The sequence below is a fragment of the Palaemon carinicauda genome, chromosome 16 (genome assembly GCF_036898095.1).
Source record: "Palaemon carinicauda isolate YSFRI2023 chromosome 16, ASM3689809v2, whole genome shotgun sequence".
Classification (NCBI taxonomy): domain Eukaryota; kingdom Metazoa; phylum Arthropoda; class Malacostraca; order Decapoda; family Palaemonidae; genus Palaemon; species Palaemon carinicauda.
Window position 1 is genome coordinate 126328418 of NC_090740.1, and position 61947 is coordinate 126390364.

Genomic DNA, 61947 nt, shown 5'->3' on the forward strand with positions numbered 1-61947 from the left:
CTAATTGGACAGAACTAGAGTTAATTTATTGCTCCATTGATTACCAAATTAAGAAAATCTTGGTTATATTGGCCATTAAACAGTCTTCTTACTCACTACTGAATAAATGGAAATTTCTCTAGTTTCATATTTTAGATAGAACTAAAATATAGATCATTCTTATAAGCTAGACTCTCTAGTACCAGGAACTTAGTAACCGTTATCTTTATTTTAAGTTTGATTGGGTTACTAATTAACCGTTATCTGTCCTTTCACGTTAGATTGGATTATTAATTAACCATTATCTATATCTTTACAAGATGAATTGGGTTACTAAACCCTTATCTATATCATTGAGTTGGACTGGGTTACTAATTAACATTTATCTAATGACTGGGTTACTAATTAACATTTATCTATATCCTTTTAATTTGGATTGGGTTACTAATTAACCGTTATCTACATCCTTCCATCAAAAACGTTGCCAGCTTGCCTTTAATGGATGTCTTGGCACTAAATTTATGGCAAGTTATTATAACAAGAGAATAATTTAAATAAGACAATGAAAAGGAAAATCAACATAGGAAGCACTTTCAATGAATCATTCCACTGACACACTAAATGACATGAAAAGGGATAATTCTAGATGAGAGAGAGAGAGAGAGAGAGAGAGAGAGAGAGAGAGAAATTCATTTTAATGATACACTAAATAATATAAGGGGCTAATTTTACGGATTAATCCGATGCCACAGAGAGAGAGAATTTTAGATAGCCTACATTAAATGAGATAATTTTAAATAAATGAGAGAGAGAGAGAGAGAGAGAGAGAGAGAGAGAGAAATTTTAATGATACACTAAATGAAACGAGATAATTTTAATGATGAGAGAATTTTAATGATACACTAAATGAAATGAGATAATTTTAGATAAATCAATGGGGGGGAGAGAGAGAGAGAGAGAGAGAGAGAGAGAGAATTAATTTCAATGATACACTAAATAAAATGAGGGAACAATTTTACAGATAAATCAGATGAGAGAGAGAGAGAGAGAGAGAGAGAGAGAGAGAGAGAAATTCATTTTAATGATACACTAAATAAAATGAGGGGATAATTTTACGGATTAATCCGATGCCAGAGAGAGAGAGAGAGAGAGAGAGAGAGAGAGAGAGAGAATTTTGGATACATTAAATCAAATGAGATAAGTTTAGATAAATAAAAGAGAGAGAGAGAATTTTGGATACATTAAATCAAATGAGATAATTTTAGATAAATAAGAGAGAGAGAGAGAGAGAGAGAGAGAGAGAATTTTCCTGAAACAATAAATGAAATGGGAGATAATTTTTGATAAATCGATGACAGAGAGAGAGAGAGAGAGAGAGAGAGAGAGAGAATTTTAATGATACACTAAATGAAATGAGATAATTTTGGATAAATCAATGAGAGAGAGAGAGAGAGAGAGAGAGAGAGAGAGAGAATTTTACTGATACACTAAATGAAATGAGATGATTTTAGATAAATCAATGAGAGAGAGAGAGAGAGAGAGAGAGAGAGAGAATTTTACTGATACACTAAACGAAATGAAGAGATAATTTTAGATAAATCAATGAGAGAGAGAGAGAGAGAAAATTAATGATACACTAAATGAAATGAGATAATTTTAGAGAGAGAGAGAGAGAGAGAGAGAGAGAGAGAATTAATTATACACTAAATGAAATGAGATAATTTTAGAGAGAGAGAGTGAGAGAGAGAATTTTAGTGATACACTAAACAAAATGAAGAGATAATTTTAGATAAACCAATGAGAGAGAGAGAGAGAGAGAGAGAGAGAGAGAATTTTACTGATACACTAAACGAAATGAAGAGATAATTTTAGATAAATCAATGAGAGAGAGAGAGAATTCGACTGATACACTAAATGAAATGGAGATAATTTTAGATAAAGGAGAGAGAGAGAGAGAGAGAGAGAGAGAGAGAATTAATGATACACTAAATGAAATGAGATAATTTTAGAGAGAGAGAGAGAGAGAGAGAGAGAGAGAATTTTAGTGATACACTAAACAAAATGAAGAGATAATTTTAGATAAATCAATGAGAGAGAGAGAGAGAGAGAGAGAGAGAGAGAGAGAATTTTACTGATACACTAAACGAAATGAAGAGAGAATTTTAGATAAATCAATGAGAGAGAGAGAGAGAGAGAGAGAGAGAGAGAGAGAATTCTACTGATACACTAAATAAAATGGAGATAATTTTAGATAAAGGAGAGAGAGAGAGAGAGAGAGAGAGAGAGAGAGATTATACTGATACACTAAATTAAATGGAGATAATTTTGGATAAATCAATGAGAGAGAGAGAGAGAGAGAGAGAAAGAGAGAGAGAATTTTAATGATACACTAAATGAAATGGAGATATTAGATAAATCAATGAGAGAGAGAGAGAGAGAGAGAGAGAGAGAGAGAATTCTGATACACTAAACAAAATGAAGAGATAATTTTAGATAAATCAAAGAGAGAGAGAGAGAGAGAGAGAGAGAGAGAGAGAGAATTTCAGCTACACTAAACAAAATGAAGAGATAATTTTAGATAAATCAATGACAGAGAGAGAGAGAGAGAGAGAGAGAGAGAGAATTTTACTGATACACCAAATGAAATGAAGAGATAATTTTATATCAATCAATGAGAGAGAGAGAATTTTACTGATACACTAAATAAAATGAGGAGATAATTTTAGATAAATGAGAGAGAGAGAGAGAGAGAGAGAGAGAGAGAGACTTGGAAAAGATCAGTTTGTGAGGTATTCAAATTTCTCCATACATAACATACCTGTTATTTCAAACACCTTTTTTGTTCATTCTGAAAAAAAAAACCAAGTTCTGAATCTCAACATGGCAGCTAGAAAGTAATCCAATCCTCCCAAATTTTTATTTGAGAGGATTTATCCAATCAGAGGCTTGAATGTCCACTCAGTGTAAAAACCAAAAATGGCCCCTTTATTTACCCAATTTAGATGTTTTGAAATAAACTGCCACTGATTAATGGGTGAAATATCTCCTGGGAAAAAAAAAGGAACTTATTACACTAATATGTAAATTCATGTAAAATAAAAAGTTATCTATGAAAAGTTAATAAAGGTTATGTGATTTAGTGGCCAATACAATAAGGTGAGCAAATAAAAAAATTATGGAACGAGAACATCCTAACAAACTTGGTGACAAACATCTATGTCTTCAACACAGGGAAAGTATAAATACATGTTAAAATTTTTCTTACGAGTTGAATGAAAACCATCATTCAATATGAAAAGTTAAAATTACAGATTACTAGCATGAATAATGATTAACACTACAGATAGTTTTAACACGGATACAGAAAAAAAATCCATTTTGCAAAAAAGAGGAATAGATAGCTAAGAAAAACCATAACTGATAACTAGTGCCGACATCTAAAGATGGGTAGGAAAATACCCAAAAGTGGGAGGAAAAGGTGACCAAATGTAGAGGTAAGTGATTTGGGAAGAATGGGGAATCAAAGTTGAAAAATTGGGCATGGTGTCACCAGGCTATCTTACGAAGAGAAAAAAAAAAACATGGGCATGAAAGATATACTAATGGGTTTACAAGAATTAAGTTACAGTATAAGATGAAGCAACAACAAACAAACCTTAATACAAGTGGATGAATAAGGATGATGAACAGAACAAAAAGAGGACATATAACATGGCAAGTAGTGATGGTAGACGGGAGATGACAAGGGGATGAGAAACTTGTTAAAATATAAGATATAATGAAGCAAGAGACCACGGTAAACATTAAATTCAGAAGCAAAACATCATAAGAAATGAGACTGCACGTTTGGATAAGAAATGTGGTAGTTAAAATGTGATAAACTTTACCAAAGATTGTAAATAGCATGCATTTTTAAGGGTTTAGTGGAATATTACACTAGGGAAAGAACGAGTAACAAACTTAAGAAAATAGGGCTCCTCTAAGATAACAGTACAAAACTGATAAAGTTTCCCCAAAAAATGGCAAATTTTTACATAGGCAAATGTGTGAAGAATTTTGGGGTAGATAAAAAAAAAACTTAGGCAAATGTGTGAAGAATTTTATGGTAGATAAAAAAACGAAAAAAAAAACAGTTAATGCGCAATAACAGATGTTAAAACTATGTCTGGGAAGTAAGGGAAGGGTGATAACGCTGACTGGAAGAAATATTAGTATCTGTCATCCCTAAAAGATCAAGTTTTATAAATGACCTGTGCAAAGTTCAGCAGCACTAACAGAGAAAGGGAAAGCCAGATGGAACAGCAATGAGAATATGTAAAATAGCAATAGATATATCAATTAAAGGTGAAATGGTTGACAATTTGAAAGATCAGGACAAATACTTTAATTATAAAAATTAAGGCTACCGGATGCAGTGGCACAATTGCCTTAGCCAGAATGAATACTAAGAGGAGACGTAAATGAACTTAGGCAATGGAAAGTTCTGTTGCTTGTGATGCAATTGTAAGAGACAGCATACCAACAGAAATCTATGAGAAAGGGCCCAGATGGGCTCTTGTGGTAAACCCACAGCCTCCAAACATCAAGATTGAAGTGTCTTAAAATTCTGTCAAAGCAAAGAATTAAGTTACTAAATACAATCTTCAAGGGGCAAAGATACACACTGATAATAGATTGACATCATTATGTCAAAAAGTACAGACTGCAGCAGAGAAAGAGGCTGTGCTGTCAAGTCAGGAGATACATACAAAGATTTCTGTAAGCTGATTTAGTAGACAGAGAAAAATATGAATGAAAAAGGAAAAAAATTTTAGTTTGGAAAAAATAAAAAACATGGAAACCAATTAAGTAAAAAAAAAAAAAAAGTGTGCTAAGTGTGTCACAAAATATTGCACAGCAGCAAAAAACTTGTCTGTAATCACTGAAAGGCAGCAGTCAAAAAGTTAGCAGTAGTGTGTGATGCGACATCAGGGTATGACGGGCTGCCAACGCAAGAGCCCGTGTCCAGCAAGAAGGGCTGGGCACTCTAACAAAGAAGCAAGCAAAGACATCAGGGTACAGTCACAAATAGGAAAATCTGGATTGGATATCAAAATATAAATAAAGGACAATTAAAGAGAAAGGAAGAGAGATCAGGCAGAAAGAACACAATGCTAAAGGCAGTTGGAAAGGACAGAGAATAGCATTTGTGATGTATTAAACCAGAATCTAAATAAAGCAGAGGGAAAAGGGAAGACATTCAGGATTGGAAATAATAACAATAAAAGTATGGATAAAGTAAATTCAACAATTTTCTAAATGGAAGGGAAGTGAACAGAAGGATGTTATCATAATAAATGGGTTAAAAAAAAAGTAAAAGTATAACAGCTGTAGAGAGTAGGAGGGATATAAAAAAAACAAGAGATGACCAGCAAATAAAAAAGCATGCAACAAATACACACTAGACTAAAATGAGGTGGAAAAAGTGTTATACATTAATAGCATACAGATGAAATGATGATATAACTGCTTGAACATGCTTTGCAGTTAAGAAAAGATTTTACGACAATGGCTGAGAAAGCATTGGTTTGGTTTCATGCTACTATGTAGTCACTATAACGAGACCACTTAAAAATATCACAAAAGGAGGCTGAGAGTAATTAAAATACTCATCAAGTTGGTGATCCTACTTTAATACTAAATCTAGAGTAAAGACAGGGGTAGGTGTATCAGAAGTGCAAATAACTGTTGATGTTCATCAAGGATTAGCAACAATGAGAAAAACTAAAAAAGGAATGCTGAAAGGGTCCTGCAAGCTCTATAAAAAGATGGGAATGACAACAGAATATTGGGAAAGGGAAAAGAATATTATGGATGACTGAAACAACGAACAAGAATTTGGATTACTGGGTGAGAAAAGGATGGATCCCCTTCAGATGATTCACCAAAGAATCTGACACACTCACCAACAAGGGGAGATATAACAGGAGCCAAATAGCTGTTTAAATTGTCATATGACTTTTTATGTCCCACAGAAATAAGTTGAAGGAAATAACAGATTTGGCTTTTGAAGGAAAAAGATGCTGGAAAAAATTCATATAAACCCTTTAGAGAAAATAGAAAATATGAGAAAGTTCATCAGCATAAAAGACATCACTAAATGTGCTGTAATTATGGATTGCAGTGGATGAAAAGGGCCGGAAGCATAATTTCCTAACAGGGAAGTGGACGTACATTCTGTGGAAGAGAAAACGTTATGACAAGGTGAAAAGCAAGCGTTCACAAAAAAAAATGTACAAGTAAACTCCTAACTTGCGAGAAACCATAAAAATAAACCTCAGTATTTGAGAGTAATAAACCAAACAGAGAAGTGGAAACAGATGAGAGTACAAGGAAAAGTCAAGATATTAGTAGTACACTCACATGAAAAATAGGTTAACACACTATCAACAAGAATTAGCAAGGAAGGTGAGGGGCACAAGACATTTCTGAATAGTAGTTGAGCAGGAAAGGGCTAGAAAAATAATTATTTGGTAGTTTAACCACATCCCTAACAAAATGCTTAAAGAGTAACAGAGGGCAGCCAATTCAACATGCATGGAATAGGAGCAAAAGTTGCTGTGAAACCATGGTCTCAGAAATAAGAAAATTAATACTTTAAAAATTTCAAGAAGATGCAGATCTTTATTGAGGAAGCAATTCTATAAAAAGGAAGCAAACCTTCAAGAAACGGGATAAAGATTTTCAGAGGAAATAAAACAGAATGCCACCTGACTGTGCAGATGATTAAAGCCTAGCAAGGTCAGAACAGGAATATATTGTACTAAAAAGGCTTTCCTTGTTGGCAATTAGGAACAAATAGTTATTAATATACGAAGAGAATGATGGCAGTGATTAAATTTACGATACAGAATACATTTCAACATAAATATCAACACAAGTGATAACAGAACAGTGGACCATTTTGACATTGAGGGACACCTCACACTCTTGGAAGACACTTCATTACATGATAATACCCTTTCAGTTTGAATAAGAAAAAAAAAAAAAAGAAAGAAAGAAAGCAACATGAAAACATAGCAAGTGATAATTCCAAGTTTAAAATGTAAATTGATCATAATGAGATTCAGAACCTCTCTCTCCTGACAATACACTATTAACAAAAAAAGAGATGATACAACTAACAGGTTTGCTTGGCATGGGAAAGAGAATCAAACACAACAAATTATTTATTGACCTTAAAATCTAGTCAAATACAAAATTCTTTAACAGTATTTTCTGATCACAAAGGAAGGCTCTTTATTGTCCATTCATTTTACCTTTGGAAAATAAGTGACAAATTTTAAAAGCTTTACATCAGATTTTTTCTCACCGTTTTGTGAATCAAAAACAATAATTGCTTTAGATGTGAAACTCTCAGTGCTTATATATACAACATTAGATTTTTCAACCCCATGATCAAGATAGAAAACAACCACAGCTAATCTGTTGCATTCACTACAATACTAAATCTCCATAGAACGAAGGACATAAGCTGCCCACACGAATGCCAAGTTATTCTACTACAAACACCAAAGTCTTTGAGTCAAAACATTTAATACCCAGCGAGAAAAATTGTGTTAGTCACAAGTATTGAAATAATTCATTTAGTATTAAAATGTTATATTATGTCAATGAACCTTACCCGGGTCTAGCATTACTGACTACTACATAACCTTGGACGGAACGATAATAGTACAGCACTAAGTAAGTGAAAATAAACTTAAAAAAAACTTTACATAGCAAATTATTTTCCCCCTGTAACTTTCTTTTGAAAAGCCTACATCTGCAAGTCCATGATACAATATGGAAAGAGAAAACCTTAGTCTTCTCTGTTTACTGAACAGAAAAAGCCATTCACAGCTAAGTCAACATATAGAATTTAAATGTTATACTGTAATCTGTATTCACAAGCTATATGTTGATAAAAACCTTATTAATGATCAAATACAAGTAAAGAATGCAGCCTGTGAATGTACTTTACATTATCAAAACTTTCAAAACAACAGCAAATTCAAGATAAAAAAGAATAATGGAACCCAAAGTTGAGCAATCAAAACACTTGTAAAATAACAAAGACTGAATTATAAAGCTAGCTTTGCTAAGAAAACTCTCTCCTTAGATGAATTCTTTGTAAAATTAAGTTAGGTGGTCGACCCTCTTAATATTAGGTGTACTTAATTCACCCTTATTTCTTTGACTGTACAAGACAAGCATGAAAAAAATTTTTTGACATAAGTTTTATAGAACATCTAAGTCCCCAAAACATATTCAACTTTTGTCACCAAAGGAGCTGCTTTTCTTCAAATACATTTCCAGTGCACTGTGAAGCACAAGATCTAGCTACTGAATTCTCAGCTACTAAATTTTGTAAAGAAAGTATCACAACATACTTAAAAGTTTCTCAACCTTACAATAATTATTACCTTTAAACGCTGGTAACAATGAAAACTCTGCACCATCGAATGAAAACATAATGCGATTTGGCAAAAGCTTGCAACTCGCACATTATCTTAGTCAGATCAATAAGTAAACAAAAGAGATTACTACTAGGTTCATATTTTTGACCTTTCAGGAACTTTAATTTCACATCCAGGTTTCCACAGACAGGTTGTACCGAGATGTCTCGATAACTAAATATCTAATACCCATAAGCCCTCTGATCTTAAAACAGGAAGACAGTTTCAAACCATTATGTTTAGTAACAGGCCTGAGTACACCTCCAAAACCCTTAATTGTATCAATTGAAAGCCCACTTATTATGTTTCATAATAAAAAAAAATTTAATAATTTTAACCAAATATGTGCTTGTGGCTAATATTTTCCTAGACTTGCACCAATGTAAAGAAGTACCTCATTGGTAATTGTACAAAGCATCTTATAGATTATCTTCTAGTTCCAATGACTGACAATTTAGAGCGCCTAGAAAATCCTTTTGCTCTGAGATGATCTCGCCAGGATTTAGTCAAGGAATGAAAATGTGACTAAGAAAATTGATCCTGCATAGCAATAAGACTGTAACGTCCAATGGAAGTGATCAAAGAACTGTGAATAATTCCCTATGAAACCAATACAGAGCTATCAAAATAATTCCTGCATTGGTAGACGACCTAAATTTACTTATTGCTTCTGTATATTAGCAAAAGGAGGAAAGGCACAGAATTGTCGTATTACCCCTAAACTATGGTGTCTAAAGTCCATGACATAGGATCTTGAACCAAAGAACAAAAACTCTCTACATAGTTTTAAAATTTAACATCAGAGGTGACAAACTTGACTATGTTTGGTTTCCCCCAACTTTCCGTAAATGTTGACACATACAACTTAGCAGATATACCCTAACATTTCTCTTTCCTGGAACAAACTGGGGTAATAAAGTGATATTCCTGACTTTTGACAAATAAAAACAAATTTTGAATATTGTCCGTCTTTGCTTCTCAATATAAACTAGGGCTGTCATGCTGTCCACCCTAAAGCAAAAGATTAGTTGAAAGAGTCATTGGGGTTGAAACCTGCTAAAGAATAGAGACCTCTTCATAATGAGGACTTTCCTGCAGGAAGAACAAAAAAAAAAAAAAACAAGAAAACTTGGAATGTGAAAATTCCCTAAAAGAAATTTGAGGATCAGCAGAAGTAGAAATGTCACAATTTTGACATTTTGTATTTTTCCTAGCTATACAAACCTGAGCCTTTTAAGAAGGGTACAGTATATGTTTTTAGTGCAAGTTGGAATGATTGTTGAAATAGATTATGAGGAAGTTTTAATGATAGGTCATGAGCAAGGGCAAGGAGCCCTGACACCCACCTGTTAAAAGCTCTTCACTTTCGGCTCAAGACTGAGGCAGTTGAGGTGGAAAGTTTAATTAGAAAAAGAAAAAGTCTTAAACTCGAGTTTGCACAGCTAAAAAAATCTTCAAAAATCTGTTATTTGTACAAAAACAAATACAGTACAAATTTTTCATCCTTTTAGTAAGGAGACTAACAGATTGGTGGGTAACATCCCCCTAGAACCAATCTGGATGGTTCTTTTTCCTCCCCGGAAATGTGTATTAACCTGGTCCTGTATGGAAGAGGAAATGACTCCAGCAACTTCCAATCTGTCTACCATAAGGATGAATAGGGTGATAGGGCCCGGCTTGTTTTAAGAAGATTGGTATGTGGTCAAAGGAGGGATCCCTTCCACTGAAAGGGATAGCAATCCGGAATAATAAACCAGACACATGATGATCAGCGGGTTGGTATATATTCCCCCACTCTTCCTCTCATCTAAGTGAGGAGGGGAGAGAACTTCTCCTAAGAATGGAGCTCAGAAGTGTAGTTTACCAGTATCGTCAGATCTAACGGGAAACATTTTGACGGCTTCATCCTTAAGAGAGGGCCAGAAGGAATGGCGAAGAAGAGCCAGTAATTCTGCTTTTAATCCAGATAAGGTTACCATAAACAAGAAACTTACTGTCCCACATGAGCTGGGCCTGCTACACATCCATTTGAGCAGCAACCACAGGACCGAGTGCTAAGGCATCAAGGAACTTGTGGGAACTTGCGTAGACTAATGGCTATGAAATTGATTTAGTGTATACATATCCAAACCTTCAATACCTAGGCAACTGCAAGATTCCTCTTGAAGGAAAGGGTGGAGACTAACCTCTGATTCTACACAAAAATCTATGTGATCCCATGTAGTTGCCAAGTGACTTTGAACACAATCCAGGGGTCTGGACAAAGGGAAAAAACACAGGAAGTTTCCTCTTTAGCCATGTGGGAAACAAGTCAATCCCCAGAGAACCCCATGAACCAGAAGCCTTTCTATTATGCAGGGATGTATGGAGCAATCTGACCTTGCAACCTTCCTTGTCAACAAAGTGTGTCAGCTAGTTCATTCCTCTTGCCCGGAATGAATTTAGCTGACAACTCTACAGCGTGGAATGCCATTGCAATGTGCATCTACTACTTCTGCTCGCAGAGTTTGAGTGGAAACGTGTTCCTTTCTAGGTGTAAGTCCTCAGATGCATTGAAAATGGGGTGGGGTGTACACCTGAATGACCTGGTTTTTTTCGGGGGTGTGGTCAAAAGAAAAAAGGCATCTACTTATCGATCACAATGAGGCGATGCTGCTTCTTGTGACTAGATCCCCTGAGATGACCAGGTCATATAGTGTGTACCCTCTCCCTCTTTCAATGTATCTGAGCACAGTTGCAGGTCTGGAGACGGAGAGTGTGAGGATATATTAGTTCAGCCAACAGGTAAGATTGTTCCAAGCATCCTGTACCACTGGCATAGGAAGGGATAGGATATCCCTTGAGGCCGACCAATGATTCTTCAAAGACCTTTGAAGATATTTCTGACGGAGGCACCCGCTTGAGGAACAACCTTCTCCAATGTGTAAAGGTGGTTGAGAAGACTCTGTCAGTAAATTAACGCTCCCTTGAGACTTATGCCTTAAAAAATTAGTTACTAATACTATGCTGCAGGCACAGCTACCCACATGAGAACCACAAAATAAAGGGGGCAAAAAAAAATGGGACTCAAAATTAAAGCATAAAACCGATGCCAATCACCTAACATGAGCACGTTTACAAGCCACAAAGTAAGACAAAAAAAATTAAGACTGTGGTCTCATAACAAAATGGTGGCAGGTAACACCACACGCTTAAAAAAAAGAAACATGGTGTGTAACAGTAAAAATAGAACTAAATAAAATGGTATAAATCACAAATGATGAAAAAGAATATTACAGAATAAAATTTATATACTGTTAAATCTAGTTTTGAGTATATAAAGACATTTGTACTTTTTTTTTTTTGCCCTTAATAGAATTATTACCAACTTAACTTTTAAGAGCTGTGCCAAAATATTTTTGATGGAATAAAATGAATAATTCAACATGGAATGACTACAATAATCGATGAAAAATCCATTAGAAATAAAATGTTAATTACATGAAAATTGCTGATCATAAAAAAATTCACATATTCAATACACATGTATTAAAAAAAATTATTAAAATCCTAGAAACAAAAAACCTAATCGGAACCGGATAAATTGTCTGACATAATTTTCATACTGAAGTGGAAATCTTTTCTTGCACAAAATACTGTTCAGTCTTTTCAACATTTTAACTCCATGTCAGCTGTACATTAATATCAATCTTGTATGAAAATTTTTAATCTTCAAGCGCAGATGATTTCCACAAAGCAGCTTGGGGGCTGATTTCCTTTACAGTAATATTTTTTTTCTCTGGTTCACAATTCCACTTGATGCACCACCAATGACCTGAAATGAAGTCATGATTTAGTACTGGTATAGTTTGTTAACATTACACCACTTCATCATGAATAGATTATTTTCTAGAAACCCTAAGTACCTGTATACAATTTATCTGAATACCAAAATGTATTTACCCTAGTGAAATGCTCACAAAATGATTTAAATTATCAAAGCTATTATTACTATTATTATTTTACTGTTATTACTATTATCATCATAATATCCTAAGCAGACCATTCAGTTTTATTTCTGGCCAACACGAGCCTGTTCTACAACCCATCATGCAATGACGAAACCGCTTATTGATTAGTACCCAAAATGGTGACGTGGCAGAAAGCACTACAGCTGGTGGCCAAAGCCACTATAAAATATCTTGGGACATCTATAATACCTCCCTCCTAGACATTTATATGCAGTCATACTAAACAAATATACAAAAATAGTAAATTTGTTGTGGACAGAATTGCATCTTTAATCCATAAAAAAGTAAGGCTTTCATTCTAAACTAAACATACTTTAAGCCACAAAAAACAGATACTGTACATTCAAAACATCCCAATCTTCATGAAATTTCATTGCATGGAACCAACACTTTTCTGCCTGTCATTTTCTACATTTCTTCCATTTTACCTTTTCACTCTTCTTCCATTTCTTCCCATTCTGATTTTCATCAGCTGTTTATATTTTTCAACTCAATAATAACAAAAACAATTAGATAAAAAAAAATAAACTCAAGATCAGAAACGGGAAACAATGGAGCTGTCATCTGAACTTGAAAACAGTAAAAAGACTAGATGGCTTAAAGAATAAATGTGTGGTTGAAAATATTTAACTTTCAATGGCTGAAATTATTTGTCAAATGAGGATAGGGGGTGGGGAGATGTAGGGGTAGAGAGAGGGGATGTTGATGGAGAGGTCTAATTGGTGAGGGATCTATGGTCGTGGTTCAATCACGCCCCAGTTTTCTATACAGACACTCAAACAGTGAGTGAGCTAGGTTTATTCCTGGCATTCCATGCATCTCTTTTTTCTCTGGTATATTCAGCAATATCTATGCCTTAGAAAGGGTGCTAGAGGAGCATTTCACGGAGCGACACAGGTTGAGCACAGAAATAGAATTTTCCTTCGTCAAAATCCCTTTTCTGGGTCGACCTGTAACGCTCGGTGAAAAGGGTCCTTCCTTACGCTTTTCGGTTATAAATACTTACAAATATACCAGTGAAAGTTAAAGCATGGAATGCAGAGGTTAATTCCCTCGCGCAAGCACCCAGTGGGCGTCGTGTATAAAGCAGGGGCGTGTGAAAACCACTATTCACAGGCTGTCTTCCATTTAGATAATTCCTTCATCAAAGGGAAGGGCCGTAACAGAGGCCCTAGCTACCTTACCTGAGCCACTCTACCGACGCCCGACGCTAGCGACATCTGAACTACATCCTTCTGTTGGACTTCGTAAGCCTCTGTTACGGCCCTTCCTTTTGATGAAGGTATTATCTAAATGGAAGACAGCCTGTGAATAGTGGTTTTCACACGCCCCTGCTTTATACACGACGCCCACTGGGTGCTCGCGCGAGGGTAGTAACCTCTGCATTCCATACTTTAACTTTCTCTGGTATATTTGGAAGTATTTATATCAGAAAAGCATAAGGAAGCACCCTTTTCACCGGGCGTCACAGGTATCTCCCCAGAAATAGATTTTTCCTTTGTCAAAATCCCTTTTCTCACCAAAAGCCTCAAGCTTATTACTCAAAGCCACCAGATTGTAATTTGTATACAAAATGAATGAAGAGACCATAAGAAGGGATAAGACGTTAAAATAAAAGTGAGAGAGAGAGAGAGAGAGAGAGAGAGAGAGAGAGAGAGAGAGAGAGAGAGAGAGAGAGAAAGGGGGGATTCATGTTGAAGTTGCAGTATGTCAATGGATGCACAAAAAATTTAAATTTTAAAATTTGTATTTTTTCAAACTACAAACCTGAGTTCTTTAATAGGAGTTATACTTTCAACTTGGTTGGAGCTTAAGCTATTGAAATTTGTGACAAAGAGTCGGTAGTTATTGGCAGATGGGGGGGGGGGGTACCAATACACTGAGTACAGTCTCTGAAAAATTCAGGTTTGTATAGGTAGGAAAAATAAAAATTACTTTTAAAATTTGTTATTTGTTCCTATACGAATACAGCCACACTACTGTACAGTAATACCCTGACTGTGAGGGTTCGAAATCACAGACCATAGATGAGTGATGTTTCATTTCCGACATGGGCAAAGTACACTGACCTGTGCAGACGGCAGTGTAGCAAGGTGACTCACTGACCACGAACAGGTGGAAAATGCAGGGCATTTGTGTTTTCTACAGTTAACATTACAATAAATATGAAAGCTCACGCTTGACATATAATAATGAAATTTCTATAAAAATGAAGAGCAGATGATTCTGCGCCGGACTGAATAAATATGTACAGAAAAATATATAAAGATGATAATGTTGCTGCAAGCGTTGTAAGACGTTGTCCTTACAACTACTCCCCCCAGACAATTATTAAAAGGGGAACATTTTAATGATTGTATGAAAGAGATAATTAATATACACATGGGATTATAGTCTCTGTATCGAGACGGGGTTGCAAGCGTCCCTTTCGCCGGGATACTAGCGCTGGAGGGCCATTATCTCCGCCTTGTGAATCAGGCGATTGCAGGATGCCGCCCTGGTGTTGCAACCCGGGTGGTTCAACTGCTGGTTGCTGTTTCCTTGGACTGCAACTGGGCAGCCTTCGTGTGTCTCCAGTTTTATTCTGGGGAGGCACTCGTAGGCGCTGCCCTTGCTGCTCGGGTACGTTGTCCTCGTCTTCTGTGTGAGTAGGCTTTAATCTGTCCACGGTCAACCAGTCTTCTACTCCATGGACCATGATCTTGAATGCCTATTTGTCCTCTTCAGCACACGATACGGCCCCTTGTACGGACGTAAGGGCAGGTATCCAACGAGGCCGGCCTGAAACGTTTCGTCCAGTCAGTGTACGTTTTGTGGCACGGCGTGAATTTTCCTGCCCTTTCACGCAGCCAGGCGAGGCCGACATCTTCAGTGTCTGGATTAGAAGGGAAAAATTTTCCAGGGACCACGAGCGTCTTTCCATAGACATTTTCTGCTGAAGATGCATCACCGTTTGCTTTCGGAGCTCTTAGAAGGCCGAGGAGGACCAAAGAAAGTTGCTTGACCCAATGCTCGTCCTTGCATTGGGCCATTAGGGCCGCCTTCAAATACCAATGGCTCCTTTTGACCATGCCGTTGGCTGCGGGGTTGTAGGCAGTCGTGCTGTGCAGGTTGGTCCCCATCAGGCGGGCAAGGGATGCCCACAGGTCCGAGATGAAGGCGGCCTTCATCTCGGACCTGTGGGCATCCCTTGTTGTTGGTTGCCATGTCGTCTGAGACCCCAAAACAACTGATCCAGCTTGAGAGAAGGGCCTGGGCGCAGGCGTCCGTTGAGGCTTCGGTCATGGGTGTCGCTTCCGGCCACCTCGTTGTGAAAAAAATTAATAATAGTTGGGGAAAATACAAACTATTTCCAAATATAACCGTCATTATCAATTCCCTTTTGTCATAATGTCTGATATTCTGCCCCCATACTGTACTAGAATAATTTTCCATATATTCACTGTAAAGATTTCAATTTTTCTTAAATAGGTTTACATATTTTGCAAGCAGCAAATTAATTTATTTTGTATTACAGAAAGTCATTAGCATCCTAATGCATATGTTTAAGGGGTATTGTTATATTTTTTGGGTCCTACCAATTGTCTAACAACATTTGTTTTTGCAGCACACCCTACTCTCTGTAGGGTTTTGGAGAGGCAACTAGAAGTTGAGTTAAGAAAAATTATTGGAAGGGTACTGTATGATTCCTACAACTGTATAGGGTTAATCAGCTTGCTATAAACTTCCCTTACCCTACTGTATGAACAGTGTATAGAAAAGAGTGAGTACATCCACCCCTGGAACTCAATGTATCGCAAAACAGGATTATCTCGTTCGATAGAAATAAATGATGCTTTGCTCAAAATGGGTGAAAAGGGAGAAGAGGAAGATATGGACCCAAGTTTCAAGGCTCAGCTAGAAGATGTTGTCATTAGAGAAGTTTTGACATCAGGTACGGCCCTTCTTCAATATCCTCAGTCAGTTGAAAAAGAGCTTTGACAGTTGAAAAGACTTGATTATCAAAGATTTCATCAACAAGGATCAAGATATTGCTACTCCGCATCACCAGATCACAAAAGGTGATTCCATACTGGAACTTAGTGATGGACAGTTTTTTAAATGTTTGCCCCAGAAACAAGTGAACGAAAAGGGGCCTAAAACCACGATGTCGACGTGGATGTGACCGAAACATTGCTTGGGTTGTGGGAAACTGCTGACTCCTGACTCAGTGTGGCGGCCAACCTTGCTGGTCTGACACGCCGCACATGCACGCCCCCAATCGCGTGAGTCCTTCCTTATTCCAGGCCACACGAACTTGTCGGTCATTATCTTGATGGTGGTCCTTGATGAGGGGTGGGAGAGGCCGTGTATGAAGTCGAATACCAGCCTTCGCCTCGATGGTGGGATAAAAGGTCGAGGACCATCTGTGCTGGTATCGCAGAGCAGAGTGGGACCGTTGGGATGTAACTTGACGTCTTCCCACCGAAGGGAGGTCGAGGAGGACCTCGCGTCTACTGAGAGGTTGTTTGAGTAGATCTACTCTCAATGGGAGGCTTCTTGTAATGTCCACCATCCATTCTAGTACCTCTGTGAACCATTTTCTTGATGGCCAAAAGGGAGCCACTAGAGTCAACTTGGTTCCCTCGTGTGACACAAACTTTTGTAACACCTTGTACAGAACGTTGAATGGTGGGAACGCGTACATGTCCAGGTGAGACCAATCCAGCAGGAAAGCGTCTATGTGGGCCGCTTCGAGCTCCGGAACTGGGGACCAGCATGTCTCCAGCCTTTTCGTTTTCAAGGTTACGAACAGGTCTATGGACAGACGACCCCAAATCCGCTATAGCTTCTTGGAGACCTGCTGAGGCTGTCCACCCTCACGTTCTTTTCTCCTTGGATGAATCTTGTAAGCAGGGTTACATTCCTTTCCTTTACCCAAACGAGAAGAACCTTTGCAGTCTCATAAAGTGACCTCGAGTTAGTTCCGCCTTGTTTGGCTATGTAGGCCAATGATGTAGTGTTGACGGCATTGACCTGCACCACTTTGTTCAACACCGACCCTTCGAAACCTTTGAGGGCCAACAGGACTGCCAACAGCTCCTTCTGATTGATGTGGAGGCTCTCCTTATCTCTTGTCCACAGACCTGAGATCTCCAACTTGCCCAGTGTTGCACCCCACCCCGCGTCCGAGGCGTCGGAATACAACAAAAGGTCTGGGCTCCTTTGTTCCAGTGAAAGACCTTCCTGAAATTTGCCCGGGGTCATTCCACCACTGGAAGCAACTTTTTACTGGTTCCGTAAGGGGAATGCTTTCCGTCTCTAGGCTCTCCTCTTTGTTCTAAACGAAAATTGAGGTGGAATTGAAGAGGCCAGAGATTCAGTCTTCCCAGGGAAACAAACTGTTCCAGCGAGGAGAGGGTTCCCAGCAGACTCATCCACTCTCTTACCGAACAAACTCTTTTCTCTAGAAAAGTACTAAGTTTCAGGAAGGCTTGTTGTATCCTTGAGAGTGACGGAAAAGCCTGAAAAGCTAGACTCCAAATCTCCATCCCCAAATAGAGGATCTTCTGGAATGGAATCACTTGGGACTTCTCTGTGTTTACAAAAAGACCCAGTTCCTCTGACAATCTCAATGTCAGATGCAGATCCTCCAGACAGCGATTGAAGGAATGAGCTCTGAGTAGCCAATCATCCAGATATAAGGAGGCTCTGATGCCTCTTGAGTGCAGTATACTCGTTACATTTAACATAAGCTTCGTGAAAATTATAGGAGCGGTGCTGAGGCCGAAACACAAGGCCCGAAACTGGAAAACTTCCTTCCTGTAAACAAACCTCGGGTAACGCTTGAAACATGACAAATTCATAGATAATTTATATTTTCCCTAACTATACAAACCTTAGCTATTTACATGGGGTAACTACTTCAGCGTAGCTGAATGACGAGTCAAAAGAATTTTAATGAGGGTTTACTACCACTCCGCTTGCTACCCCTCCCCCCTCACACACACACACTGCGAACTCCACTTTACTTAGAGGTAGGACTTATCTTGGGGGAGAGGGCTGGCGGGCAAATGTGTGTAAATAGCTAAGGTTTGTATAGTTAGGAAAAATACAAATTATCTACGAATTTGTCATTTGTTCCGTAACTGAAATACAAACCACGCTATTTACATGGGGTGACTTAACCCTTAGGAAGGGTGGTAAGTCCCGGCCATACTGGCTTTGGCTTGCCCAGGGATTCCATATTCGAGCGATTAAGTACTCGGACAATAGGGAATCCCTGCTCTTCGCTAGCGGTTGTGAAACTGCCGCGGCCTACGTAAGGTGTGTGCGAAGGTGAAAAGTGACTTGTCCTAGGAAGTTGACCTGGAGTTCCTCAGAAGGAAATCTAGGCTAAGACTCTCCCAATAACACCTCATCAGGGTATGGGGACATGACAAGGTTACACTTAATACTAGGAACACAAGGAAGCATGGTCTACCTGCAGTGGTTTGAGGTCAGCTGTGCAGAGAACCCAGGATGCTGCTTTCTCCAAGGGAGGAGAGGATGGAGGAGAGGATGAAGAAAAGAATAAGGGCCACACAGATCTTTTCATTCATGCAGACTAACACCAGGTAACAATGCCCTCAATCTTCTGCTACTTGTCCATTAAGGAGCCTGAGGTTTAGACCAGCAGTTGTGCCGCCACCACAGAGCCGATAGAAACGTATTGAGCCTCCTGTGGGTCATGTCTTGCAGGTAAGGGGCTGTGAAGGTGGTCTGACTCTTCAAAACCCCCGCTTGCAAGACCTGCGTCACTGAATGATACTTCATGAAGGGCAGGGACGTAGCTACGCCCTTGACATCATGCGCTCTAGGGCGATGTGACGGAGAAGGGTCAGGATTCAAGGCCAGGTGTAACACCCTGCGAATCCAGGCTGATATGGTATTCCTGGTGACCCTTCTCTTCGTTTCCCCAGTGTCCACGAACGAGGCTTGAACCTGGGGACGAACTGCAGCTGTTCCCTTAAGACACCACCTCAGACTCCCTACTGGCAAGGTAGGAGATGGTCTGGGTCATCTGTTACAGGACGGAGACTCGAAACCTGGAAAGAATCGAACCGCTGGTCTGGCACTCCCGGGTTCTGAGTCTTGGCAAAACTCAGGGACGAACCTGAACGTTACCTCCCCCTATCCCCTTGAATGGGCAATGTCGTATGAGAGACCATGTAACTCGCTTGGCTGAGGATAAGGCTAGCAGGAACACTGTCTACCCGGTAAGGTGGTGATCTAGGGCCTTACGTAGTGGTTCATAGGGAGGTCTCTTTAGAGACCTGAGGATTTGAACCACGTTCCAAGGAGGTGGTCTCACTTCCGACTGAGGGCAGGAGAGGACATGGCTTCGTATGAGGAGTGTGTGTTCCAGCGAGGGAGAAATGTCTATCCTTTGAGCCTGAAGGCAAGACCTTAGGCTGAGAGATAGCCTTTCACAGCCGAAACTGCAAGGCACATTTCATTCCGCAAATACACGAGGAGCTCCGCTATTGCTGGAAGCGGCATCGTGTGGAGGGATACCCTCTCCACGACACCGACCACAGTAACTCGCCCCTTCGCCTAGGAGACCACTGCGGAAGACTTGCACAGGTGTCCAGACCTCCTTTTCGCAACTTTTTGTGAAAATCCTCTCTCTTTGAGGAGATGCTGGATAGTCTCCCGGCGTGAAGTCGAAGCGAAGCTACGGCTTTGTGGAGGATGTTGGCATGTGGTTGTGTGAGTAACCCGTGACGTGGAGGGAGTTCCCTCGGAGGCTCCGTAAGGAGTTACAGAGAGACTGGTGACTGGTGAGCCATCCTGCGAGAGGCCCCAGCGGAGCTATGGAGGTCATTGAGAGACTGACAGATACTCTGGTCTTGTAGAGTACTCTCCTCCTCAGCCAGAACGGGGGAAGGCGAACACATCGATGTTGTCCCACCGTTGCTGGAAGGCATCTTACCAGAGGGCCTTGGGGTCCGGGACCGGGGAGCAGTACAGCGGGAGCTTGCAGTTCAGCGCTGTAGCGAACCAGTCCATAGAGGGGAGCCCCACCGAGTCAGGACTTTGTAGGCTACTTGAGGATCCAAAGACCACTTGGAATCTGGTATCTGTGTCGCACTGCTCAGACTGTCGGCGAGCCCATTCCTTTGCCTGGAATAAAGCGAGCTGCTAGGGTGATCGAGGGGAACTCGGGCCATCTCGGTATCTCTACTGCAAGATGGGATGGCTGTACTTAAAAAGTACCTCCCCGTCTGAGCATGTAAGCCATCACTGTGGTGTTGTTGATCCTGACAACCACAGAGTAGTCCGCCAGGCTTGGTGGAGCTACTAAAGTGCCAGAAACATGGTTTTCATCTCTAGTAGGTCTAGAGAAGGTACTTTCCTGGTTCTGACCATCGGCCTGAGGTCCCGTGGTTCAGAACGTGGCCCCCCCCCCCCCTTCTTTGATGCGTCCGAAAACAGCGTCAAGTCTGGGGGGAGGACGAGAAGGTTCACTCCCTTTTGTCGATTCTCGTCTGCTTCCCACCACTGGGGGTCCGTCTGTTCCGGTTGTCCCATAGGGATCCAGGCGTCCGGGAAATCGTGTCCCTGACTCCACCGTGCCCTGAGTCGCCACTGGAGAGAACTCATCCTGAGGCGACTGTTGGAAACCAGACGGGCCAGGGAGGAGAAATGGTTGAGGAGACGTAACCTCGTTTGGGCTGGAGGTTCTTCTCGTGTGAGGAAAGGTCTCGCGACCTTCCTCAGCCTTGCAATCCTGTCGTCTGAAGAGAAGGCTTCAAGAAATTGGTGTCTAAGACCATGCCTAGGGATACCAGACTCTGAGAGGTCTGCGGGAGGACTCCTCGAGGACCACCATGATCCTTAGAACTTTGCAAAGTCCGAGGAACTTGTCCCAATGGCGAAGAAGGGTTGCCTTCGAGTCTGCTAGGATCAGCCAGTCGCCCAGGAAACAGAGGAGACAGATGCCAATCCTGTGAGCCCATGAAGAGATCAGAGTGGAAACCTCGGCGAACACTTGAGGTGTTGTGGAGAGACCGAAGCACAGCACCTTGAACTGGTATATCTGTCTTCCAGGCAAAATTCAAAGTACTTCCTTGAAGACGGGAGGACCGGGATTGGAAGTATGCGTCCTACAGGTCCAGTGTACACATGAAGTCTTGTGGTCTCACCGCAAGACTGACCGCGTCTGCCGTCGCCATGCTGGAGACTGTTTGACAAACCCGTTCAGTGTCGAGAGGTCGATGACCGGTCTCCAGCCTCCAGACGCCTTCTCACAGGGAGGAGTCGATTAAAGAAGCCTGGGGACACGTTGGCAACCTCTTGGAGGGAGCGCTTCTTCAACATGGTCTGGACTTCTGCCCGGAGGGCCCGTCCCCTTACCGATCCCTACCCAGGGAGGAGGGAGGGGCTCGTTACCGACCGGATCTATTGAAGGAGGCAAGCTCCGAGAGCTGGCCCTAGGCCTTGTCTCTGGCGCTCTTCATTCCCTGAGACCAGGGCAAAGCTGCACCAGCCCTAGGGAGTTCTTGGGTGGCGTAGATTCGGTCCTGGACCGTATCCTTCCCTGTACGAGAAGGAATCTCTGGGTCTAAGGTCCCCTTGAGGTTCCTCCTGAGGGTCAGGACCTGCTAGAACGTGAGCTCCGACCCCTGGAGCTCTCCTCCTGATGGACTGGCAGCAAGGTCTCCCGTCCCTGGAAGCTCTTCCTGGGGAGACTCATACACATGCTCCAAGGGTCCATCTGGTTCCTGTCGGGTCCTTGCAGAAGGCTGGGCCTTCGGTTCCCTCCTAGGAGGGAAACAGGACTCCAGCAATGAAGGATGTAAGGCTTTCGCCCCCTCCGCACGAGAAGATTTCTCAGGAAGAAGCGGGGAATCCCCCATTTAGTGTGATGGGGGAGAGGACCGGATCTTCCGACCCTCCTGGGGATGGGTAATGCTCATCCGCAGGGGAAGGGGAGGAAGTCTGAGGAGGGATAGGAGTGCGTAAATACTCTCGAAGAGACAATATAGTCCTTGGAGGAGATACCATGTCAGGGATTCCTCTCTCCCTCTTCAGGGGAGGAGGAAGTTGATACTGATTAGTGACCCCAATCAGAAAGCACAGGCTCATCGCCTGCGTAAGCGCTCTGACAACGGTGTCCCACCAGGGTTGCTGACCCACCGTCGCGCTGTCAGAAAGTCCCTCTGGAGGGAAGAGGATCGTTCAATCCCTTGAAGGAGTTGACACATGAGGGTTTGCCCATAGAGAATCTGCAATGAAGGGAGAAGAGGCCTTTGACCTGTCCGGAAATCTCCCCTCCTCCGGAGTGGGCGCTGCTCTGCGCTGCGGGAAGGGGAACGTGAAGGTGGCCTGACCGCCAGAATCCTTAATGTAATTCGGGCATGATCGTGTTGGAGAACGGGGCGCCGATCACGCTGGTGATCGCGCAAAAAGCACAGTTCTGGGTAGCGCGTGAATGAGACGTGCCTAGCAGGACAATCGCGCTCGCGCGCACACATACCCACGGGGTGTATCGGCGATCGCGCGGGGGGAACCATCGGTGCCCGCGTCGACGATCCTCGGCGCTTCCGCGCATATGAAGATCGTCGGCGGTTGCGCGCGAAAGAAGATCGTGGGCGATTGCGTGGGAAACCATCCCACGCGTGGATGATCTCGGCAACAGAAGATCGCCGGTGCTTGCGCGCGACAGAAGAACGTCGGCGATTGCGAGTGGGAAAACATCCCGCGCGCGGAAGAAATAACGCGGACGATCTTCGGCGTCTACGCATGTACGAGGATCGTCGGCGCTAACGCGAGATGATCGTCGGTGATTGTGAGCGGGAAACCATTGGTGCCAGCGTGTGTACGATCTCCGGCTATGTAAGACGATCGTCGGCGATCGCACGCGCGGACGATCTTCGGCAATACGCATGTGCGAAGAACGTCGGCGCTCGCGCGCGAGAGAAGATAGTCGGCGATCGCGCGCGGGAAACCCTCGGTGCCCGCGCGCGGACAGTCCGTGATGGTCACACGCGGGCAACCAGCCCACGCGTGGACGAGCGGGAAACCGCGTGCGGATGATCCGCGATGATCGCGTGCGGAAACGATCTTTGGCGCTTACGCGCGTTATGAAGATCGTCGGCGCTTGCGCGCGTTATGAAGATCGTCGGCGCTTGCGCGCCTAGCGCAGATCAGAAGGTCGTCGGCTAACGGTCTTCGACGATCGCGTGCAGACGGACCTCGAAGATCGCGCGCGGGAAACCATCCCGCGCGTGGAACGATCTTGCCTCCCCTGGAGAACTTTTTGCCTTTCCTTTCTTTGACAGGAAAGGGCTTAGACACCAAGGTTTTCGCTGCTGTTGTTGACTGGATGGGACTGCTGTGGTGCTGGAGCTTATAGAGCTTGGATGTTAAAGCCCTATGAAGGAGGGAGTCTTGATGAGACTTCCTCCACCTCTCAGCGGCATGTTCCAAATCCTTAGGCTCGAACAAGACGGATCCCTCTAGGGAGGAATGTCTGAGCCTATTGATCTCGGTGCTAGGGACCTTCTGATGGAATCTCTCAGCTACTGCATCCCGACGTTTCAGGATGGTACTTGCCCACAAGTTCGAGACTTGGTGGGCCAGAAACTCGATCATGCGAGTACCTGAGAGAAGGAAGGTTTCCATAGCTTTCCTGGTACGTTCTTTGGAGAAATCCCCAGAACGTATCAGGATACCTAAGGTCCCCAACCAGTTCGTGGCTTGCATAGCACACTTCGCAACTTTCTCCTGGTTGAGGATCTCGGCTGCCGAGAACGAGACCTGCCGGTTGGAGAGCCTCTCAAGAGGGACTCCCCTGGCTAGCTCTACCAGCGAGTGGTGAAGAGGAAGAACTAAACAAGGCTCCTCAAGGATCTCGAAGTGCCTTCTCTGCTGTGTGGGAGGAGGTAGGAGGAGCTTGTTGGTGGCACCGGAACGGTTGGAGGAGGACATATCGGAGAGCTGTTGTGAGATCTTGTCCCTGGTACTCTTAACCTCTTGAGACCAGGGCAGTGCTGCACTGGTCTTGGAGGGTTTCTGAGTACCAAAGAGACGGTCGAAGATTTGTGTTCTTGCCCTCTCGAGGAGGGATCTCGGGGTCAGAAAACCCGTTGAGAACCCTCATTAGAGTCAGAACTTGGCAAAACGCATGTTCTGACTCTCGCTGGTCTCCTCCTGCTGTAGGACTTGCAGCGAAGTCTCCTTCTATCCCCAAAGGCTCTTCTTGGGGAAAGTCACGGACACTCCCTGAGTGGCTAGCTGGCTCCATCCTAGTCCTAGTAGAGGACTTCAGCAATGTTTTGGAGTCCTTAGATTCCTTCCTGGGAAGGATGTAGGACTCCAACATTGACGAGGGTGGCATGTTCCTTTCAATCCCCGACTGAATAGACCCCTCGGCGTGTGGAGAGGTTTCCTCCATTGGTGCGATGGGGGAAAGTCTGTCTTCGCGTGATTCCCTTGGGGACGGGAAATCTTCGTCCGAAAGGGAAGGAGTGGCAGTCTGAGGAAAAGAAGGAACCTGCCTCAAAGGTCTGCGTGGAGTCAGTTTTGCCCTTGGGGAAGTGACTGCGTCTGGAACTCCTCTTTTTCTCTTCAAAGGGGTAGAAGAAGCCATGGTTCTGTGTCCCAACTCAGAGAAGACAGGCTTGAAAGCCTGTGTTACGGCTCTGATCAGTGCACCAAACCAGGGCTGTTGGCTGACAGTTGCACTGTCAGACATACCCCTTGAAGGGACAGGGATTGAAGGATCCCTGGGAGGAGTCCCCATCATTGGTGGGTTCACCTGTGGTGGCTTTGGGATCCTGGACCCCTCTGGATGATTCCCTCTTCCCACAATGTGCGGTGGTATGCGCTTGCGGGGAGGGGAATGAGGCGATGGCGACCTTGCCGTGCGTAGTTCAGTAGTCTCGCGTGCGGGAGGATAATGATGCGCGCGCGAGGGAGAATAATGGCGCTCGCGCGCACGGGAGACTGTTGGCGCGCGCGCGGGAGACTGTTGGCGCGCGCGCGGGAGACAGTTGGCGCGCGAGCGTGGGAGACTCTTGGCGTGCGGGAGACGGTTGGTGAGCGGGGCGCGCGTGCGGGAGACGGTTGGCACGCTGGCGCGCGTGCGGGAGACGGTTGGCACGCGGGCGCGCGTGCGGGAGACTGTTAGCGTACAGGAGCGCGTGCGGGAGACTGTTGGCGCGAATACTCTCCCGCACGCGCGCACGGGCGTGCAGGATTAATACATTGAATGCGCGGGCGAGCGGGACAGAGTTCACGCGCGTCTATACCAGCCGTAGGGCGCGTGTCTATACCAGCCGAAGGGCACGCGCGCAGGAGAAAAATCCCTAGCGTGCGGGCGCGCAGATGAATCATGTGGGGTGCGTGGGAGCGTAAGAGAATGTTGGCGCGCATCCTTTGGAGAAGATGGGTGAGCATGCGCAGGGCACACGTGCGTATCCTTGCAGATGCGCGCGGGAGAAGGCTGGCGCGATCATACTGGTTGGCGCATGGGAGAAGCCAGTATTGCTGACTTCCCAGAAGTACTACTCTCAGTAGATCGTTAACGCGCAGGTTTTTCCTGGCGCGTATGATGATGAGGAGCATGGCGCGCAAGAGACTTGGATGTTAGGCGCGTATGCGCGCGGACAGGAGACTGATGGCACATGGGAGAGCGCCATTGCGCAGGAGGTTGATGGCGCGCAAGTGAGTGTTGGCGCGCAGCTGGGCGCGGGCGCGTAAGAGAATATTGGCGCGCAAGTGAGTGTTGGCGCGCAACTGGGCGCGGGCGCGTAAGAGAATATTGGCCCGTATGCGTAAGGTGCGCAGGCAAGACCTGGCGTGCAGGAGAACGTGGAGCATATGCGCATGATGGTGCGCATAGCGTGTGATGGAACTATGCTCCTGTTGGTGTGTATGCGTGTGTTGCACATACGCCCTTGATGCCCTGTGTTAGGGTTTAGTGATGGGGCCTGACGAGCTACTAAGGAGCGTTTGTCAGGTCTTGTTGGCGCGTAGCTTGCTTAAGTGGAGCCTTGTTAGGCCCATGTAGAAATGGTGACGGCAGGTCGGCAGGTCTGTCGGATGGAAGGTCGACGTGTTCTTTAAAAGGACGACCTTACACCGAAGGCGATAACGAACGATCTGCAGAAAGGTCCAGGACCAATGCAGGTGCAGTGACGGATGATTGGTCTAGAGGCTCCTCTGCGGTGGACTGCATCGAAGATGTTGAACCAAAGAGGCGCCTCCTCACCACAGGTGAGGGAAGGCCTCTAAGGAGAAGAGGAAGGCGAGCTTTCCAACGAATGCGCCCTCTGTAAGTGAACTTCCCCGAGGGAGAGAAACACTAGCAGGAGAGACAGACAATGGACTTAGTTTCTCCCTCATAGGTTGGACAGGAACTGGAGAAACTAACCTGTCAGCTACCAGAGAGTTTGGAGAGGCAGAGGTGATGGGTGATACCGCATTGGATACCTCTGACACCACAACCTTCACAAGAGACAGAGGATCAACCTCTGACGGTGACAACAATTGCTTGACAGCAGTACCCAATCGGATGTAGTTAAGCAAAACCTCTTTGGAGGGCAAACCCGTAAGCCCCAAGGAGGACCAAAGCTGAAACAAAGAGGTTAGTGACATATTCTCCCCCAGGGGGAGAGGTGGAGCTGCTTCGCTAGGGGAAGCAACGTCATCTCTCGAGTCCCGAGGTTGGTAAACAATACATCGGTCTACACTACCACTCGACAGTCTCGCGAAAGAGACCAACCGAGTGGGAGCTTTAGAGGAGATTTGGGCAACGGACGAAGAGGCCTTGGGTTTTTCTCCTTTCAAAGAAACCTTCGAAGGAGAAATATCCCATTTGGATTTCTTTTTACGTCGTCGCGAAAACCTCTCCCACTGGGAAGTAGACCACTCCCTACACTCACTACACCTGTTGTTGCTATCACACCGTTGGCCCCTACAAGAAGGACAAAGGGCGTGAGAATCAGTCTCGACTGCCGACATGAATGTTCCACAGGGGCGGTCGGGAAACCCAGGGCAGGTGTGCATGATCACAGAGGCCAACTTCACATATACAGAACTAGAAAAAGAAAAGACAAAAGCATTAAGTGGGTGCCAAATGACGGCGAGGATGAGAGCGGACACATCCAACCACCATCCGAGCCGAGAGCAAAGTGAGCTCAAGCACAGGTGTGTGTGTGTGTGTGTGAGTAGGGGGGGGGGGTAGCAAGCTAGCCTCCCTTACACCGCTAACTAGCGGTGGTAGTAAACCCTTGTTAAATATTAATTGCTCGTCATTTCAGCTACGCCGAAAGCAATACCCCTATTAAATAGCGTGGTTTGTATTCGTTACCGAACAAATTTTGAATCAACAGTACTCGCAAGGACGCGTGTTGTTTGCATGTGTCTGCCAGCTGATCGGCGACACAGGCAGAAAACATTGTTCTAACAGAGATTCTCTAATCCTAAGACTACAGGTAAATCTAACTCCAAGGATATAAAGGTGAGCCCCTTTTGTCAACCTAAAGAGTTAATAAAGCCATGATGTTAATCAAGTCTCCAACTCAAAGACAACATCCCCAAGACACTAATGCATCAACAGGAATAAAATTAAGTGTAAAAGTTTCATTTGCTAAAGCCAGCAAATGTGAAAGGAGAGACTGTCTTTAACAACAGCTAAGATCATTTTGGAAAAGGTACGAGTGTGTGGGGAGGGAAGTGGTTCGCCCCGCTACAACTGATAACAACCAGAACAGTTATCAATTTGGTTGTTGACACCTTCTTAGAAATTTTATAGCTGTGCACCAACTTGCGCTAATTTCATTCTCCTATGTAAAGGATGAGGGTTTGTATTTACATAGGAACAAATGACAAATTTGGAAATTTGTATTTTTCCCAATTATTTGTACAAACCTGAGTCCTTTACTCATACTTACCAGCCATCACCCACCCCTTGAAAGTCACAGCTGCAATCGAAGTGACTACTTTACTCAGTGAGCAAGCAGGGGGGAGGGGTTTCCCACTCATGTCCGGTAACCACCGGCCAACTACCTACCCCTTGTTATAGAATTTTAACCGAAGTATTCAAGTTTTAATATCATTCTCCCAAGTAAAGGACAAAGGTTTGTATATGTACAGAACCAATTTACTTTTAACATTTGCACTGTACATATATTTCTTTTCGTTGACTTAAAAATCTTTGCCCCAAGTTAAGGGTGATTGCTCATTACATAATATGAAGAATTGAATCTACTGATATTTAAGAAACATTCCAGCTTTATACTTACCCTAGTTCTGGGCATCACAGTGTACACAGCCACAGTGGGTCAAATCCTGGTATCACAACCTCACTTAACTCATGTGTGAGCCTGGTGCTGTAGTCAACACACTTGGGCTAACCTCGGTAACAAAAGCACGAGGATGACAAATTCTGCCTTGCTTTCACCGTCTCTATGTACTGGCTTTATTCTGTTAAGGTTAAGAAAATCTCACTGATGATTGGTGCATGATTATAATGTACACTATTCATTATCCATTCGCATGTCCATGCAATACAGTTAGTACCCGAGGTAAGAATACCATGCCTTTGAAGACTGGGTTCAAGTGATTCCAGTCTCTCCATAGTTTATATATACATTAATACCTTAAGGTACGAGCTTAATGAGTTCCAGGACCCGAGCTCATATGTAAATTTGCTCGTATCTCAGATAAATTTTTCTCATATAAATAACTGAAAAAACATAATCCGTTCCCACCCTCTGAAACAAACACCCAAACACAGTACAGTATACTGTATTACGTTCACAAAATAACAAATACTTAAGTACTGGTTATGATCCTCAATAAAATGTAACATTATTATGGAGTTCTTACCTTCAAGACAGACGGTAGCGACTAACGACGGTGTGTGCGGAGGAGGAGGGAGAGAGGACGGGGAGGAGAGAGACTTGACAACAACACGTTCGGTACGCTACACTTTTGTAACACTACGTAACATAACTTGAACTTTAAATTTAACTTAAATGAAATTAACTTACTGTACCCACACTTAAAAATAAATGTTAATCTTGCGTTACACTAAACTTAGTTCTAATTTTTTCATTATAATTTTTTTACTTTTCTCCTTCCGGCTTGGCTCTTTTTGCCTCACTTTCACCTTCACTTTTTGCTGACCTTTTTAAGAGGAACCTATCTCGAGATGTTTGCTTTTTTCGCCCCTTCAAAATGTTGCGAAAGTGATGTACACAAGTGTCGTCACAAAAGGCTAGCGCATGAGTACACGCCAACTTGTCCGGGTGCCTCTTTTCCATAAATTTATAAAACTCCTGACACTTCCTTGATTTCCGTCGTAGAAAGGCGGCCCTCGTCTTTGACCTCATCCTCGCTACTGAGCTCCTGCAACACCTTCGAATGTTGCATCTCCTGGAGCTCGATCAATTTCTGTGTCGTGAGCGCTTCCTGATGCACCTCGACAAAGTAGTTCACGTCTCCCTCATCTACCTCCAGCCCCATGGACTTTCCAAGAGACACGATTTCTTCTACAACAATAGGTTCGGGGTCATCAGGGTCTGGCATATCGAACCCTTCAAAGTCCCTCTCAGCGACAGAATCTTACCACAATTTCTTCCATGCTGAATTAAGAGTTCTTGCTGTGACACCCCGCCATGCATCATCAATAATTTTCAAGCAATGGACGATATTGAAATGTTCCTTCCAAAATTCACGAAGGGTGAGACTGGTGTTGTCTGTGATATCGAAGCCTTTCTTGAACAAATGCTTCGTGTACAGTATTTTAAAGTTGGAAATTACTTGTTGGTCCATGGGCTGGAGGAATGGCGTGGTGTTGGGCGGGAAATAATGGACATTGATGAATCTGCATTCATCTAGAATGTCCTCTTTGAGACCAAGAGGGTGACAAGGGGCATTGTCGAGGACCAGGAGACATTTCATTGGCAGGTTTATCGGGCAAATATTTTTTGACTTCCGGACCAAAGCACAGATTAACCTATTCTGTGAAGAAATGCCGTGTAACCCAAGCCTTAGCATTAGCATGCCACATCACTTACAGTTTTTCTTTCAAGATCCATTGGCTCTTGAAAGCACGTGGGTTTTCTGAGTGGTACACCAGCAGTGGCTTGACCTTACAGTCACCGCTGACATTGGCACACAAGGATAGAGTTAACCGGAACTTCATGGGTTTATGGGCCGGTAGTCTCTTCTCTGCCATGATGAATGTCCTCCTGGGCACCTTCTTCCAGAAAAGGCCAGTTTCATCGCAGTTGAACACTTGTTGGGGGATGTAGCCTTGTGCGATAACTGAGGCTGTGGCTTTCGAGTCGGAACTTGCTGCTTCTCCATGCCTCACAACCAAGTGTATCCCACTCCATTTTTTTAAGTTATCTAACCAGCCACGACTGGCTTTGAAGGTTTCCGCTGGTATCGAAGTTTCCCCTCCCTCAGCTGCTTGCTTTCCTTTCAAGTCATCGTAGATTCTGCTGGCCTTTACACAGATGATAGTCTCAGTCACGCTATCTCTCGCCAACTGTTTCTCCTTTATCCATATTAAAAGAAGCCTCTCCATCTCGTCATGGATATCACAGCGCAGCTGGGAAAGGATAGTACTCCTTTGTAAGGCATGGTACTCTTTATAGCATCCTTCTGCTTGAGGATGGTACATATTGTTGATGTACTCCTCATATTGGCGAGCCAGCTCAGTCACTCTTACACCACTCTCATGTTTTTTCAATTATTTCATGTTTTATCTCGATTGTCATCATACGCTTTATCTTTTCACTACCCTTCTTTGCACTCGCTTGTTTTGGCCCCATTGCTTATTCACTTAATTCTGTATTGATCACAGTGAGCCCTCGCTACTTCGCGGTTCGACCATCGCGGATTCACGACTTAGCGGACTTTTTTCATTAAATACGGCATCCGATTTCATCAGCAAACCACTATTTTTGGGGGAAACATCATTTTATTCTAGAAAATTGCTACTCTTTAAATAGTTAATAGCACATTAAGAAAGCGTGTACTTTTATTTTTAAATTTCGGGTGTGTTTTAAAAATCGAGTATTGTTGACTTCTTTTTTTTTTTACTTTTGGCTGTGATCAGATCAGCTGACGTCTAGCTGCCAGTCTCAAGAATATGAGCGTACAAAGTATTGTTTATACAATTTCTTAACTTATTCAAACCATTTATACAGTTGATATTACATAAGTACCAATGTGTTATAACCTATCATATTTTTTTGTTTATTACATTTAAAACAACTCTCACTCTCACTCTCACTCTCACTCTCACTCTCACTCTCACTCTCACTCTCACTCTCTCTCTCTCTCTCTCTCTCTCTCTCTCTCTCTCTCTCTCTCTCTCTCTCTCTCTCTCTCTCTCTCTCTCTCTCAACAAATAAAACCTTTGTTGCTTCACAAAGTTTCATTTATATTGAAAATCAATCATGATTCAATTTTCTTTACTTTCTCCAATCTCGCACTGTCACATCGAACGTTATAGCGGTAACTTAATTGTTCGACAACTTTAAAATTCGGCCTGGTACTTGCTTCTTCTCTTACTTTTTTTTTTTTAGATGGTTTCATAATTGAGAGGGTTACAAGTTGACTTATAACTGAAGTTAGGAAAAGTATTTTGGATATGGAATGGAGAATCATCTTTAGTAACAGTTTAGAATTATCGTAAATTATCATTCGGTCATTAGCGGCAGTTTGTTATTGTTCATTAAACACCAAAAAAAAAAAAGATACGGTAAATAATATTTGTAATAACATATTTACTAAAAGCTTTTAACATCATTATTTATCACTTTCATCATGCGCATTTAATGCCTTCGTTTGTTTACTACGATCGAAGATGGAGCGTACAGTAAACGAATGGAAGGTTTGTTTTAGGCGGCGTCATAAAGAAAAAATTATATAAATGGCATTCATTTCATTTATTTGGAAGTCCTAAGAAAAATTAAGTAAAACATTGGTAATAACAAAATCAACATATAATCAATACTTGGTAAGATTGCCGTCGATGCAAAAAATAACCTATACATAGGTGTAAATGCGTCTGTTTCTTCATTATGATCAGAGATAAACGTAAACAAAACATTGGTTGTCCCTTTTTATCGTGCTTTTTGGCGTGTTTAGGAAACGCATGATATAAAATCGCCTTTAATATTTGTGCCTGTTTTAGTTTAGGGTACTGTAGTACATGCATTAAGTGTTCTGTACATTAAAGGGTAGTTTGTTAACAGTACTACGTAAAGGGAAGGTTTTAGAAGGTTTTAAAAGTCTGAATATACATGTTAAATAAACACGTAAATATGGTGTCCCTACTTCGCGGATTTTCAGCTATCGCGGCCGGGTTTGGAACCTATCTACAGCGATAAACGAGGGTTCACTGTAACACAAAAAACATGTTAAAAAAGCAAACACTACAGCCGATGCTCGGAGATAACTTTACGCGACAGAGATCCGACAGGAAAGACCAAGCGATGCTGTCCTGGTGAGAAGCCTCTCGCACACTCAGCCACCTAGCGGCAGCATAGGGAACCGCCTCGTATCTCAAATTTTTCTCGTATCTCGAGACAAAAATTTGCTATAAATTTTCTTCGTATCTCAAATTTCTCTTATGTTGGGAAACTCGTATCTCAAGGTATTACTGTACTGTAAGTTCTAATAGATCAATTCTAACATTGCTACTAATCTTAAAATATTTTATATTAATTACTAGTGGTCAATATTTCTCATGTAGTTTTTCTCCTTATTTCCTTTCCTCACCGAGCTATTTTTCCTTGTTGGAACCCTTAGGCTTCAGGCACCCTACTTTTTAAACTAGAGTTGTAAATTCATCATAATCATCATCTCCTCCAACACCTACTGACACAAAGGGCCTCGGTTAGATTTCGTCAGTCGTGTCTATCTTGAGCTTTTAATTTAATACTTCTCCATTCATCATCATCTACTTCGCGCTTCATAGTCCTCAGCCATGTAGTCCTGGGTCTTCCAACTCTTCTACTGCCTTGTGGAGCCCAACTGAATGTTTGGTGAATTAATCTCTCTTGGGGAGTGCAAAGAGCATGCCCAAACCATCTCCATCTACCCCTCCTCATGATCTGATCAACATATAGCAATCGAGTAATCTCATTGTTTCCTTTCTAAACCTGTCCTGTCATTTAACTCCAAATATCCTTCTGAGGGCTTTGTTCTCAAATTTACTAAATCTATTGGAGATTGCTTCATTGTCACACAATGACTCATGTCCATAGAGTAACACAGATCTCACTAAACTGATATATAGTTTGATTTTTATATGTAATTTCAGGCGATTTGATTTCCAAATTTTACTTAACCTAGCAATTGTCTGATTTGCATTTTTTAATTTTTCACCAAACTCTAATTCTAAAGACCCTGTATTGGAGATCATAGTCCCTAAATACTAAAACGATTCTACCTCCTTAATCCTTTCTCCTTCCAATGATATTTCATCTTCAATTGCATACTCAGTTCTCATCATCTCTGTCTTTCTGCTATTTATCTTCAGCCCAACCTCATATGATATTTCATCCATTCTGGTAAGCAAGCATTGCAAATCCTGTCGTGTTTGGCTAACAAGAACAGCATCATCAGCATACTCAAGGTCTGCTAAATTCTTATCACCAATCCAGTCCAATCCTTCTCCACCATCTCTGACTGTTCAGCGCATTACAAAATCCATGAGGAGGATAAACATAGGTAACAACACACTGACCTTGGAGTACTTCGCTGTTCACTGGAAATTCATTTGATAGGACTCCATTAACATTAACTTTGCACTTGCTACACCCATGAACAGACTTACTGAAATTTGCATATTTATGAGGAATTCCATAATAACACAGAACTCTATACAAAATTGGGCGGTGCACACTATCAAACTCTTTATCATAGTCCACAAATGCCATCTAAAGAGGATTTCTATATTCTAGGCATTGCTTTACATCATCTCAAAATGAAAATTTGGTCAGTGCAACTTCTACGTTTTCTGAAGCCAGTGCAACTTCTACGTTTTCTGAAGCCTTCTTGTTCATCTCTCAGCTTTTCATCAATCTTTCTCTCCAGTCTCATTAGAATGAGCATACTACCGTATATATTTTCACAAATGACGTAAGTGTGATGCCTCTGTAATTATTGCAATGAATCAGGTCTCCTTTTGTTTCCTATTTTCACCAACACTCCTAACTCACATTCATCAGGTTAGAGTTGTAAATTAGCCAATAATGATATTAATAATAAAACTAGGTGTGTAGAAGGACTGGGCAGAAGGAATTATGCAGTTGTCATGGGTGACTTGAATGCTAGAGGGGGCGCTGGAGAGGTAGAGGTTGTCATTGGGAAGTATGGCGTACCAGGTGAAAATGCGTGGTGAGAGACTGGTAGATGTGTGTTGAGGAAGAGATGGTAGTAAGTGCTAGCTTTTTCAAAAATAAAAGATAGAAATAAGTATACATGGGTAAGAGTGGCAAATGGAAGAGTAGTAGAAAGGGCATTAATGGATTATGTGTTGATAACTAAAAGAATGTTTGGAAGATTGAAAGATGTGCACTTGTTTAGGGGTATGGCTGATCATTTTTTGGTGGAAGGAAAATTAGTTGTAGCAAAAGAATGGGGGAATAGAGTAGGTGGATGTAAAAGGGAGCTAGTGAGGGTTGAAGAGCTGATAAAATCAGCGGTAAAAAGTAAATATCAAGAAAGGTTGAAAATGGCATATGACGAAGTGAAAGTAAGAGAAACTGGTAATTTAGAGAATGAGTTGAAGTTTGTAAAAGAAAATTTTGTTGGGATTGCAAGTGATGAGTGTGACAAGAAGATTGTTGGAGGCAGCATGAGGAAGAGCAGTGAATGGTGGAATGAAGGAGTGAAGGTAAAAGTGGAAGAGAAAAAGAGGGCTTTTGAAGAATGGCTGCAGAGTAATAGTGTAGAGAAGTATGAAAAATATTGAGAGAAAAATGGGGAAGTAAACCGCAAGGTAAGTGGGGCAAAGAGGGCAGCTGACCTGAGGTGGGGTCAGGGATTGGGTCATTCATATGAAGAGAATAAGAAGAAGTTTTGGAAAGAAGTGAAGAAAAAAAGGAAGGCTGGCTCAAGAAATGAAGAGCCAGTGAAAGATGTAAATGGAAGGTTGTTAAAAGGAGAGGAGGCAATGAAAAGGTGGGCAGAATATTTTGAAAGTTTACCGAATGTTGAGGATAATAGGGAGGCAGATATAATTGCTGTTGCAGGTGTTGAGGTGCCAGTGATGGGAGATGAGAATGAGAGAGATATTACAAGAGAGGAAGTGAGGAGAGCACTATATGAAACGAGAGTAGGAAAAGCATCTCGTATGGATGGTGAGGGAGCTGAGATGTTGAAGGAAGGGGGTGTGACTGTACTTGAATGGTTGGTGAGATTGTTAAATATGACAAATTCGGAGATAATTTGTATTTTTCCTAACTATACAAACCTTAGCTATTTAAAGTGGGTATTACTTTCGGCATAGCTGAAAGGACGAGCCATTAAAATTGTAACGAGGGTTTACTACCCCACCGCTAGTTAGCGGGGGTTAGAGAGGGTAGTTAGCTACCCTCCCCCCTCACACACCTGTGTGGTAAAGCTCACTTTGCTTGGAGGTAGGACTTCATGGGGGATAGGGCTGGCGGCCAAGTTTGATTAAATAGCTAAGGTTTGTATAGTTAGGAAAAATAGAAATTATCTACAAATTTGTCATTTGTTCCATAACTGGAATACAAACCACGCTATTTAAAGTGGGTGACTTAACCCTGGCTTTTGGTTTTGCCCGAGGACTCATTATCTGAGTGTGTCAGCACTCAACAATAAAGAGTCCCTGCACCTCGCTCGCACCTTGCTATGCAAGGGCTGCGGCCTACATAAGCTGTGTGTGAAGGATTGTGTGTGACTCGTCCTAGGAAGTTGACCTGAAGTTCTTTAGATGGAAAACTTTAGGCTAGGACTTTCCCAATACCATCTCGTCAGGGTATGGGGACGTGACAGTATTAACTCAATACTAGGAACACAAGGAAGCATGGTTTACCCGCAGTGGTTTGAGATCAGCTGTGCAGAGGACCCAGGATGCTGCTTTCCCCAAGAGAAGGGAGGATGAAGAAAAGAATATGGGCCAGACATAACTTTTCTTTCATGCAGACTAAAACTGGGTAACAATGCCCTCAACCCTCTGCTACTTGTCCATTAAGGAGCCTGAGGTTTAAACCAGCTGTTGTGCAGCCACCACAGAGCCGATAGAGAACGTATCGAACATCCTGTGGGTCACGTCTTGCAGGTAGTGGGCTGTGAAGGTCGTTTGACGCTTTCACACTCCTGCTTGTAGAACCTGCGTCCCTGAGAAGTTCTTCTTGAAGGCCAGGGGCGTAGCTACGCCCCTGACATCATGCGCTCTAAGGCGACATGATGGAGGAGGGTCAGGATTCAGGGACAGATGGATCGCCCTAAGAATCCATGCGGAGATGGTATTCTTGGTGAACCTCCTCTTTGTTCTCCCAGTGCTCACAAACAAAGCTTGCACTTGGGGACAAATGCAGCCGTTCTTTGAGATAACCTCGGACTCCTTACTGGACACAGTAGGGGAAGGTCTGGGTCATCTGTTACAGAACGAAGACTCGAAATCCGGAAAGAGTCGAATCGAAGATCCGGCACTCCCGGATTCTGTGTCTTAGCCACAAACTCAAGAGATGAATATGAACGTTACCTCCCCTCATCCCCTTGCATGGGCGATGTCAAAGAGAGACCATGAAGTTCACTGACTCGCTTGGCCGAGGCCAATGCTAGTAAGAACACCGCCTTCCAAGTTAGGTGGCGATCTGAAGCCTGGTGAAATGGTTCGTAGGGAGGTCTCTTAAGAGGCCTGAGAACTCGAACCATATTCCATGGAAGAGGTCTCACTTCCGACTGAGGGCAGGTAAGATCATATCTTCGTCTGAGTAGGGAAAGTTCCAGCGAGGTAGAAATATCCACTCCTTTGAGCCTGAAGGCTACACTTAAGGCTGAACGATAGCCTTTCATTGCCGAGACTGAAAGGCGCATTCTTCCCGCAAATATACGAAGAACTCCGCTATTGCTGGAATAGTGGTATCGAGTGGAGAGATACCCCTCACGACTCCAACCACAGGAACTCGCCACTTTGCCTGGTAGACCCCTGCGGATGATCTACGCAGGTGTCTAGACATCCCGTTCGCAACTCGTTGCGACAATCCTCTCTTAGCGAGGAGATGCTGGATAGTCTCCAGGCTTAAAGTCGAAGCAAAGCTACGGCATTGTGAAAGATGTTGGCATGTGGCTGTTTGAGTAGGTTGTGCCGTAGAGGGGGTTCTCTCGGAAGTTCCGTTAGGAATTGTGGAAGGTCCGGAAACCATTCTACGTGATGAGCCACAAAAGGGTCATCGAGAGATTGACCGATATTCTGGTCTTGTTGAGCATCCTCCTCATCAGACAGAACGAGGGAAAAGCTTACACGTCGGTGCTGTCCCACCGTTGTTGGGAGGCATGTTGCCAGAGTGCCTTGGGATCTGGGACTCGGGGGGCAATACAGCGGGAGCTTGAAGGTCAGCGCTGTAGCGAACCGATCCACAGTCGGGTAACCCCACAAAGTCAGGACTGAATGATCCAAGGACCACCCGGTACTCATTATTTGAGAAGCTCTGCTTCGACCATCGGCGAGTACATTCCCTTTGTCTGGGATGAAGCGAGCCGATAGAGGAATCGAGTGGACTTCGGTCATCTCAGTATCTCCACTGAGAGATGGGATAGCTGCTTGAAAAGGTACCTCCTTGCTTGTTGATGTAAGCCACTACTGTGGTGAAGTAGCTCATCACACCACAGAGTGATCTGCCAGGTCCTTGTTGGAACTGTTGAAGGGCCAGGAAGACGGCCCTCATCTCTAGCAGATTTATATGGAGGTACTTTTCCGATTCTGACCACAGGCGTAAGGTCCTGTGGTACAGAACGTGCCCCCCCCCCCCCCCCTTCCTTTGAGGTGTCCGAAAACAGCATCCAAACCGGAGGAAGGAACGAGAAGATCCACTTTCCTTCGTAGGTTCTCGCTTGTCACCCACCACTGGCGATTCGTCCATTCCGCAGGATCCATAGGGATCATGGTGTCCGGGGAATCGCAGCCTTGATTCCACCAGGACCTGAGTTGCCCCTGGAGAGACCTCATCCTGAGGCGACCGTAGAGAACTAGACGAGCCAAGGGTGAAAGGTGACCGAGGAGACAACCACGATTGGGTTGGAAGCTCTTCTCATCTGAGGAAAGGGCTTGCGACTCTTCTCAGCCTTGCTATCCTGTCGTCTGATGGAAAGGCGTTATGGAGATTGGTGTCTATAATCAAGCCTATGTGAACCAGTCATTGATTGGGCAGCAGAGCATACTTCTCGAGACTTACCATGCTCCTTAGATCCTGGCAAAGTCGTAGAAGTTTGTTTAGGTGTCAAAGAGGGAATGACTCCGAGTCTGCTAGGATCAGGCAGTCATCCAGATAATGGAGGAGACGGAAGCCAATCCTGAGTGCCCAAGATGAAATTAGGGTGAACAGTCCGGTGAAACCCTGTGGTGCTGTGGAGACACCAAAACACAGCACCTTGAACTGGTACTCCTTGTAGTCTATGCTGAATCCTAAGTACTTCCTTGAAGACGGATGGACTGGGATCTGAAAGTACACGGTCTTCAGGTCCAGAATACACAAGAAGTCTAGCGGTTTACTGCCAGACTGACTGTGTCTGCGGTCCCCATGCTGACCGAAGTATGCTTTAATCTGGACCTCTGCCCACAGAGTTTGCCGCCTTGCTGATCCCATGACAAGGGTATTAAATGACACCGGATTCGTCCTCAGGGGAGGTAGAGGTGTTGTAAACAGGACGCGATATCCCTGACTGATTACGGAAAGCGTCCAGGAAACGGCCCTGAGTTGCCGCCACCTGTCTGCGCAACCTTGTAGGTATCCCACCACTGGCCACTGGCAGACATGCAGGGGAACTAACAATCCTAGCGTTTGCGGCCTCGGCTGCTCCTTCTAGGATTCTTCCCTCCCCTGAGGGACTAATTGCCTTTCTTGTCCTTGACCAGAAAGGGCTTAGACCCCACTGTCTTAGCTGCCGTTGTTTTGGTGGGACGTGGTTGCTGAGGTGCTGGAGGTTTATAGGGCTTGAATGTCAAAGCCCCATATAGGAGGGAGTCTTGGTGGCTTCCTACACCTCTCAGCCGCCTGCTTCACGTCCTTAGGCTCAAACAGGTTCATTCTCATAGCGAAAGAATGTCTGAGCCTGTAGATTTTGGTGCTAGGAGACTCCCGTTACTGTCTTGGAGTCTATTGACTCCTTCCCGGGAGGGATGCAGGACTCCAACCACAACGGAGGCAGGCTCTTCTCCACCCTTCTTCGAAAAGACTTTACTGCGCGAGGTGGGGTTTCCCTTTATGGTGTGATTGGGGAACGTCTTACCTCCCGTGACTCTTCTGAGGGCGGGAAAACTTTGTCCGAAGATGAGGGAGGAAAGTCTGAGGGGGCAGAGTGCCTGCCTCGAAGACTTACGAGGAGACAGCTACGACCTCATAGAAGTTACCTCGTCCAAAACTCCTCTTTTCCTCAACGGGGAAGTGGATGTAGCCAAGGATTTGTGGCTCAACTCAGAGAGACCGGCTTAAAAGCCTGTGCTACGGCTCTGATTAGAGTCCCAAACCAGGCTGCCGGCTGAGGGCTGCGCTGTCAGACACTCCCTCTGGAGGGGAAATCGCCTGTAAAAAGATAAGGAAGGCATGTCCCTGGGCCTTTCTGGAACCTTCCCCCCCACCAGCAAGCGCGCTATTCTGTGCTTGGGGGGGGGGGAATGTGGCGATGGCGCCCTTACTGCGTGATGTCCGGCAGCCTCTCGCGGGGGAGGGTATTGGTGATTGCGCTAGGGAGTGCGCTGGGAATATCCTGGGCTCGCGCGCGGGACACTGCTGAAAACGCGCGCGCGCGCGGGAGAGACTTCATAGAGTGCGCAGGAATCATATTGATGTGCAGGATCAGAATGAAGAGCCCGTGTGGACCAGAATGTTGGAGCGTGCTGCATAGCGTAGGAGTTTGTTGGCGCGCGCAGAAGACCATCGGTGTGCGCGAGCACGCAAGAGTATTGGAGCGCGAGCGCGCAAGAGTATTGGAGCGCGAGCGCGCAAGAGTATTGGAGCGCGAGCGCGCAAGAGTATTGGAGCGCGAGCGCGCAAGAGTATTGGAGCGCGAGCGCGCAAGAGTATTGGAGCGCGAGCGCGCAAGAGTATTGGAGCGCGAGCGCGCAAGAGTATTGGAGCGCGAGCGCGCAAGACTATTGGAGCGCGAGCGCGCAAGACTATTGGCGCGCGCGCGGGAGACCATCGGTACCCGCGAGCGAAGAAGATCGTCGGCGCTTGCGTGCGTAAGAAGATCGTTGGCGCTTGCGCGCGTAAGAAGATCATCAGCGCTTGCGCGCGTAAGAAGATCGTCGGCGCTTGCGCGCGTAAGAAGATCGTCGGCGCTTGCGCGCGTAAGAAGATCGTCAGCGCTTGCGCGCGTAAGATCGTCGGCGCTTAAGCGTAAGATCATCATTGACGCTTGAAGATCGTCAGCGCTTGCGCGCTTAAGAAGATCGTTGGCGCTAGAAGATCGGCGAGTGCGCGCAGGAAACCATTGGTGCCCGAGCGCGGACGATCGTCGGCGCTTACGAGCGTAGGAAGATCGTCAGCGCTTGCGCGTGAAAGATGATCGTCGGCGCTTACGCACGTAGGAAGATTGTCAGCGCTTGCGCACGTAGGAAGATTGTCAGCACTTGCGTGCGAAAGATCATCGGCGCTGGCGCGCGTAAGAAGATCATCGGCGCTTACGCGCGTACGAAGATCGTTGGCGTAGGAAGATCATCGGCGAGCACGCTCACACGCGTTGCTTGTGCGCTAGGATGCAGGGTCAGCTGACAGGACGATCAGGAACTGGGATGTGTCCTTAAAAAGGGGCGGTCATCCTTCGATGAGGACCGTAGGCAAGACTGCTTCAGAGTCCAGAGCCGAAGTCCTTCATTGCAGTGCAAGGTAGAGCTGGAAGATCAGTAGGTCAGCTGGCTCAACACTGGAAGATCTGCTTGATACTCCGAGGAAGGGTCTCTATGAGAGATCTTTCCCGAGAACGGGAGAGGTGCCCTTCGTAGAAGAGACTAGGAGACACTCGCAGGCTGAATCACTGGTGAGCGCCTGTACGCTATTTCAGGAAACTCCATCGATGTGCGCTGATGCGCAGGTGAACGTTGGCGTGCAGTCCCTGGAACAGGATGTCTATGGATGGCAGTCTCAGGAACAGCAGGCGAGCGCACAGGAGAACGTTGGCGCGCAGGGGATACCTGGCGCTTAAGGAACTTACTCACAATGAGAAAGCCCCTTTTGTCCCGAAGGGACCAGTGCCCGTTTGATAACGGGGTGCGAGGGCGCCCACAGACTCAGCAGCTAGGAATGGAGATGGCAGGTCAGCAGGTCTAGGAGATGGCTGGTCTAATCAGGAACAATCCTCCGAAGAGGGGTCTCTATGAGTGGCCTCTCTCGCGAACGAGAGAGGTGAACACTTCGTAGAAGAGACTTGAAGACACTGGTGATGGCGCCCCTTAGGGCCATTGGATCAGCAAGGTGACCTATAAGGAGCAATCCTCCGAAGAGGAGTCCTTAAGAAGGGCCTCCCTCGCGAACGAGAGAGATCACCAGACTGATCCTGCAGCTGCTCAGCCCCTTGAGCAAAGCTGCAGGTGCGACCGCTCAGCCCCAAGAGCATAGCCACCTGAAGTTTTCATGCGCCCAGCCTTGCAACCGCTCAGCTCCTTGAGCATGGTTACAAGTGGGGTCACTCAGCCCCAAGAGCACAACCGGCTGAGGACCAGGAAAACCCATCCAGGAATATTAAGGTATGAGAAGTTCCCTCTCTGCAGGGGGAAGCTCTCACACTTGGGAAGGAAGGGAACCTCCCTCGGAAGGGAAGTTACCTACCCCTGGAGGCGAACCTCCTTAGCGTTCAAAGATGAACTGAAGAGCTGACAGTTGTCACGGGAGGACTTCTAAGAGAAGGGATAACGCCCATGACGATGTCCTAGAGAGACGGCAGCGACAGCAGACTCCCCAGGCACAAACAGGACAGCTCTGCTTCGTTGGCACACTTTAGTCAAACGAAAAAAAAAACTTCATAGTTAACTGCGAAAATAAAGTTAAATAATTATTTAACAGAAATTTCCCCGGGAGGAACTCCGAAGAGTAACCCCGAGGGAAAAAAAAAACATAAGAATTAAAAACTAAGTATGCGCCCTCCTCCCCCCAATTCACGGGAGAAGGGGGAGGGCGGAGAACTGTAACAAAAACAGAATTTTAATCATGTAATTCATCTAAGAATGATCACAAAAATTAAGAACCACTGACCCCCGTAGGGAAGTGTTCGCCATAGAGAAGCTAAAAAGTTAAAAAAAAAAATACAATTAGATTTCATTAAAATAATTGAGACAAATAAACGGAATAGCAACCCAACCCGCAACGGGAAAGGAGCTACCGTAATAGTACGTAGTAGTAGTAGTAGTAGTTGTAAGGGGTGAACGACCTCGAGTAGAGAGAGACCGTAGGCAATAAAACTCCCACATTCCCTTCGCTGAGAATCCAAGTTCCCCGTAGGAAAGGAGGAACAGCGAAGATAATAGATGAATGAAGAAAGTCCAGTGATGACGATTCCCCACGGCGGCCGAGTTAACGGAAAAGCCGAAGGAAAAACCGATGGACCAAGAGGGAGAGGCCGAGCCCCATGACGTGGAACTGTGGTGGCCTTGCACTACGCAGGTGTCGTTGTCGTACATTACACACACAGCACAAACACTGAAAAGAAAACTTACTACATTTTTATACACAAATATATACATAACCATAAAGAATGTTTATATATATATTACAAGTATAAGAAAAAGTGAGTAAAAAGACAAAAGCATTAATGGCTGTCAAAGAGGCGAGGGTGAGAGCGGACACGTTCGGCTACCACCCTAGATAACAAAGTGAGCTCAGCACACAGGTGTGTGAGGGGGGGGGGGTACCAGGCTACTAGCGGTGGGGTAGTACAGTAAACCCTCATTAAATTTCTAATGGCTCGTCATTTCAGCTACGCCGAAAGTAATTACCCATATTAAATAGCGTGGTTTGTATTTCAGTTACGGAACAATTACATATTTTGCAAGTCATTCTTTGTAGAGTTTACGTCACATGACTTGTGACAGCATAGTGCTGGCGGAATGATTTCCTTCCACCATCATGTGTTTAAGAGTTGGTTCATTAGTTTTTACAGTTGGGGGAAAAACTCCTGATCCTATCCCTTTCAAGCTTACAAACATAGCGATCATATTCCAAAAGAAAAGGAAAAGTACACACATCCCCTCTGCATTTCTACATACTGTGTGGGAATCAAGAGCAGCTTTTGGAAGCCGGTCTTGCACCCCTTCACACAAATACTAACAACAGAGTCAGCCATCTCGAAAATCCAGAAAAGAAGTTAAAATAAACTGTCCAAGTCGGACCAACAAAATCTATCTTATCCGTGTGAAAAAGAAATCAAGGAAAATCCAAAATCAGCGAAAGCCATCAACACAAAAAAAAAAAGCAATAGGTACTTCACCAATTTGTAGTTAAAGCAAACCCAAACAAAGTAGAGCGAATTTCCGACGTGTTGCTAGAACGACGGCAGGGAATTTCTGAGGACAAATGGGAATGGTTCCAAGTACCTGGGTAGAGGGAGCACAGGTATGATCACTTGACCATCTATCGGCTATTGCCGCGAATTTTGAATTTCTGCAGTGCGAGCGACGAATCGGCGGGATAAAGCTATATATATGCAACTACCAGGGAAGTTAGATACTGTATTTAAAAAAGTAAGTTAAAAGACAAAAATTAATGGCAGTTCAGAATAGGTGAGGAGGAAAAGCGGAAACAACCGCTCTCCATCCGAGCCAAAAGTAAAGTACAGTAACCTAAATCGCAGGTGTGTGAACGGGAGTGGTAGCAAGCTACCCCCACCCCCCTACACCACCGCTAACTAGCAGTGTGGGTAGTTAACCCTCGCTAAATATTAATGGCTCGTCATTCCAGCTCCGCCAAAAGTATAACCCCTAATAAATAGCGTGGTTTGTATTCCAGTTACGGAACAAACTGTATTCAATTTTATATTATTCCATAACTATTCTAAGTAATTAAATTACAACACAGTACAGCACTTTTTTTCCTAAAAAGTTTATTTTAAGGTTTCACAGCATCAGCTAACATTCTAAAAGTCTATCAAATATAAAACACAATTTTCCCTCTAAATACAGCAACCCTGGTCTTCCGGTAATAAGAGATACAGCAGTCTGCAGACTAATGCTGGATTTATCACCCCCACCATTATTAGTTATTAGTTCGTTGTCATTTGAGTGATGCAGAAGCATTCGTTGCACTTCCTTCGTTGTGGAATAATTTTCCCTTATACAGTACTTGCTTATCTGGTTTGTCTCAATTTCTGTGGTTATAGGGTTATCTCAAGTAATTCTACATATTTTTCATATCCCTAACAGTTTATGTAAGGCACCTGTTATGCATTAAATTCTGATATTTTTGTACTTATTTATTATAACAAATTACAGTGAAAAGGATCTACTTACATTACTTGTTTTAGGTAGCAAAGCAGTCCTCCTCTTCATCAAGTTTTAAAAGCTCAAGATCCAATCCTAAGTTCTTAATCAATATTGCAAGTGTCAATTCTTGGCCACTCTCATTGGTCATGGTTTCCTTAACTTTTGACCGGAGGTCTTCCAGAGCTTCTTGACAGACCCTAAGCCACTGAGTTGTAACTGCATCTAGATCTTGTGTTTCCCACTTTGTACGATACATACGGACAAGCCTGAGTTTCCGAAGGGTATCTTCTTTTTCTTTTACTCGTAGCTTTGCTTCCCTAATTTTAATATCTACCTGCGTGTCTTGATAATTAAGATCACTATTTTTAGGAGAACCACATTTTCGAGGCGCTTTAAATGTCAATTCCTCGGCAGGTTGCTCATTTTCATCCTCAGCCAAAGTTTCCAATTTTCTTTTTTCAGGAGGCATATTAAAATTGCAAGGAAATCTCACTAAAAAAAAAAACGCTTTGCTGGAAATAAAAATCCTAGCACAAATTTGTTTTCTGGGTCGAACCTGTGGCGCCGGGCGAAAAGTCCTTCTTGTATACCTTTTCTGATAAAAACCTTCCAATTATACCAGAGAAAGATAAAAGCATGGAATGCTGAGGTTACAACCCTCGCGCGAGCACCTTTTGGGTGTCGTGTATAAAGCAAAGGCGCGTGAAATCCACTATTCACAGGTTGTCTTCCATTTAGTTAATTCCTTCGCCAAAGGGATGGGCCGATACAGAGGCCCTAGACACATCCCCATCGCCGCACCACCCACGCCACGACGCGAGCGCCATCTGAACTACATCCTTCTTTTTGGAATTCAAAAGTGTTGAATGTTTTCGTTGTGCTCTCGGTCTTTTTTATCTATCGTGGATTTATTTTGTCATGTCCGAAGCTCCATCTTCACACATTCCAATGTTAAGTACCATAGTTTGTTTTGACAGTATTTTATTGTACCGGGCTTGTGTTTTATATCCAGTATAGTCTGTTTTATTATCCCCGTCTGGCCGTTCATGGCGGCCATTGTTTGTTCACTTGTTGGGGAATTCATCTTTATCTGCCCGTTTAGTACTCTGTCACTTAGGTTCTTGGTTAAGTCCCTGGCCTTATGCCTTTAGAACCGTTATTATTTTTATTTTTATTTTTTTTGCTCATGGTACTTTTTGCAAGTAAGTCCAGCCTACGATCGAGATAGCGATTTAGCTTTGTTTTTGTTTAGTAACCGCCCGAGGCGTTCGTCACTCGACTCGGTTAAAGGAACAGTGCTATTTATTTTAAGTTTTAACGGATGCTATTCTTCGATCGTAGTATTATATGGATGTACATTTTTATTTTATACGTTTATAATAGTGTTTTGTGATTTTTAGTCCTGTTTTTGTGTCCAAGAGAGCGAGAGATTGGGGTCCCCGTTTTCTGTTCGCAGTCACGAGTTACCCCTTTCTCTCGTTTTCTTTCTTAGCTCCGGTGGGGGAGCGGATTTCCCGTTTTCCGTTTTGTGCGGTCAGCGGGTTCTCCCTCCCTCACCTCTCCCCCTCTGGGTGGATGATAACTTACGAGTTATTTATTTTTTCGTGACTTTTCAATTGTTAGCGTTATTTTGGTCCGTGTTTCGCCCTCTCCCCGTTACGGCTCGGGAGTAGTTATGAACGTTATCCACTCCGCCTTGAGTTATACTCCGCCACGAGGGATTCTCAATAACTTTCGTTCTATTGTTATATTTATATTGTTTACTACATGGGACGGGCTTCATATTGTTTAGATAAGACCCTCCGGTGGCCCTTACTTCGGTCTCAGGCCACGGCCATATCCACAATAGCCTTTGTTATTACAACTGTGTTGTTATTCACAATAATTATTCAGGACCTTTCTTCTCCCTCCGGCCTCACCGGAGATCGTAAATACGCTTTACTATAATCTAAGCTTTAGTCTTTAGCTACGACTTAGCTTTTTATCTTTCACAATTGAATTATTAGCCACAATTGAATTATTCAGGGCATCTCATTATCCTCCGGCGTCACCGGAGGTCGCCCAAACACTTAACACTTAAAGTTGCCTTAGCTAATTAGCTAAGGCTCCTTTATTCAGGACATTTCATTACGATCCGGCCTCACCGGAGCTCCGGCTTCACCGGAGGTCGCCCATACACTTCACACTTATATTTGCCTTGCCTTTAGCTAAGGCTGGTGTTTGTATTTATTTTAAGGGCATGTCACTGCTTCCCCGACCCTTGGAGGTCGGCGGATTACTTTAAGCTTATTATCCTTATGTCATTAACAGAATTGGGTGCATTACAAATATACAGACAATTGAATTTTAAAGTGCCAACAATGGTATGGGGCAGTATCAACTTAAAGTTAATAGTTAGTTGTTTGGTCAAGGCAATATGGGTGCTTAGGTAATTCAGTGAGTGCCAGAACTCTAAAATAATAGGTTTTTATCCCTTATCAGAGTTTCAAGCATCACCAGACTCATGTCTCCTTTCTTTTACAGAAGGCCCGTTGTACTGCTGAAGGATGCTCTGCCTCGTTCAGCGACCCCGTTGGGCATGACCTCTGCCGGTCTCATGCCCACTGCTCCATTCCCTTTATCCAGGAACCGGGACAGGCCCAATACCCAGTGTGGTTCCCGGATTTGTGCTCGTTCTGTTACGAGTTGTCGTCAGTTCTGCTGAATGATGATGTAAGTGGGTTTTCCCTTTGTTCCTTATTTCTCGTTGGCAGACACTAATATAGACATGAATATGATATACACAGTATATTTAGGAGGGCAAACCCCCTCCTCCATCACTAATCACTGCAAATCTTACAGGCCGATGATGTCTCTCTTCGGTCAGCAAGGGCTACTCTTCGGCCGTGGGTGTCGGGCTTTGGCAGGAATGCCCCGTCTGGCGCTCCCTATCTCCTCGATGGGGATATGGCCTCCCGTCTCTTCCCAGGCTCGACTACTGCTGCAGTCTCTCCTGACCTTGCTGCCCCTTTAATTGAAGAAGTCAGGGCTACCATTTCCGTGGAGGACGAAACCCTCGTACCAATGGACATGGCTGGTCTGGATATAGACGTAGAACCCAGGGACGAGCAGGTAAGTGGTGCCGAGTTGGTGGAAACCCTTTTCTCTCCTACTCCCTCTTCTACCTCTTCCTTTCTAGGTTTTGATAACTCTAAGGCTTCTCCTCGGGATCCCTCTGCCTCCGTACGACCCAAGGTGAAGCCACTTCGAACTTATAAGACTTCAGCTTTGCCAGTATCAACGTCACCGGTCCCCGGACCCTCAACAGCTCCTGATATTCATATTGCTCCTCGTAAAACCACTACTCCTAAGAAGTCTAAGTCTACCAAATCCAAGAAAAAACCAACGGGTGACTTTCAGGTACCCTGGGCTGATCTCCTCCCCATCCAACTGATCAAAGGATTGGTCAGGGATCAAGTTCAACATCACTCTGGTGCAATAACAGAGATTAAGGATATGATGGCTACTCTGATCCGCGCCGGAACTCAGTTCCCTCCCCCTTCTGCCCCAGACGCATCGAAGCTGCCGCCCTTCGATAAAAACAATCCTTGGCGGTTTGCTTTGCATGCTCCATTCGTAGATGGCTCCCTAACTCTGGAGGGCATGGGCACCCGCCCTCTAGAGGACCTGGAGTTCTATCCCCCTGGCCTAGCATTCCCGTTCAATGGTTTTGTACGGTTAAAGGAACATGCATTGGTCCGTATGGACAAGGTACCGAAGGAAACGGTCATATTTCCAAAAGAGCAGGCCCAGGCTATCTGGGCCAGAACACTATCAGAGTGGGGGTGTATTAACTCAAAGCTCACCCCTCACAAGGGTTCCTACACTATTTTTACGACAGCGGCCTCCATCTCTTTGCCGCTCATAGACAAAGTCACAGAGCTGACTATACAGGCCATCAAAGAAGGCTCTTCCATGCCGGCTCTCAAGGAGACGGACCCCACCTCTTTGCTTATTCCGGGTTCCTCGGCAGCCTGGGATGCTGCGGCCTCTACCTTCACGGTGGGGAAACTAGACCCGGACTGTGCCTCTACTCTTTTCTCTGAGAAGCTTCCCAGATTAATAGAGAGTCTTCTCAAAACTGAGTTCGAGACCCGTACTAGACTTGCTAGGTCCCTCCAATCCATCACCTCCATGGAGTCCCTTGCATCTCTTTACCCAGAGGAAACGCTGTTCAGAGTCGCCACAAAGAACCAGCTGCTATCCTACCAAATAGATCTCCATGACTTCTGGTCAGCACGGGTTAGTTGCAGGAAGTTCGTTCTGTCGGAGGCCACCATCAGGCATGAGCCGAACAGACTGATAGCTTCCTCCTGCTGGGGTAAGACCCTCTTCCCTCAGACCGAGGTGGATAAGGTTCTTCAGGACGCAGCGAGGGCAAACCAGAATTTGCAGGTAAGGTGGGGTCTCTCAGCCAAAAAGAGGTTCGAACCCCAGAGACACACATTCTTCAAGAAGAAGCTGAGGTTTAGTCCTTACAAAGCGGCCCGGGGTACCTCGTCCCCACAGCCTTCCGCGGCCTCGACTTCTCGACAACAGGCGCCTCCTCAGCAGGTAGTCTACCTCGCTGCTCCCCCTGGTACACAGCCCAACCCCTCTTGGATGCCCTCACCTGCATACAACCCTGCCTACGAACCCTCCGGTTCCTTTCGTGGATACCAAAGAGGGAGTTCCAGAGGTAGAGGACAGTTCCGCCAACGCGGCGGGCCCAGAGCAAGGGGTTCCCGTGGAGGGAGGGGCCCTAAGTTCACTCCCTCCCAATGATGTGATGCCGGTAGGAGGGAGACTTTATCACTTCCGGGATCATTGGACCTTCAGTCCATGGGCTCACAGCATAATATCAAGGGGCTTGGGTTGGAAATGGTCACAGGGATCCCCTCCTCCACCGGTGACCTTCTTCCAGAGACCCACTCCCATCCTGGAAGAGTACACTGCGGAGTTACTCAAGAAGAGAGCAATCAAGCGGGTTCGATCCCTGAAGTTCCAAGGCCGCCTGTTTACAGTCCCGAAGAAAGACTCGTCGGCGTTGAGGGTAGTTCTGGACTTGTCGAAGCTCAACTCTTACATCCTTTGCGACAAGTTCCGTATGCTGACTATCTCTCAGGTACGGACCTTACTTCCCCGTGGGGCCGTCACCACCTCTATCGATCTTACCGACGCCTATTATCATGTCCCAGTAGCTCGAAACTTCTCTCCTTATCTAGGCTTCCGTCTCGGCAAGAGAGCCTTCGCATTCAAAGTCATGCCCTTCGGTCTCAGCATTGCCCCCAGGGTATTCACGAAACTGGGGGAGACGGTGCTCGAGCAACTCAGACACCAAGGGATACAAATCGTCGCCTATCTGGACGATTGGCTCATTTGGGCCCAGTCGCACCAGGAATGCAAAAGAGCTACGTCGAAGGTACTCCATTTTCTCTCCAAACTGGGCTTCCAAGTCAACCTCCGGAAGTCCCGCCTACAACCATCAAGCCTCTTCGAATGGTTAGGCATCCGTTGGGACCTCTCAAAGCACAAGCTCTCCCTTCCTCCCAAGAAGGTGAGGGAGATAGCTTCCAAGGTCAGGAACTTTCTCAAACACAAACAGGTGTCCAGAAGAGCTTTAGAACGAGTCCTCGGCCTACTCCAGTTTGCCTCACTGACCGATCTCCTATTAAAAGCCAAACTCAAAGACATCAATCGAGTTTGGAGAAAGAGGGCGACAATACCTTTAAGAGACAAGACCTCGAAGATCCCCTCTGTCTTGAAAATGAGACTACGACCATGGTCCGATCGGAGGAACCTCTCCAAGTCAGTTCCTCTACAGTTCCCCTCTCCACAAGTGACAATTCATACCGACGCGTCTCTGAGTGGTTGGGGGGGTTACTCCCAACATCAGATGTGTCAGGGCTCTTGGTCACCCGCCATGAGACAGTTCCATATCAATGTTCTCGAAGCCATGGCGGTGTTCTTGACCCTGAAGAGAATCTCCCCTCCGAGGTCGACCCACATCAGAGTAGTCTCAGACAGTACGGCCGTAGTCCACTGCCTCAACAGGGGGGGGTCCAAATCACCCAACCTGAATCAGATCCTAGTCACTATCTTCACCTTGGCAGCCGACAAAGACTGGTTCCTGTCAGCAACTCACCTAGCAGGAGTCCAGAATGTGATAGCAGACGCATTATCCAGGACGAGCCCACTGGAATCGGAGTGGTCCCTGGACATGCACTCCTTCCGGTGGATACTCAGGCTGGTTCCAGGTCTCCAGGTAGATCTATTCGCGACCCGACTCAATCACAAACTCCCGTGTTATGTGACACCGAACCTGGACCCTCAGGCTTATGCCATGGACGCATTAACCCTGGATTGGAACCATTGGCAGAAGATCTTCTTATTCCCTCCAGTGAATCTTCTACTGAAAGTCTTGCACAAACTCCGCTCCTTCAACGGGGTAGTAGCTTTAGTGGCACCTCACTGGCCAAAGAGCAGTTGGTTTCCTCTCCTCCTCGAGTTGAAACTCCGTCCCTTCCGGATCCCATTCCCCAAACTGACCCAGGTGGTCCAAACACGGACTGTGTCAGATTCCTCAAGGATAGCCAAAACCCTAACTTTGTGGATTTCATGAAGTTTGCGGCACGTAGGGACGCAAACATCGACCCAGATAATGTCCTCTTTATAGAATCAGACAAAAGGGACTCAACGATTCGCCAATATGATTCGGCGGTTAAGAAACTAGCGGATTTCTTAAGGACTTCAGACCATTCGGTTATGACTCCTAATTTAGCCATCTCCTTCTTTAGGTCCATTTTTGACAAAGGCCTAGCAGCTAGCACTATAACCACCATTAAGTCAGCTCTGAGGAAAGTCTTCCTGGTTGGGTTTAACATTAACCTGGCGGAGTCTTATTTCTCATCTATTCCAAAAGCATGTGCTAGGCTTCGACCTTCGGTCCGTCCTCAAAAGGTCTCTTGGTCTCTAAATGATGTCCTCAAACTGGCCTCCGACACGGACAACGAATCCTGCTCTTATATCACTCTTCTTAGGAAGACTTTATTTCTAACAGCTTTGGCCTCGGGTTCCAGAATCTCAGAACTAGCAGCTCTCTCACGAAACTCAGAGAACATGGATTTCCTCCCTTCAGGTGAGGTACTTCTTTCACCAGACAGGGCGTTCCTAGCTAAGAACGAGGACCCCCAAAATAGGTGGTCCCCTTGGAAGATTATTCCTCTTCTCCAAGATACTTCTCTATGTCCGGTCACCACTCTCAGGGCCTTTTTAACCAGGACTGCTACCCAATCGTCTGGCCCCTTGTTTATCAGAGAACAAGGAGGTACCATTTCCATACGTGGCATTAGGCAACAGATCCTATACTTCATTAAACAAGCCAATCCGGGTTCATTTCCCCATGCTCATGATATCCGATCGATAGCTACCTCCATCAACTATTTCCAGAATATGGACTTTGATAACCTTAAGAAGTACACGGGTTGGAAATCTCCTATGGTCTTCAAACGCCACTATCTAAAGAACTTACAGGCTCTTAAATATCCAACGGTTGCAGCTGGGAGCCTTATCTCTCCCCATTGATCTTTTGTTCTTCCTTTCATCCATCTCTTCTCTTCTCCCTCCTACCCGCCACTCGCACCACGACGCCGCTTCCTTGGTGGTTCGTTAGCCCTAAGTGTATTACATATTACAGTAGGTTAATATGATTGTAACTATTATTGTTTTCCCTTGTTATTAAGTTGGGATATTCTTAGCCATGTCAGTTTTGTTGCATGTTTTCCTCTGATACTCAGAGGTTTCCTTGTTATCACTATGCCCTGTGGCTAGTTTATATTTTATGCCTACTTACCTGAATTATATATGATTTTCTTTACATGGTGTTGTTTCTCTCCCCTTATTAAATTAGTAGTTATTGTTGGGCTTGGAAGGCATTCTCTGGTACATTTTCGCCCGGCGCCACAGGTTCGACCCAGAAAAGGGATTTTGACGAAGGAAAAATCTATTTCTGGGGAGAGACCTGTGGCGCCCGGCGAAACCCTTCCCCTTATTTTACACGATCCCACCCTTTCCTTTCCAAGCCATCATGGTCAATACAGAAGGATGTTGTTCAGATGGCGCTCGCGTCGTGGCGTGGGTGGTGCGGCGATGGGGATGTGTCTAGGGCCTCTGTATCGGCCCATCCCTTTGGCGAAGGAATTAACTAAATGGAAGACAACCTGTGAATAGTGGATTTCACGCGCCTTTGCTTTATACACGACACCCAAAAGGTGCTCGCGCGAGGGTTGTAACCTCAGCATTCCATGCTTTTATCTTTCTCTGGTATAATTGGAAGGTTTTTATCAGAAAAGGTATACAAGAAGGACTTTTCGCCGGGCGCCACAGGTCTCTCCCCAGAAATAGATTTTTCCTTCGTCAAAATCCCTTTTCTAGCACAGCACTGTACTGTATACAGTTATGTTGATTTAACTTTTCATGCTAAATGGTTGATGGTTGTTATCCACAGTCACTATTTCAGAACTTCAAGTGCTATACTAGAAAGGTTTTTTAGGGCTTAATATTGAAGATGTCTCCCTCTACAGTGAGTTAGCCTGTAAAAAAAAAAAAAAGAATATTTTAACACTATGGAATATATTCTGTAAAAATTATAAAATATGACAAATTTAAAGTAATTTGAGATCTTTATAAGGGAATATACTTTCGACAAAGCTGGCAGACTAGCCAAAAGACTTTTAGCGAGGTATAACTACTCCACCGCTAGTTAGAGGGGAGGAAAGGGGTAGTACCGGCTACCCCGTTCACACACACACACCTGTGTTCTATCGTCACTTTTGATTGCAAGCCGGACAAGCAGGGGGATAGGTGATTGCAGGAAAAATTTCTTTAGAGAATTCAATGTTTGTATCATTAACCTGTTAAGCGTCCCCCCTGGACCAGGTTGCCGCTAACGTACCGTCACGCTTTTTTTGCCCTGAGCGGTCATTTCGCTAATGATAATTTTTCAAAGTTAATATTATTTCTTTATGCTTATAATTCATATTTATAGTTAAAAGTAGAGATATTAATCAAATGGTGGAATAAAAAAAACAATTAATAATACTATTATTTAATTTCAAAAGGCTACATAATACTGAATATTCTAATGGGTTCTTTTTATCTTCAATCGTAAATCTTACGTTAGGATCAGCAATATAAGCATCCTGTTCCTTAGCGGGGGTAGAGGGCGGGTAACTTACTACCACTCCCACTCACATACTTGTGATTTAGCTCAATTTGGTTGGAGGTAGGACTTCAAGGGGGAAAGGGTTGGCGGGTTAGTTTGTATAAATAGCTAATGGTTTGTATCGTTAGGACAAATACAAATTATCTACGAATTTGTCATTTGTTCCTTAACTGGAATACAAACTTACACTATTTATTAGGGGTGATTCACCCATTAAGAGGGAGGGCGTCCCTGCCAATCAGGCTTTTTGTCTTTACCAGGGGGGTCCATGTATTGAATATGTTGGTACTAAATATAAGCAGTCCCTACACCTCGCTAAACCCTGCTATGAAAGGTCTGCTGCCTACGCAAGCTGTGTGTTGAGATAAACAGTGTGACTGTCAAGGTGCAAGATATTCTGAGACTTTGTAGGAAAAACTGTTGGACCAAGACTTTTCCAATACCACCTCACCAGGGTATGGGGACGCAACAGTATTGACACAATATTAGGTACACAAGGGAGCATGATTTACCCGCAGTGGTTGAGGTCAGATTGTGCAAAGAACACACGCTGCTCCTTTCCCCATAAGAGGGGAGGATGAAGAAGAGAAAAAGAGCCAGTCATTCCTTTTCCTTCATGCAGCTGTTGTGCAACCACCACAGGACCGATAGAGATCATATCAAGTTCCTGAGGGTCATGTCTTGTAGGAAAAAGGTTGTGAGCATTCACACCCTTGCTTGTAGAACCTGCGTCAGAGTAATCTGCTCTGAAGGGCCAGGGGCATTGATATGGGATGACGTGTTGGAGGAGGATCTGGATTCAGAGCGTTATTAATGACTGTGAATCCAGCAGAGATGATGTTTTGGTGATCCTCCTCTTGTTTCTCCCAGTGTTTACAACAAGAGAAGGCACCCGGCTGGGCTGCTGCCATTCTCTTGAGGTAGAGCCTCAAATCTCTCCCCGGGTACAGTCAAACCTCTCCCTGGGTACAGTAACAGATGATCTGGATTGTCAGTTACTGAGTGGAGACTTGTTGTCTGGAAGGGGTTGGATCAGGATCCGTCACCTCTGGAGACTGTGTCTAGGCAACAAACTCAGGGATGAAACTGAACGTTGCCTTTCACCCTTCTCATTGAATGGGCGATGTCAATTGAGAGACCATGAAGTTCCTTGACCCGTTTAGCCACTGACAAAGTGTGAAGGAACACTGTTTTCTAAACTAGGTGAAAATTTGTTGCATGGTGAAGTGGACCATAGGAAGGTCTGTAAGTGGAGAACTCGAATCATGTTCCGAGAGGGAGGTCTCAATTCCAACTGGGGAAAGGCAAGTTTGTAAGTCTGCACAAGTTAGAAAAGATCTACCAATGAGGGGATGTCCCTTCTTTTCAGTTTGAAGGCGAGGCTCAAGGTTGAGTGATCGTCTTTAGCTGCCAAAACTGAAAAGGGGGGTCTTTTCCTCCTGCAAATACTCGAGGATTCTGCTATTGCTGGAATTGAGGTATCGAGCGGAGAGATATGCTTTCCCATGACACCAACCACAGAAGATGTTCTACTTTGCCTGGTAGACTGATGCTGAGGAATTCCAAAGATATCCAGACAACCTCTTCGCAACTTGTTGCGAAAAACCTCTCTGAGAGAGGAGTTGCTGAGTAGTCTTTAGGCGTGCAATCCTAGCAAAGCTATAGCTTGTGGTAGATGTTGAAGTGTGGTTGTCTGTGACATGGAGAGAGTTCTCTTGGAGGCTCCGTCAGGAGCTGCAGAAGGTTCGGGAACCATTCCACATAATGCCATAGCAGAGCTATGAGAGACTTTGAGAGGCTGACCGATGTTTTAGCCTTGTTGAGTACCCTTCTCATCAGACAAAACGGAGACAAGACGTAAACGTTATTGTACCCACCATTGTTGGCATGCCTCTTGCCAGAGAACCTTGGGGTCTAGGACTGGGGAGCAGCAGAAGCCTGAGGTTCAGGGGCGTTGGTTGGGAACATTTGCACACAGTTGGAGAACCCCATACAGTTAGGACTTTGCAGGCAACAAGGTGATCCAAAGACCATTTGGTACACCTTATATGAGATGCTGTGCTCAGATTGTTGACAAGAACATTCCTCTAGTCTAGAATGAGGCTGGCAGATAGCAGTACCAGGTGGACTTCGGCCCATCTTAGGTATTTATACTGTTAGATGGGAAAAGGCTGTGAGCAAGTTCCTTCTTGCTTGTTGACGTGAGCCACTATGTGGTGTTGTCGCTCATCACACCACTGAGTGGCCTGTCAGGAACTGATGAGGCTGTTGAAGGACCGGAAAGTTGACCTTCATCTCTTAAGAGATTTAAGTGGAGGTCCTTTCGGACTCTATCCAGAGACCTCAGGTCGTGTGGTGCAGCACGATGATCCCTCCTCCCTTCTTTTGATGTGTCTAAGCACAGCATCAAGTCGGGGGTGGGGGGGTTGAGAAGGTTATACCCCTCCGTAGATTCTCAACTGCTATCATCCCTTGAGGTCCGTCCAATCCTCTGGTCCCATGGGGATCAGAATGTCTTCGGAGTTAAAGGCCTTATTCCAATCGGACTCAAGCCGCCACTGGAGAGAACGAATCCTGAGGCGGCCATTGGAAACTAGACGGGCCAGGGATGATAGGTGTCCAAGGAGACACTGCCACTCTGGACTGGGAGTTCTCCTCGTCTTGAGAAAGGGTCTTGTGACTTTTCTAAGCCTTGTTATCCTGTCTTTGATGAGAAGCTTTTTGTAGAGATTGGTGTCTAGAATCATTCCCAGATATACCAGTCTTCTAAGAGGGAAGTAGGGAAGACTTCCCAAGGGTTGATACTATTCCTTAGAACAGCATTGTTCTGGTAAACGTTAACCAATGGTCAAGGGCTGGGTATCGAGGCTACTATGCAGTTGGAGAGTGCTCGTGGGTAGTCACCTGTCGACTAGCCGCTGATGGAGGCTATCGATTGCCTGGCAATCGCTTTAGTGGATCGGTGTGATGGCGAAAGGTGAGTAGCAAGAAATGTGTTGTTTGCCTTCCAATCTAGGGAACAACGGGCAGAAGTTGACTAGGGAGTGTGAATAACGAACTGCCGGTGATCGGCGATCTGTGAGCCAAAGATGGAAACTGAAAAGCAGTCGAAGGCTGTCTAGTCAGTCAGCCAAGGAAGGCTGGTGATCAATGAGTTGGCGATTGGTTTGCGGTGCCCAGAGAAACAGCAGAATAGTTTAATGATCACTAGTTAGTGATCAGTGAGCCATTGACAATCAGCACTCAAAGCTCTGAAACAAAGCTTGGAAAGCTCACGATCGAGAACCGTTTGGTTAGAGAAAGGTTCGACGATCAGACTGTTGAGCTAATAATCGGTGAATGGCAATCTAGTGACCAGCGATTGGAGCATTAGTGAATGGTAAGCTAGCAACAGCTGACGATCGAGGACTGGTAATCTTCGAGCTAGAGATCAGCAAGTTGATGATTGGCTATTAGAGAGCTTGGGGTCAGCGATCGGCGAGACTGAGGTCGATAATCCTAGAAAGATATGCTAGCAAACAGCGATCAACAAGCTAGCAATCAGAGATCGACGTCTCTAGAGATCAGTGGTCCGTGTGCTAGCGATATGCAAGACAGGAAACCTAGCGATCAGCGATCGGTGAGCTTGCAATCGGCGAGACTGGAGGTCAACAATCAGAGAAAGATGAACTAGCAATTGGCAATCTGGTGATCAGCGAGCTGGCGATCAGCAAACGGTGATCTAGCGATCAGCTGATTGATGATTTCTCATTGGTGGAAGACAAGATAGCAATCGGCTATCGGTGGACTAGTGAACGGCGGTCGGCGACCTGGTGACCTAATAAGACAAACTGTATGGAAACTGATTTCCTGTAACACATTGGCGCTGATGTAATATTCATCATGAAGATATTTCTAATAAGTGAAAAAATTAAAATGGTATTTTCATTTTAAAATAGATTTTTAAATATATTTACCTGGTAGTTACATATATATGGCTTTATCCAGCCGATTCGTCGCGCGCTCGGCAGAAATTCAGAATTCGTTGCAATCGCCGACAGGTGGACAGGTGATCATACCTGTGCTCCCTCTATCCAGGTACCTGGAACCATTCCCATTTGTCCTCAGAAATTCCATGCCCCTGTTTTCCGAGGGGAGGAAGGAGGGACCTTTTATATATGTAACTACCAGGTAAGTATATTTAAAAATTTATTTTAAAATGAAAGTACAATTTTTAAATATCTAACTTCCCTGGTAGTTACATATATATAGCTGATTAACACCACTGGTGGTGGGTTAGAAAACCGCAACACTGTCAGGAATTCGTATAATTATTAATCGCTACAAATTAGCTGTACCAATAATCTGGTTCCTACCTGATAAGGAAGCTGGCTTCATAGTTATCCTGCCTCATTTGCCTACATTCCTTAAGAGACCCAGCGATCCACCCAGGGGGCTGTAGAAAACCTCTGTGGGGCTGCCACATGGCCCTTGACCTTAACATGACTAGACCACCACCCTTGCTATTCTAGCATAGCCATGGACAATGATCTGACCACCTGACCCAAAAACACACTAAAAACACACTCCATAAAAACCTAACTTAGACTTGCATCCCAGATCGTGGAAGGTTGCAACAACCTTCACAGACAACCTGTGAGATCAAGTTCAAGAAAAAAGCAAGGGTATATAATACAAAGTTATAGGTTTAGTACCCTCCCCAACTACGGCGCCGGAGGCAACGTACGGACCCAGGGAACAACAATCCTCATATTGGGTCTGTACCTCTTTAAGGTAACAATCTGCGAAGATTGTCTTGCTTCGCCAGAATGTCGCTTCCAAAATGGATTTCATAGACTTGTTGTGTCTATAAGCCATCGAAGTTGCCACAGCTCTTACTTCGTGTGCTTTGACTTTGAGGATTGGGACACTTTTCTCATCACAGTTCTGGTGAGCTTCCCTTATCAAATCATTTATAAAGAATGCCAGTGCATTCTTTGACAAGGGTAACGAAGGTTTCTTCACCGAGCACCAGAGGTTGTCTGCCTGTCCTCTCATGTTTTTGGTCCTCTGCAGATAAAATTTTAGGGCCCTCACTGGACAAAGGCCTCTCTCCTTTTCCCGTCCTACTAAATGAGATAACCCTGGCATGGTAAAGGATCTGGGCCATGGCTGCGAAGGATTCTCGTTCTTGGCGAGAAAACCTAGTTGTAGAGAGCAGACTGCATTCTCTCCATTGAAGCCTACATTTTTGCTAAAGGCTTGCAATTCTCCTATTCTCTTGGCTGTCGCCAACGCAACCAGGAGTAGGGTCTTCTTAGTGAGATCCTTCCACGAAGCCTTGTCGAGAGGTTCAAACCTGCTCGAGGTTAAATCATCAGGACTACATCCAAATTCCAAAGGGGGGTTGAGTCGTCCTTCCTCTTAACTGTCTCAAAGGATCATATGAGGTCCGAGAGATCCTTGTCTCCCGACACGTCAATATGTCTGTGACGGAAGCTAGCATGCTGCGGTATCCCTCGATGGTTGATACTCTAGTTTCTCTTGTATTCTTGAATGTAACAGAAAATCTACCAGTTGAGTTAGAGAGGTACTGGAAGAGGAAATGTTGTTAACTCTGCACCATTCCCTGAACACGTCCCACTTGGATTGGTACACCATAATTGTGGACGTCTTCCTCGCTCTCGTGATTGCTCTTGCAGCTTCCCTCGAAAAGCCCTTCGCTCTTGCCAATTTTTCGATAGTCGAAAGGCAGTTAGATTGAGAGCGAGGAAATTTTGATGGTATCTCTCTATGTGTGGCTGTCTGAGTAGATCGTTCTGACAAGGTAACGATCTGGGTGTGTCTACTAGCCACTCCATCACTTCTGTGATCCAGGGTCTCATGGGCCAAAACAGAGCTATCAGGGTCATGCGGGCGTTGATCGACTCTCTAAACTTCATCATGACTCTGTCAAGGATCTTGAATGGGGGGAAGTCGTACGTGTCTAGTCCTTCCCACTCCAAGAGGAAGGCGTCCACTGCCACTGCTTCCTGGTCTGGGACTGGAGAGCAATAAAGCGGTAACCTCTTTGTTCTCTGCGTCGCAAAGAGGTCTATAGACGGTTCTCCCCACAGATTTCAAAGCCTGCTGCACACCTCGTCATGTAGGGTCCATTCTGTCGTGAGAACCTGTCTTCCTCTGCTGAGAAAATCCGCTCTGACATTCTTCTCTCCCTCTATGAAGCGGGTTATCAGAGTTATATTTTTCGCTTTTTGCCCACAGAGTTTGCCCCCTTGCTGATCCCATGGCAAGGGTGCTAAATGACACCGGATTCGTCCTCAGGGGAGGTAGAGATGTTGTGAACAGGACGCGATATCCCTGACTGATAACGGAAATCGTCCAGGAAACAGCCCTGAGTTGCTGCAACCTGTCTGCGCAACCTTGTAGGTATCCCACCACTGGCCACTGGCGGACATGCAGGGGAACTGCCAATCCTAGCGTTTGCGGCCTTGGCTGCTGCTCCTAGGATTCTTCCCTCCCCTGGGGGACTTCTTGCCTTTCTTGTCCTTGACAAGAAAGGGCTTAGACCCCACTGTCTTAGCTGCCGTTGTTTTGGTGGGACGTGGCTGCTGAGGTGCTGGAGGTTTATAGGGCTTGAATGTCAAAGCCCTAAAGAGGAGGGAGTCTTGGTGACTTCCTACACCTCTCAGCTGCCTGCTTCACGTCCTTAGGCTCAAAACAGGTTCGTTCCTATAAAGAAAGAATGTCTGACCCTGTAGATTTTGGTGCCAGTGGATTCCCGGTATTGTCTTGGAGTCCTTTGACTCCCTCCCGGGAGGGATGCAGGACTCCAACGACGATGGAGGCAGGCTCTTCTCTACCCTTATTCGAAAAGACTACAGCGCGAGGTGAGATTTCCCTCAATGGTGAGATTGGGGAACGTCTCACTTCCCGTGACTCCTGAGGGCGGGAAAACTTCATCCGAAGGTGAGGGAGAAAAGTCTGAGGAAGGAGAAAAGTCTGAGGAGGGAGAAAAGTCTGAGGTGGGAGAGTACCTGCCTCGAAGACTTACGAGGAGACAGCTACGTCCTCGAAGAAGTTACCTCGTCCGAAACGCCTCTTTTCCTGCAGCCAAGGATTTGTAGCTCAACTCAGAGAGAATAGCTTGAAAGCCTGTGCTACGGCTCTGATTAGAGTCCCAAACCAGGCTGCCAGCTGACGGCTGCGCTGTCAGACACTCCCTCTGGAGGGGAATTCGCCTGTAGAAAGATAAGGACGGCATGTCCCTGGGCCTTTCTGTAACCTTCCCCCCTACCGGCAAGCACGCTGTTCTATGCTTGGGGGGGGGGGGGGAATGTGGCGATGGCGCCCTTATCGCGTGTTGTCCGGCAGCCTCAGGCGGGCGAGGGTATTGGCGATTGCGCTAGGGAGCGCGCTGGGGAATACCTGGGGGTTGCGCGCGAGAAAATGTCGAAGCACTGATGCGCGTGCAGACGCGCGTGAATACCCTGGGCTCGCGCGCGGGCGAGACTTCATAGAGTGCGCAGGAATCAGATTGACGTGCAGGATCAGGATGAAGAGCCCGTGCAGACCAGAATGTTGGCACGCGCGCGCGGC

The 61947-nt window shown here is 44.8% G+C and overlaps 1 long non-coding RNA gene across 1 annotated transcript; it reads right to left on the reverse strand.

Annotated features, from left to right (window-relative positions):
• Positions 1–28879: 28879 nt before the first annotated feature.
• On the reverse strand, positions 28880–45295 carry LOC137655864 (uncharacterized). The gene is made up of 2 exons (XR_011046890.1): positions 45156–45295; positions 28880–28921 (listed from the first exon to the last, which is right to left on the reverse strand). It is a non-coding gene; the product is annotated as an uncharacterized lncRNA (long non-coding RNA).
• Between the last annotated feature and the right edge of the window lie 16652 nt (positions 45296–61947).